General features: G+C 36.0%; 5 protein-coding genes and 2 long non-coding RNA genes across 7 annotated transcripts; 4 read left to right on the top strand and 3 right to left on the bottom strand.

Annotated features, from left to right (window-relative positions):
- Window positions 1-11336: 11336 nt before the first annotated feature.
- On the top strand, window positions 11337-12179 carry LOC109179503 (probable protein phosphatase 2C 55). The gene has a single exon (XM_019329012.1). The coding sequence runs from the start codon at window positions 11337-11339 to the stop codon at window positions 12177-12179; it is 843 nt and encodes a 280-aa protein (XP_019184557.1).
- A 1113-nt stretch (window positions 12180-13292) lies between these two features.
- Window positions 13293-15307, bottom strand: LOC109179523. The gene is made up of 2 exons (XR_002053913.1): window positions 15179-15307; window positions 13293-14164 (listed from the first exon to the last, which is right to left on the bottom strand). It is a non-coding gene; the product is annotated as an uncharacterized LOC109179523 (long non-coding RNA).
- A 3486-nt stretch (window positions 15308-18793) lies between these two features.
- LOC109179532 lies at window positions 18794-19577 on the top strand. Its single transcript, XM_019329037.1, has 2 exons — window positions 18794-19085; window positions 19301-19577. The coding sequence occupies exons 1-2, from the start codon at window positions 18838-18840 to the stop codon at window positions 19554-19556; spliced, it is 504 nt and encodes a 167-aa protein (XP_019184582.1). The 5' UTR covers window positions 18794-18837; the 3' UTR covers window positions 19557-19577.
- A 1449-nt stretch (window positions 19578-21026) lies between these two features.
- On the top strand, window positions 21027-22220 carry LOC109179528. Its single transcript, XM_019329034.1, has 2 exons — window positions 21027-21326; window positions 21900-22220. The coding sequence occupies exons 1-2, from the start codon at window positions 21070-21072 to the stop codon at window positions 22072-22074; spliced, it is 432 nt and encodes a 143-aa protein (XP_019184579.1). The 5' UTR covers window positions 21027-21069; the 3' UTR covers window positions 22075-22220.
- A 16881-nt stretch (window positions 22221-39101) lies between these two features.
- LOC109179497 lies at window positions 39102-40266 on the bottom strand. The gene is made up of 2 exons (XM_019329003.1): window positions 39963-40266; window positions 39102-39401 (listed from the first exon to the last, which is right to left on the bottom strand). The coding sequence occupies exons 1-2, from the start codon at window positions 40223-40225 to the stop codon at window positions 39200-39202; spliced, it is 465 nt and encodes a 154-aa protein (XP_019184548.1). The 5' UTR covers window positions 40226-40266; the 3' UTR covers window positions 39102-39199.
- A 2611-nt stretch (window positions 40267-42877) lies between these two features.
- Window positions 42878-63255, top strand: LOC109179524. The gene is made up of 3 exons (XR_002053914.1): window positions 42878-43041; window positions 46892-46897; window positions 63244-63255. It is a non-coding gene; the product is annotated as an uncharacterized LOC109179524 (long non-coding RNA).
- Window positions 63256-63621: 366 nt separating this feature from the next.
- On the bottom strand, window positions 63622-64641 carry LOC109179531. The gene is made up of 2 exons (XM_019329036.1): window positions 64330-64641; window positions 63622-63927 (listed from the first exon to the last, which is right to left on the bottom strand). The coding sequence occupies exons 1-2, from the start codon at window positions 64575-64577 to the stop codon at window positions 63717-63719; spliced, it is 459 nt and encodes a 152-aa protein (XP_019184581.1). The 5' UTR covers window positions 64578-64641; the 3' UTR covers window positions 63622-63716.
- Between the last annotated feature and the right edge of the window lie 7448 nt (window positions 64642-72089).

Raw genomic sequence — 72089 nt, 5'->3', positions numbered from 1 at the left:
GAGTACTTCGCACCAAGCTGTACTCCTACACCACGAGAACTACGCACAAAGCTACGCTCTCACCGGGTTTTCACAAGCTCCCCTTGTTACTCTACCCTTTACAACCGAGTGCTACGCACAAAGCTACACTCCAACTGGGTTTTTCACTCTCCCTAGTTACTCTACCCCTTTCCTACACTCAGTAGAAGATTTACAATGAAATACAAAGATTTCTTCTCTCAGACTTGAATTCTATCTTATATAGCTCAATATACCACTTGATGATTGATTGAATAATTTTCTTTGTTGTTCAAGTGTATTGTCTCTCTCTACTTGTCTTTAAGTCTGCTTGGGCATTTTATAGCCAAAGAAAGCTATTTGCCCGTTGATCAACTTTCGATCTCGATCGTCCAATTTGAATTGTAGTTAATCAATTAATTTTGCCAACTTGGTCTGCAAAAATCATTTCGCCGTCTGTCAGAAATTTGAATTTCTCTGGCATGATTTTTGTTTGATCTGATGTGCCAAGTTGATCAAATTTGTTGAATTATTGATCTGATGTGCCATGATTCTTTCTTGATTATTACTCCTTCGTATATGAAGTCATGTCCCACCTTGTATCATGGACTATATATCATGTTCCATTGTATATCATGAGCAAGCTATCATGTTCCACCTTGTATTATAGACCAGATATCATGTTCCATATAATTGCTTCAAGTGGGAGTCGAACTGTGGACCATTTGCTTTGCTTGGCAAGGCTTCTTCCATCTCGGCTGGGTATCCAATTGATATAATCCAAGACTTAAATCCTTTTGTCTTGTCTCTTCCACGTGTTCTCCACTAGCCTTACCACACAGTGACGTCATTACCCGATAGTAGTGACATCATCATCCGATATTGCTTCTTCACGATAGCATTTCATCTTTACACCAAAATTGCTTTCAATGAAAATCAAACTGTGGATCATTTCGCATTAGGTATGTTTCAACAAGTCTTCTACCATCTCGTCCATCTCAACCTTTGGTGACTTGATGCTTCATAAATGTGTTAAGCTATGATCCCGCTTTCATTTATTCTTCCTTCAAACTGCTTTCACGTAGACTTCATGTAGGCTTCATGGCAGTGGTGCACTATACTTTGTGAACCAGAACTGACTCAAATAAAATAAAATTGGGGTCTACAAAATACATTTGGCTCATCAAAACTTATACAATATATTCCTAACATCTTTTAAAAAAATTCTGCCTAAAAAAATGTAATAGAATCAGTTATTAATAATTTAGCTTTATTTTACTATATTAATCTTTAAGAAAAATTCTGCCTAAGAAAATGTAATAGAATCGGTTATTAATAATTTAGCTTTATTTTACTATTAATCTTTATGGAAGATTTTGTTAAAAAGTTAAATAGAATTAATTATTAATAATTTAAATTAAAATTAAAGTACATATATTTTCCTATCCGTAATACAATTTTACTTATTATTTTACAAAATCTTCAAATAATAATTGGTAATATTATTGTTCAATTATAATAAAAACTTTAATTTTTATTGGTAATCTATATTCTATATTAATTAATAAAAACAATATCATCCTTTACAAGTTCCAGCCTAAACAATTACTAATAATAAGGAAAAATGGAAATGAATGGAAGGAAGCTGTACGCCAAAACAATATAGAATAATATTCGGAAGGAAATTAATAATAATATGGAAAAATGAAATTGAATGGAAGGAAATGTTAGCCATGTAAATTTTTTATACACTCTGAAAAATGGAAAAGAATCAATAAGCAATATAAGAAAAAGAATCATTAAGATATTTACTATTAATCTTTTAGGAAAGATTTTGCATAGAAAATGGAATAGAATTGGTTATTAATAATTTAGCCTTATTTTACTATTAATCTTTAAGAAAAATTCTGCGTTAAAAAATGTAATAGAATCGGTTATTAATAAGTTAGCTTTATTTTACTATTAATCTTTAAGGAAGATTTTGTTTAAAAAATGAAATAGAATCAATCTATCTATATATAATTAAAAGTAAAATCATCCTAGCCAAATTTTTCGGTTGCAAAAAGTGAAGATCAAGACTACCTTTAAGAAGTCAAGTCTACTGGTTGGAGAATCAAAGAATTTATCTTTGAAAATCTGTATCTCTACTCGGTAGAAGTAGAAAGAGGCAGAGTAAACTCGTGTGCAGTTGAAAAACCTAAATACTCAAAGTTGGCTTGGTGTTCAAGGCTTGAGTGATCTTTTGTACGAAAGGGATTAGTGCAATCAAACTTAAAAGAGTTTGGATAATAGTGAAATAGGCTTGGTTTTAGCTGAACCACGATAAAAATCTCTCTCCCCTTATCTTTTATTTACTAGCCGTACAGTCATTATCACGCAATCAAACTAATATTTCATCAACATCAAAATTTATGTGCAAAACTATTAAAAATGGGTTAAAAATATTTTCCGTTGTGCAAACTCTATGAAAGATTGGTTGAGTCAATGTAACTTTTCGGTTCATCCAATCGAATAGTAAATATTTCTAAAAATCGTATACAAGTCTATTCACCCCTTACCATTTAAAATTGTAACCTCTTTTACCAAGACCAACCGAACAGAAGGCAAGGAAGGCCAGAGAATAGAAAAAGATCAGAAGTGATTTTGTAATGTTCATTTGTTTAAGTTTATTACTTCTTTTTTTTTTTTTTTTTTTTTTGTTACTCCGGTTAAATTTTCTTGATTTTGACATGCCATGATTTTTTGGGTTCAACTACATTTGTTTTCGTATTCTTGAAAATGTAGTTGAATCCATAAAATAAGTTTGAAAAAAAAAGGCACAAGTGTCAAATAGGCCCATCAACTACTACGAAGTGCTCAATTCCCACCATGAACTAAATTAAGTGTCAAATAAGTTTATCTACCAGCTAAATTTATTCAATTGGCCTTTTTTACAGGTTACCAACAACTTGCCTATTTAATTATTAAAATAAATAATTAAAAAAAATTTAAAAAATAAATAATTAAAAACAATTAAAATTTAAAAAAAAAAAAAAAAAAAAAAAAAAAAAAAAAAAGAAGAGAGAGAACAGCCACCGACTGTCTTCGCCCGACAGCCGGTGGCTGCCATTTCAATAATTAATAAATAATTTTTTTAATTATTTATTTTAATAATTAATAGGCAACCTGTAAAAAAGGCCAATTGAACAAATTTAGCTGGTAAATAGACCTATTTGGCACTTAATTTAGTTTATGGTGGGAATTGAACACTTTACAGTAGTAGATGAGCCTATTTGACACTTGCGCCAAAAAAAAACAAAATTTTGTCTTTGTTTAGGTGGTCAGAATTTTTTATGAGAAATACATGTGCTATTTTGACTAAGAAAATTTTATTTTCAATTGAATTAGTCGGGAAAATTATATTATTTTATAGATTTTTGGAAATAGGAGCTTGTAATCTGTAATACATTTGAGATACAACAATAATACAGAATACAACAGGGAACAAAAATTGGATTATTTGATATCTTCAGGCGTGTAATCACTTTCCTATAAGCTTTAAATCTCCCTCTATAAAAGCAACAAGGTTCAAGATTTAATCTTATGGGATACAAGAAGATGAATGAAACTCTCAAGTTGCTCTGTTTGAGAATTTCCTGTAAAATTGTAAGCGTGTGAAATATCATGGTGTCCTGCAAGTTGATTGCCTCCATCAATTGTCTGTTTTCCTTTTTTCTCTATGTTTTCTTCAGATGTCTCTCCAAGTATTTATAGATGTAAAAATCTAACTGTTTGGAGAAGTTGCATGGAAGTTGCTGTGATTTAAAACCCAACTTCCATAAGATAAGATATATCCTGAATGATATATCCATCACTGGAGAAATTATTAAATTTATTTTGAGTCAGTAACTATATGCAAAATTTTATATATATATATATATATATATATATATATATATATATATATATATATTCCTTATGCATGAAAACTTGCAAAGAATAAATATAAATAATATACATATATGTACTTCAATAACCTTAAGCATACAGCTACATATACCAAGCATGTTAAGTGTAACTTTGAAGCATATAGCTTCAAAATGTAGAAGAGCATATTTCAAGCATGTTAAGTGTAGTTTTGAAGCATATAGCTTCAAAATGCCCCAAAACCTTACACATGAAAATATCCAAACATGCATTAATACTCTCAAGCATATTAGCTATAATAACTCTCAAGCATATTAGCTATATATCACAAGCATATAGCTATATACTCTCAAGCATATTAGCTATACACTCTCAAGCATATTAGTTATATATCTCAAGCATATAGCTATATAAATTTCTCCCAGTATTTTAATTAACTTTCTACCAAACTAAAATAATATTTACAACTCCACAACTCCAAATATTATTTAAGCTTTCATGGTAGTTCATCTGAACCATTAATCTCCATTACTATATAAATTTCCAACAGTATGTAGCTTTGAAAGCTGGCTGGACTAAAATTTCTAGGGCAGTTTTCTTGGCTACTGTTGAGAGGGCAGCAAAGCTGGATGGACTTAAATTTGTAGGGCAGTTTTCTTGGCTACTGTTGAGAGGGCAGTTTCCAATTCATTTGCAGGGAAATGTTACGTTGTTCCCTTCCCACTTGAATTAAAAAGCTAAGCTGCCTGAAACAATTATATTCATACAATAGCAGCATGCATCTCAGATTCTCAATGTGCTTCATTTGTATCGTGCATTGCATTTGCATGTGCTTCTAACTAGTAAACAAAGAAAGAGTAATATATTAATTAGCTAGTCTGATCTCTCCACTTTATACTAAAATATATAATTGATGGGTTAAGACATAAAACATGTGCAAGAGTGACATAGTTGAGTTTTTATAAACTAACTAGCACTCGATATATGAGAATGTCTGGTTTGCATTGTTCTGAGGTAAATAAACTCAGGGCCGGCCCTGGGGCAAGGGCAGGCTGGGCCCTTGCCCAGGGCCCACTTTTGGGGGAGGGCCCCATCTTATCTCTTATATATATAGTATATATGTATTGAGTACAAGTAATTTATATACATATGTTTTATAGTAAGGTGAATTAGCTTAGTTGGTAAGATACTTGAATTTTAAGCTCATTTAATCAAAGGCCCGTGATCCAATCTTCCCCTTCACATTTTAGAAGTCCTCAACTTTACTTTTTTGCTTATATTCTAATGTTTATTTTAAAAATTTATTTTTATTGATTTTTTGTGTTTAATACGGAGTAGTATTTTTAAAGTAATTTTTAAATATATAAATTTTCATATATTTATACTAAACATATTATGAAAAAATTTTATATTAAATTTTTAATGCAATTTCTAAATTTATAAATTTTTATATAATTATACTTAAACATATTATGAAAAATTGAATTAAAAAAACTTCAATCAACTCATGTTAACCAAACAAGACACGTAAAAATAGGACGGTGGAGTTATATGATATATTTTGAGATTGAATTATAAAAAAAATTAAAAGATTCTGTACCTTTTTATGAATATGTAATCAATATAATATAGAAGCTTCTATCATGTGTCATTATATGTATTCAAATTATTCTAAAAAAAAAAAAAATTTATCTATTTAAAAGAAAAAGTATTTGTATTCAAAAAAAAAAGAAAAAGTATTTATAAAAATCTTATAAATAATATAGAAGATGTGTGATTTATAATATGCTTTATGTTCAAACTATTTTATCTCGATATTTATGTTTCATATGTTTTTGCATTTTTTTATTGCATTTTGAAATATTTTAAATTCTTGCTCCTAGTCAAAAAAGATTTTTAGCTTTCCATATGTTTGTAATTATTGTTTTATAAATTTTAATAATAATTAATTTATTATTTATTATGACAACAATATTATTGTTTATAAGTTTACTCAATTTTAAATTATTTATTCATTTTTATAAACTATAATATTAATTATTTATGAAGGCACTTATATGATTATTTATTATTTTGCATTAAGGAAAGCACTTAGAAATTTTTTTCATGATTATTGTTGTGTATGTAAAATTGTTAAAAACTTGTTAATTTTATTTAAAGTTATTGATATTAATAATTTTTTTCTTATTTAATTTAAATTTTAGACATGAAATATATATTAACCGGGGCCCATTTTTTTTATCGTGCCCCGGGCCTATAAAATGATAGGGCCGGCCCTGAATTGGTATGTGATAGCTTTTTAATGAGAGGGTGATTGGGAAGCAACAGAATTTCCTTGCAAATGAAACTGCCCTTTCAGAATAAGCATACAGTCAAGAAAATTTGTGTGGTAAATAGAAAATAAAAACTTCTTAGCTTGGTACAAGATGGCAGAATGTGTTACATTAAGGCGGGTATATTCGATCTAGACTTTTAAAGAGTTTCAAAGACTTTTAAAGTGATGGATTTTAAATGACTTTTGTAGAGATTTTGTAGACTTTCATAGAATCTTTTAAATTTTCATCAACTTTGTAAGAGTCTTTAAAAATTCATAGGACAAACATTTATAGACTTTTAAAAACTTTTTCATATTAAAAAGTTTACAAAAGTCATTAAAACTCTAAATTGAATACACCCATACAAACATTTCATAACTTTTATTAATACATTATTTATTTTCTTACAAAAATATATTTTTATAAACCATAAATAAACTAATGTATTGCAAAAAAAAAAAAATATATATTGATTGTCACAAAAATAAAATTACAAATTACAAATTACAAATTAAAATATTCATCTTGTTAGTACAATTATCTTTGATTGGAATTGATTTCACCTTGTTGGGTATCTCTCCACATATCCAAAGCTATTTTAGCCCCCCATTCATTGGCATGTTCTCGTTGTTGCTCTTGAGTTTCAAATAGTTGTTCAAAATTATCTACATCATTCATCGGTAAAGGTGAAAGAGATTCATCATTATTTAGGTCAACTGGAAACTCATCATTATGACACTCCTTGTGAAGAAAATTATGAAGGCCTGCACAAGCTAGTACAAGTTCTGCTTGAGTCTTATAAGGGAATGGAGGTGCTAACTTGAAGATCATAAATCTCGATTTGAATATACCAAATATCCTCTCAATTACATTCCTCAAAGAAGAATGTCGTAGATTGAATAACTCAACATCATTTTCAGGGTCACGACCTTGCCCGAAAAAATCGTGGAGATGATATCGTACACCTCGATATGGAGCTAAAAACTGTTGTCAGTTTGGAAATCCACAATCCACTAAAAAGTATTTACCTACACACTTAACATATTAATTATCCAATATGTAAAGTTATTTAATATTCGTTAAAAAAAATGACCTTGTGGCACTTTAAAGCCATTCCTCCTTGATAAAGTGTCACTTAGCACTTTTGAATCATGTGTTGAACCCTCCCACCCGCTAAGAACATATATGAATTCTAAATCAAAGTTACAAGCAGCCAATACATTTTGTGAAATTATTCCATGACGATTACGATAACTGTTGGAATATGTGTGCCATCAATAGCTCCAACACAATCCTAAAGTAAATTCAACACATAAATATAATTTCATATTCAGATGTATAAGAATATCTATGTCATTCTTTAAAAAAACAAAACAAAACAATAATTAATCAAATAGAGTGATTTATTACTTACCTTAAAGTAAGGGTAAGACGTTGCACTTTCTCTTATTCGTGTAGGCACTGTGGAACTAGGTTTGACCATCATCTCAGGTGCTATTGTGTTAAGAGCCTTTAAAACTTTGTTAAAATTCTTACTTGTAGCAAAGTGTGACCGATAAAATGTTTCACGAGTATGACAATATCTAGAGTTCTCCAACCGTTAGTAAAAATGTTGCAACCATTTCTTCAATAGTAATGTATCTTGTATCCTTTAGAAGTGCTTTCTCTCTTATAATATGGCATAACTTTAAAAACACATTTGGATACATTCGGTATACCTGCCGAAAGTTATCAGAATCTTTAGCCAATACGTTTTGTATGTAATTGTATCCACGTGAAGTAATTGGTCGTCGAGCTAGTGGTTGTTCAATTTGTTCCCTATTATTATCAATAATAACCTCTTTCAGTATGTGTATAATCATAGAAATTGTTTCCGATAAATGTTGAATGATTTTATAAAACTCTACTTCGTCACATTCTTCATCTACTTGTTCTTCCTCCACATCAATCATCTCAAGATCGTCATTGCTATCAATACTAGAGCTCGACATTATATATCAATCGCCTAAATAATATTAAATAGTGCCTACAAACAAAACTATTTATATGAAACAATAAAAAATATTTTTTTTAAAAAAAGTAAAGAAAATAAAAAAAATTTAAAAATAATAAAATTAAAAAAAAAACAGTAATACTAACAATAATTCTATCAAACTTCTTGTAAAAAATCCAACACAAATATTGCTAATGCTTAAAACAAAATTTATGAAACTAATAATATTCGAACTCACCTCTATATACGTGTTTGTATGTATATACGATGACGAGAGAAATTTATAATCACTATTTGAGAGTATACATGGGGTAAACCCTATTCATGAGTAATATCCCTCAAATTGCACATAAGGAATAACTCGTACTAAGAAGACTTTGTGCGACGGGCTTGACCATATAAATTATATTTTTGATATTTTTTGACTAAAATTATATTTTTGATATATGTATTTAGCATTAATCATAACTTGTTGCATTGGGACATAGTAACAATAATCATTATTGTGTGGACCATATTTTATATATATATTGTAATAATGTGCATTCAGTACAAAAATAATGAGTGAATTCCATTTTTGGTCCTATTGTTATAGGGGCTTTTCCAATTTTAGTCCGCCATAATTATTTTTGCCACATTGCGTCCACTATTATTAAAAAGTGTTCCAATTTTAGTCCACGAAAAATCTTAAAGTGGACTAAAATTGGAACACTTTTTAATAATAGTGGACGCAATGTGGCAAAAATAATTATGGCGGACTAAAATTGGAAAAGCCCCTATAAGAGTAGGACCAAAAATGGAATTCACTCAAAAATAATGTACTTTTAATATATTAAAAATGTACATTGTATTCAGGGGATGTACATTATTTGTGTACTGAGTGTACATTATATTGTATAATGTAAATTCAATACACAAATAATATACATTTAATATATTAAAAATGTACTTTATGTTATGGTCCGCGCAACATTGTGTAAACCATGGTCCACACTCCACACAATAATTTTAGTCATTATTGTGTGGACCATGGTCCACACAAGTTGTGTGAACTATATTTTGTATACTGTAAAATAATGTACATTCAATACAATAATAATGTATATTCAGTACAAAAATAATGTACATTGTATTCAGGGGATGTACATTATTTTTGTACTGAATGTACATTATATTGTATAATGTACATTCAATACAAAAATAATGTATATTTAGTATATTAAAAATGTACTTTTTGTTATGGTCCACGTAACATTGTGTGGACCATAATTTACCCAATAATTTGCCTACAAACAAATGCCCAACTACTATATATATACTCAAGGGCCCAATAAAAAGTGGTGGCCCAAACCATTTTTCTGTGGTCCACATCTAAAAGCAGTCGTTATGCTATGGACCGTATCCAGCATGCATGCTGGACACGGGTAATAGTGCCGTTAGGCACTGTTATCTTCTTTTTTATTTATTTATTTATTTATTTATTTATTTTTTATTTTTAATTTCAGACCGCTTCGTTATAGGAGTATATGTTCATAATTTTATTACTATATGTTAATAACTGTACATTCATAACTCTATAACTGTACATTCATAACTCTATAACTGTACATTCATAACTCCATAATTGTACATTCATAACTCCATAATTGTACATTCATAATTTTCGAAGCTCTATGTTCACAATTTTAGAGCTCTATGTTCATAATTTTATCACTATATGTTCATAATTGTAAGTTCATAATGTCAGAGCTCTTTGTTCATAATTCGATCAATAACTGTACATTTATAATTTCATAACTGTAGATTCATAATCTCATAACTGTAGATTCATAACTCCATAACTGTACATTCATAATCTTCTAAGCTCTATATTCACAATTTTAAAGCTCCATGGTCATAATTTTATCACTATATGTTCATAGAAGTAAGTTCATAATGTTAGAGCTCTGTGTTCATAATTTCATAATTGCATAATTGTACATTCATAACGGCATAACTGTACATTCATAATCCAAAAAAAAAAATAAAATAAAATAACGCTGTTAACGCCGTTAACGGCAAAACACGCGCGATTTTTTTTTTTAAACTAAATGACGCATTTTTTTTGAAAAACGACGTCGTTTTGGGCTTGTGTCCACAATGGGGGTCCAGGGCATAATTTGCCCATCTACAACTGTATGGATCATAAATAAAATGTATGCTTTTAATATATTAAATGTATATTATTTATGACCCAAATTCGATTGGCCCAGGATGCATGGGAAACAATATGGTAATCCATCCCAATTTGTGTGGAAATAGGTCTTAGGTTATATATGTCCTAGGTTAATATAATGTAGAGTTCTAGTTGGAGTAATGGTAGGACTAAGCTAACTAATAGACATATGTTTTTCTTCTATAAATAGGGACGTACATTGTCCCATGATCTTGCATTCCAGTTTACGAATTGTTCGTGTAATTAGAAAATATAGTTTAATTTCATCAATATATTTTATACTCCCTCATTCTAATTTATAAGGCTATACTCGTCTTTGAAAGGGAGGGATGGAATTGCGATCATATGTGACATCGCCACTTCAAAGGGTTACAAGATTTGCAAGCCATTCAAATCACAACATTAATAACCAATGCCATACAAAAGAAAAGGTTGGGAAGAATACAAAACAAAAGGTGAGTGGTCCAAAATTATTTTAAATCCAATTATATATATGAATGTAAAAAATAGTGAGCGAATTGCAAATTTTTGAGCAACAAGTTGTTATTAAACATTAATTAATCAAACGCTCATATTGATTGTTTATCCAAATCAAACAACTAATAGTTATCAAATAAATTATAATTAACTGATAGACTAACTATTTTACCAAACCGGACAAATTAAGTACTAGTTAATTAAAAAGTTGACTTGTAAAATAGGTTGATTATTAATTTATATTTAATATAAAAGTGATCCAAACAACACATAAAAGGTTAAATAGTATGCGTTAATCCCAATCCTATTAGGACTAAGTCGGCGGTAATATTCTTAGTTAAAAGCGGGAATCCCATACTCTAGCCGACTTCTCACGCAGTACTATTGTTTCCTATTCTAGTTTTTTGGATTTCTCAATTTCCAAATTCCAATTATGGCGGTGACGATGAAAAGAAAGCGTTTGATCTATCCATCAAAAGCCAGTAATAGGGTTTATCTCCAAACCCTAGTGGACAGCGGCTTGGCACGGCGGAGTACAACCAGAATGGTCGCCGGTGCATTCTACATACCCAAACACAATCGGGCAAAGCCTCTCGGAGAAGACTCGCACTTTGTCTGTTCGGAGGCGCAGACGATCGGCGTGGCGGACGGCGTCGGCGGCTGGGCAAAGAGGGGCATCGATGCCGGAGAGTACTCCAGAGAGCTGATGTCTAACGCCGTCTTATCCGTCCGTCATCAGAGAGACACAGTTGGCACCGTGGACCCCATGACAGCCCTCGATGAAGCCTACATGGACACCAAAGCACAAGGCTCTTCCACGGCGTGTATCTTGACGTTAGTTGACGACTGCGTGATTGCCGTCAACGTCGGCGACAGCGGCTTCGTAGTCCTACGCGACGGGAAAATCGTCTACACCTCCCCGGCTCAGCAGTCGCGGTTCAACTGTCCGGTTCAGCTGGGGAAATCGCGCGGCGACCCAACCGCGGCTGAGAAATTCGAGGTGAAGGTGAAACCGGGAGACATCATCGTAATGGCGACGGATGGATTGTTCGACAACGTTCATGAATCCGAACTGGAAGATTTGGTTAACAGATCGGGCTCCGACAAGAAGCTGATGAAGTTGGCGAGGAAGATTGCTCGGTACGCGCTTAAGAATTCCCTGAACGGAAACATCGATACTCCATTCTCGGCGTCGACCAGGATCGCCGGAATCGACGAGCATGCAATCGGCGGCAAGTACGATGATATAACAGTGGTAGTTGCTTATATTCAATAAACATAATGATGATCATCCGATCCAGATATCAAGAAACATCATCGTCAATCTTTTTCTAATCTGTTTTCATCATATCACCGCAAAATTTAATTTGTATGTACGTAACTACCTATTCAATCTGATTTTGTAAAAGTACATAATGCAATTGAATAGAATGTTTCATCGATAAATTCAAACGTTAGGGCTTGTAACGATTATGTTTACGGTCTAGAGTTTAGGGTTTCAAATGAAATACAATTGTAAACACAAAAATTCAATTATACATTAAAATTAAAGGTTGGATTACACGTTAATTAAGTAGTAACAATGCTTCAATTGAATGTCTTGATCTTTAATGGAGTGTTGGATTAATATGTCTAGCATGATAGAAATATATTTTCATGATCATTTCCGCTGTTTTCTCATTTATATTGAGTGTGGATAATGCTAATTTGTATGATGTACTAGTAAGACTAAAAAAAATATTGAAATATGTTAAATGGATTTGGAATAATTACTAGTAATGCTTTGGGTGATGACTTAGATGGCTATATACATTTTATTTGTATCTTTTTTTTGATTGGTTGTGCATAAAGGAAGTTTTGGGTTGAATCACGACAATTCGCGACTATAATATGAGACGAAGAACTCATTGCAACCACATTGTAGACACCACAGTTCCAATAACCGTAGGGTCAGACATCCCACAATTCACCCTTTTTGTTCAGGTTTCAGACAGTAATTCCATGGTGAAATTTTGAAAACAAGAAACTGATATGTGGAAGCATATTGGAAATTGTTTCCATATATGCCTCAAAGGCTTCATTGTTGTTATTCTTGGATTATTCCTTTATTCTTGAATCACCACTATTAGCAACTACAATACGGGGCGAAGAAATCACTGCAAACACAGCTGTAGATTGCACAGTTCCAGCAGCAATATTGTTACAGAAACAAGCAGAATGGCATTGAAAAATGCTCTTGATGGAAAGAGAACTGGTTTTGACAATTGGGAAGAAGAAATTAAGGGAAGCAAACAGGCTTGACCATTCAGTATTAATGCCATAAAAGCTTTTATATACAGCATTTAATACGAAAATATGAAACTGCATATACAAAAATTGCAACTCACATAAAACGAATTTACTTCCTATCCTGTTTTGTCTAATATAAAAATGTATACACAACATTTGAATATTAATCCTAATCAACAGCAGGCAGAGAGAGAGAGAGCCACAAAGGTATCAACAGTACCTTTGTAATCTACATGATGTCACAACCTAAGTAATTTCTAGCTCCACATCAGGTATAACAAAGGGCTCTGTCCTGTACTAAATCGTTCTCATTTTCCACTTGATTCAGCAAGCCATCAGGGAGTACAATTCAAACATTCAATGTTGATCTGGTATATTGTCCTTCAGAATTTCATGCAAAGATTTTGGACCTCAAAGTCTTGTTTTACAGTTAGGCTAGAATTCCCTGTCTACTCCCCTTAAAAATCTTCTTCAAAAAGGATTGTCATATCTGGATATTCAAGGTCATACCTCTATATTTTCCTCAAAATCATATCCTAAGTACTGACCATCAAGCTCTCCACCAGCCACATCATGTTGCATCAAGTAATCAAGATTTTCATACCCCAAGTCTGATCTACCACCAACAAGAACATCAAAACTGGGCAAGGACTCTAACAACTCTTCTCTCTCCACATCAGCATCCAACTTCATCATCTCCGGGTATTTTCATTTGCTGCTCTTTTTGGATTAGTTTTAAATGAATTAAGATGTGTTTCAACTGGGGCTGAGCCTGTTTCCCCCCATCATTGACTGGGGACAGTGTCTTTGATGGTTTCCGTGTGGGAGCCCCATCATCAGGTCCATGCAGAAACACACATTTTTCAGCTCTATTGCAAAATCCATTGTAATAGAAGAAACAGGGAACACCTGTCTTGTTCACAGGCAAGTAGGAGCAGATTCAACTCATTTCTCATTACAACTCTCTAATGGCTGCAGATGGCATAGAAAAAAGGGTGCTTAGCTGGGATGGAACAGAACTTTTAGAAAGTGATTATAAAAAGCAGTTATATTCAAGCAGAGTAACGGTTAAAGCCAAGATTCAACAACTAATATAGACATCATTGAGACAGGCATAGAGTAGCAATATCACTGCGCCAGTACTCACATTCAATGCCCTGAAACCCAGAATCCATGCCATCAATGCAAGGAAAAACCAAAATACTAGTGTATTAATTCATATCCATCGTCTCTGGCAGTATGATACAGAATGAAAACGATGCAAACAGACAAGAAAACTGCATAAACGGAATACATGCAGCATTAGCATAGTAACACTATTCAACAAAATCAACTAGAATATAAGACTTAGACACATTCAGCAAATGATCATGCCAGTATCTGTTCTTATTTACCATGCCTTACAAGATACTCACTGACACACCGAAATGACCAATAACAGCAGTTTAATGTGAAACAAAGAATTCCATCTATCCTAATCCCTAACTTCACTCAAAACTAAAGTATATTCTTAAGGCACATAATTAAAATGTACACATACAACTGCCTGCAGGCCATAACATAAAACTAAAGTAATAAACACTATATCAGAGAAACAAAGTGCATGCTACAACATAATCCGTGCTTCGGTGTCAATTGTATAAATAAACGTATGTAACCACACTGTATAACATAATACGCAACAGCAATTTTGAATCATCACACATTCGCATCGATTTTGATACACTAGTAGATGTGCCCATTGATGAGCGCGTATACGCATATAAACAGTGTAATTTAAACCCTAGTCGGAATGTAATAAAGAAACCGCTACGTTGCAGATACCGATTTTCAAGAAATTCAACAACGGAGTTAGAATTGAAGAGCAAGAAATGATAATCAATCAAGAAATCAAGATACATTGAGGATTGAAAACATAAAGAAGAATAAAAGAAAAACGAAGAATTCGAAAATCGCATAAAATGTAACGGATAAAGAAGCGCTTACCTTCTTACACGTGAGAGGAGATGCCAAGAAGTAGACGCAATCAGTGTTGCATTTCTGCAATGCTTCCTCTATCTTCTCCCCTAAAAATTGTAAATGGGGAGAGAAGAGAAGAACGGACTCAAAATTCGAAGCGAGGTGGATGGGAGAAATCGCATCGCCTTCGCCATCTGCGTAAAGTGAGTACATATGTACGTATATTACGGATCACGTCCAACTTACATATGTACGTATATTACGGATCACGTCCAACTTACATATGTACGTAGAACTGTAGAATATTACGGATCACGTCCAACTTACATATGTACGTAGAACTGTAGAATATTACGGATCACGTCCAACTTACATATGTACGTAGAACTGTAGAAGAAGTGAAGGAAGTGCATCGAGTTTAATACGAGTTATAATGAGTTTTTTTTTTTTTTTTTTTTTTTTTTTTTTTTTTTTTTTTTTTTTTAATGCTACTGATTTTAATGGAGAAATGTCACTACATGTCATTTGAGCACAAAGTGTTTGGCGGTTGATGAAATTAAAGTTATTCTTAATTGAAGTTATTTTTAATTCAAATTTTTATAATATTAAGTTTAATATTAGTATACAATATATATATATATATATATATATATATATATATATATATATATATATATATATATATATATATATATATATATATAGGGTAGGGTTCTAGTGAGAACATGTGCTTAGGTGAGAACGTGAGAACACATCATGTGCATCCATCTAATATTTTTTAATGGTCTAGATTAGATTAAGTGTGTGCGAACGCGCATAAAATATGTGCAAACGCGATTTAGTGTGTTTGCACACATTTAATGCGCGTTCGCACACACTTAATCTAATCTAGACCATTAAAAAATATTAGATGGATGCACATGATGTGTTCTCACGTTCTCACCTAAACACATGTTCTCATATGATCCTAACTCTATATATATATATCGAGGCTTTGGTTCCCATGAGGTCTTTATTAAAAATGAGACCATAGATCCCATCACCACCATTAATTCCTTTAAAATTGATGGCTTAGATTGAAAGAGTTATAAAGATTAATTAAGGATAGATTTTAAGCATAAGGAGAAAAAAATAATTGTGTTAGTGTGATTATTTTTGGTTAGAATAAAAATGTAGTATTCAGCACAATAATAGACTAACTAAGAATGGTAATAAACAATATTACATTGTGATTTGGCATGAAAAAATGTTCAGGATTTGTTTTAGCGGTATGTGCATGTATTTGAGTGGGTTTGTGCATCAAATACTTTGGTTTATTTCTTAACGTGCTGTAAAAAAAAACCCCAACGCCGTAGTGTTCTGGTATTTGGCAGTGCGTGTGTGAAATTGATAAGACGTGTGCGCGTTTGTGGTTTGGCTTTAGGGAAAAGTAAATTGGGAGATGTTTAGATATGGTATGTTAATTTGGGTGTAAAAATATGTTCAGGGTTTGTTTGGCGGTATGTGCATGTATTTGTTTGGGTTTGTGCATCAAATACTTTGGTTTATTTCTTAACGTGGGGTAAAAACCCCAACGCCATAGTGTTATGATATTTGGCGCTGTGTGTGTGAAATTGATAAGGCGTGTGCGTGTTTGTGGGTTGGCTTTAGGGAAGGGTAAATTGGGAGATGTTTAGATATGGTACGTTAATTTAGGCGTGAAAATATGTTCAGGGTTTGTGTTGCGGTATGTGCATGTATTTGTTTGGGTTTGTGCATCAAATGCTTTGGTTTATTTCTTAACGTGGGGTAAAAAACCCCAACACCATAGTGTTATGATATTTGGCGTTGTGTGCGTGAAATTGATAAGGCATGTGCGTTTATATGGTGTTGGTTTAGAGAATTGGAAATTTTTCATAACCAGTTATAGAAAGTTTATTTGGGCTGGAAAATAGTTATCATAATTTGTGTGACTGTGAGTGCATGTCATTGTTTGGGCTTGTGCGAATTGTAGCATGTTATCTTTAAAATGTTATTTCTAGTGTTTGATAAATTTTTTTTAAAAAAAGGAAAAAAAATTGTTGAATTAAAATGTTATTGTATCATGTTTTCTTTAAAATGTTATTTCTACTGATTGATTAATTTTATAAAGGGAAAAAATTATGAACACGTTCAACGACGACGAGCGAGAGAGAATGAGATGCTGCCGGATGTTTGTCTACTGCGATGCTACCGGGGAAAACGCCAAGACACGAAATAATTCCCTTGCGTAAGGAAAACAACATCGCCGAATCAACTTCAAAAAGGCTGGAAATTAATGCATACGGCTAATTACAACCATACCCCCAGTAATATACACGGCAACTCATTTAACCTTGATCTCAAATACAAATCACACCCATTAAAAAATAAAAATAGACGCTTAGGATCGAATCTCATGATCTCACATAACTACTAAGACCTCACCGGATCGAAAATCTATATATATATATATATATATATATATATATATATATATAATCTGAGAGCGAGGAAATCAGAAGAGACAGGATTGCCCGATCATGCCGACGCCACTGAACCTGCGGAGAGGACGCTGCCGGGTCAGCGCCACCACTGTCCCCCGTAGAAGCCGCCAATGCAGTGACCGCCGGAGAAGGATAGGTGCCGTCGACGAAACCGAGCAAACCTTGACCCTACAAGAACGGGATCATCTTGTCCTCCAAAATAGATAATTACACGCGGTGAGTTTAAGGGAAACAAAGCGGTGTGCGGAGGAAAAGCTATTCTTTGGGAAAACAGGGGCAGGAGCAGCCTCGGTAACAGTCCGTTCGGAAGAATCGCAAGTAGAGCTGTCATCATCCATACCCAAGGCTTCCATGAAAAAAAGTGATAAAAGACCTGGAAACAACTGATACCAGATGAGGATTGGAATTCAGTAATCAATGTAATACAGGTTTGTATAATGATAATATAGGAAGATAGAAAGAGAGTCCGATTAAACTAGTAGAGTCCTGGTAGACTAGTAATATTAGAGTCCTAACAGAGGGAACCAGACATTTACTTGTTAAAAATGCTAATTGTAACGTTTTTTCAAGTTCGTGTATTGATTTGGAGCTTTTCCAAATTTGATGACTTAATTGCTATTTCCCATTGATGGTCTATTTGTACATTTCCCTTCTTAATAATAAAATGTTCCAACCTAAAGAGACTAACAACAAAATATATTTCATGTAACTATATAAAATCAAAATAAACAAGAGTCTATTACACACACACACACACACACACACACACACACACACACACACACACACACATATATATATATATATATATATATATATATATATATATATATATATATATATATCACATAGAAATTAATCAAAATAAACAAAAGTCTATTGTATATCACATAGAAATTTTGTTTAGTTATTTACTCCGTGTATCTTTATATCGATTTATTAACAATAAATTAAGTTTTGTGGCTAACAATCATTAGAGTTTTAGCTTGAAATTTTCAATACATATTATGAGGAAAAAGGGGCTAACTGCATAGTATCTTGAGAACATCCTTTAATTTCTCTTTTGCATATATATATTTTATCTCCTCCCAGCATCTTTCATTCCAGACAATGAAATCTTGAACATCAAGATCAAAAAAATAATAATAATAAATCTTTTTGTGAAGCAAATCACAACTAAGGATGGTGGGTTTGAAGAGATGCATTGTGGCATTATTGTCTGTTGTCTATCTAACCTTCCATGCTGATGCCGCTAACAACTTCTGTGCCACCGCCATTAACAAACGGCTTTGTGAGAAGATGGTGAAGGGAGCACCAAACTGGAACAAGGCAATAACCAAGGCCATAACTGTGGCTCAGAGGGAACTAGCTAAGGCCAGTAAGTCAGGAAACCCCAATTGCCAAGAGGCCTACAAAGACACAAAAGACAAGTAAGTATCTTTATCAATTAATTAATATGCATTGCATGCATGCAAATCAAAAGAGGCCAGCCAGTTCCAACTATGAAAAAATCAATCTAACCAGCACTTTGCCCATTAATTTGGCTGGCCCGGTGCGAATCGAAATTAGGATCTATTCAAGACACCTCGATCATGGCCTGACTAAAGCTGATGACCAATATAAATATATGTATAATTTGTATCAGATTGAAGGAGAGCAAGGTGACAGCTAAGCACGGGAATAAGGATGGTGACTTGAACTTCCAACTCTCAGCAGCACTAACCAGCCTTGAAGACTGCACTAATGCACTCAAAGATTTGAAAGAAGACGCATCTGCTGCTACGAAATTGAACCATGGTGTCGAGCAAGCAATCAGAATTTGTTTGGCTATTGATACATCCAGTGGCGGACCCAGAAAACTTCTTCAATGGGGGCGAAACGCATTAAAACAAAATAGATAGTTTGATAAAAAATAAAACAGTTAAAACTATAGCCATAAAATAATTCGAATAAGAAATACATTAAAATATTCATAACAAAATATGAAACATAATTAATTTGATAAAATAATTCGAATAAAAAATACATTATAAACACATATTATTATTAGTATAAAAGAAAGTTATATATATATAGAAAGTTATATATATATATATATATATATATATATATATATATATATATATATATATATGTGTGTGTGTGTGTCTAAATCTCACAATTAATTAATACAAAGTATTTAAAAGTCATATAAAACATATCATGCATTCGAACCCTGGCCACTTGCAAAGACACGCCATGTGCCTTACAACATGATCTATTTATCTTTTATTAATTTTTATCTATTTTATTATATTTATACTAAAACTTGTACTATATATACATATATACATATATACATACAAGGGTTATATATGGGGTGGGAGTGGGGTTAGTGGGGGCAGCTACCCTATGCTGGGTCCGCCCCTGGATACATCTAAGTTATCCGCCTAACAAACACAATAATGTATGTGGAAATCGAAGTGTTCATTATTTTCAAGTTCTACTCAAGATATCAAATTGTATATACTCAATATCATATTAAATATATACTCACATAGAAAATCATGATGTAGGTCACCCATCCACTTACTCTTTTCAAAATTTGTGAGGGAGACTCACAAGAAGATGATCACAATAATAAGATGGATATATTCTTAATAAATGTAATAAAAATATTAAAAATATAATAAACTAACAACAAAATATATTTCATATAACAATATGAAAATTAAAATAAACAGAAGTCTATATATATATATATATATATATATATATATATATATATATATATTATATTACATAGAAATTTTATTTGATATGTTGATGGGGGATCCATCACTTGCAAATGCAAAAGTGTTCATTTAATTCACCTTGTTTAATTTCTTACTACGTGAAGCAAAAAGTATTTCCCCAAGAAGAAAAAATCACAAGAAAATGTTACCTACAGTACAAAAGACCAAATGTAGTGGAGTAATTTTGTTTTTAGTTAAAATGTAATATTTTTCTATCAGCTCATATAAAATATTACATTTTAACTAAAAAGTATTATATTACTGTCTCACACCGGACTTATTCATTATTCCGCCCCTACCTACTCAAAGTTGGTGTCACTGTGAGAGTCGAACTTAAACCCTAACCTTACTTGGTTAATTGGGGTTGTCCCTTACTTATTATGATATTTTAATTATACGTGTTGGAAATTAATTTATAATTGCCGCAACCGCATAGCATGTTGAGTGCATCCGTTGTATACGAACTCCCATGCATAAAAGATGATATGAGGAAATAATGGCAGACCCCAAACGGCATAGCAGCGTGTAGATTGAGTTCATTTTTTATTGTATTTTGTGTGTGTATATAATTATATTATAATTATATATACATCTTTCATTGCAACTCTCTTTGAGCTGAGGAGGAAACCCACAACAGAGAATGGTATGTTTCAAGAGATACATTATTATTGTGGCATTGTCTATGGCCTCTCTAACCTTGACCACCCTTCATGCTGCTCCCCCGGCCCCTAAACAAGGCTTTTGCGGCACCGCCGTAGACAAAGATCTCTGTGAGAAAACAGTGAAGGGAGCCAAAACTTGGGATGATGCAATAACCGCGGCCACCACTCAACTAGCCACGGCTACTAAGTCGGGAGACCCCCAGTGCAAAGACTTTTACAAATCTACGGACGACAAGTAAGTATTCCCTCCCTCCCGACATGTGTGACATGTGGGTCCCATGCACCGGTCCAGGTCAGGTCCCAAAGTGACTCTTCGCTCACGTGTTCTTAGGTTCATTGGGTACGCCGCTGCCCTGTTCAGTTAAGGGGATTAAATCGGTAGCTCTTAGCTCGGGGCAAAGCGACTTATACAACTCTCAAGTCTGATCGTCTGGTGCTTAGCTCGGTCTGAATTTAGGTCGAGAAATTGAGCATATTAGGTCAGTGATGATCGGTCTGGATTTAGGTCAAGAAATTGAGCATAATAGGTCGGTGATGATCAGACTAGGACCCTCCCAAGTAATGGGTGCAACACCGACCAAGTGTATGTTAGAGCTAGTCAAGAGGGTAAAGAACTAAGTCCAGCATCCTGGCTCTCGAAAATGTGATGATGGCGAAATAAAGTTTTATTTCGTCCGGACTACAAACTATAACTTTTGGCGTAGTGATAAGCGTTTCACCTTGATAGAAAGAGAGTTGGATTTTGATAGGTTGTTTAATTTGATTAATAATATATAATTTGTTGGATTTGATTTGATGAATGTGGCAGATTGAAGGAGTGCATGAAGTTAGCTAAAAGTGGGGACAAGGACGGTAGCTTGAATGTCAAACTCACAGCGGCATCAACTAGTATTAGTGACTGCAGTGGTGTAGTCAAAGATCCTGCTAAAAAGAAAGTGAACACTGCTGTCGATCAAGCCATCAAAGTTTGTTTGGCCGTTTGAAAAATCCAAGTCTAATTCTGCCATCTAAAAATAAATTAAATTTACTTTTTCGTTGTTGTATGTTGCTTCAAAAGATTAAACGCTAATAACATGTTGCTTTGGAACGTAACTTTAAAATATATATATATATATATATGTTAGACTAGAATATCACATGCATCATAATTATGTGATTACAGGATCGACTAACCTCCAGCCATAACTCTTTACACGGTTGCACGATCCGGACTGCTGCAGAGGTAAGGAGTATTTTGTCTTTCACTTTACTCAACTCTCTCTAGATGGTGTATGAGGTATGTAATGTGAGCAGTGAGAGGACTAGTGACCTTATATAACAACTGGCCATCATTGTGGTTGATTGTCTTTAGGTCTCCTAAACCCTAACTAGACTCCTAATCATAATGGTAGTCTAGTTATTAGGTTATTAGTGTTGCACCACATATCAAATACTGAATATTATCATAACTTATCCTAATGTTATAATAATAGTAACGGATAAACGTTACATTCTCCCACTTGGTGCAAGCACTACCACTCAATAACAGAAAAACACCAACCATAATGATATGTTCTCATTAGCGCGAGTAGTATCCATTATGATCAAATGCAAACTCCCATTGAGCACTTAATTAGGAAACAAAACCCAACGAAATAAACCCTATGTTTATTCCAAGTCCCTGAAGTACATTTTCTCATCAATATAAAGTAAATGAAGGTGTACACACTTAATTGAGAAAATGTCTGAATGCCAAAGAATTTTATTAAAACTAAATGTATATATACAAATTACAAATTGGGCGAAAGTCCCATTTTCTGAATCAGATCCTTGAACTTAAATGGTGGCATGCCTTTAGTCAAGGGATCTACTAACATCAACTCAGTATGAATGTGTTCAATGAATACAACTTTATTTTTGACACGCTCCCTAATTGCTAAGAACTTGATGTCGATGTGCTTAGTTCGACTTCCACTTTTGTCGTTCTTAGCTAGGAAGACTGCAGCTGAGTTGTCACAGTAGACTTTCAATGGCTTAGATATAGAATCCATAATTCTAAGCCCAGAGATAAAATTCTTTAGCCAAACACCCTGTGAAGTAGCCTCGAAACAGGAAACGAACTCGGCTTCCATGGTAGAAGTAGCTATTAAGGACTGTTTAACACTTCTCCATGAGATAGCCCCACCAGCCATAATGAAGACGCACCCTGAAGTTGATTTTCGAGAATCCACGCACAGCCAGCAAAGTCCGCGTCTGAATAACCGACAAGATCTAAATTGTCCGTCTGCCTAAACCCAAGCTTGTAACCTTTGGTTCCTTTGAGATACCTTAGAACCTTCTTTACAGCTCTCCAATGGTCAAACCCCGGATTGTGTTGGTAACGCCCTAGCATTCCAACCGCAAAAGCAATATCCGGCCTCGTACAGTTCTCCATGGATTCCTTCTCCAAATCATTTTTCGGACATTGGTCCAAACTAAATCTATCCCCCTTAGATATGGGAGCAGCGTTTGGTGAACAATTTTGCATATGAAATCTCTCTAAAACTTTGTTTATATAGGTTTCTTGAGATAAACCCAGTATACCCCAGGACCTATCTCTATGAATTTTAATGCCAATAACATAAGAAGCATCACCCATATCCTTTATATCAAAGTTCTTAGAAAGAAATTGTTTCACATCACAAAGCATCCCCTTATCATTGGTGGCAAGTAAGATGTCATCCACATATAAAACAAGAAAGCAAATTTTACTCCCACTCACCTTTTGGTATATACAGTTATCTGAGGGATTTTCAACAAAACCAAATGAAGAAATTACCCCATCGAACTTGATGTACCATTGACGGGAGGCTTGTTTTAAACCGTATATGGATTTCTTAAGCTTACATACTAAATGCTCACCGCCCCTAGAAGAGAAACCTTCAGGTTGTTTCATATAAACCTCCTCTTCTAGATCACCATTTAGGAAAGCGGTTTTCACATCCATTTGTTGCAACTCAAGATTAAAATGTGCAACTAATGCCAGAATGACCCGAAGTGAATCTTTCTTTGATACAGGAGAAAATGTCTCCTTGTAATCGATTCCTTCTTTTTGAGTAAATCCTTTGGCAATAAGCCGGGCCTTGTATCTCTCAATGTTGCCTAATGAGTTTCTTTTAGTCTTAAAAACCCATTTACAGCCAATGGCCTTGGCCCCATTAGGCAACTCAACAAGATCCCAAACTCCATTGTCCTTCATGGAATTCATTTCATCTTTCATGGCTTCTAACCATAAGTAAGACTGTGCACAATTTGTGGCTTGAGAGAATGTTTCAGGATCATTTTCAGCCCCTATGTCAGATTCTTGTAGATACGAAACATAATAACTAGGAACTGCTGATCGCCTTATCCGAGTAAACCGTTTTAAGGTTGGACCCTCATCACCTTATACAGGCTGCGGGGCAACTACCTCTTCAGGAACTGGTGGCAGTTCTTGAATCGGTTCAGTTTGCATCGGCTCAGAATCTTGCTGTATATCCTGAGTTGGTTCAACCATTGGTTCGAAATCTAGTTCAGGCGGTTGCTGCAAGTCCTGAACTGGTTCTTCCAAAGGCTGATCCTCAACAGTTTGTGGAATCTCAACGGTAGGTGGTATATCTGCAGGCATAACTAAAGGAGCACTTCGGATAAGTACAACCCCACCAGATGACGTAAAAGGTTGAGAGTCAATATGATCGAAGGAAGGAACTAAGTCCTTAAACCGATCACTCCCACTAATCAAGTCATCTTCAAGAAATTTAGCATTCCTTGATTCCACTATCCTAGTAGTATGAGATGGACAATAGAACCTATAACCCTTAGAAGATTGTGCATATCCAATAAAGAAAGCACTAATCGTCCTTGGATCAAGTTTCTTCTCGTGTGGGTTATATATCCTCACCTCAGACGGACATCCCCAAACACGCATATGTTGCAAACTCGGTTTCCAACCTTTGAATAACTCAAACGGTGTCTTAGGGATAGCCTTGGTTGGAACACGGTTTAATATATACGTTGCCGTCTTAAACGCTTCATCCCACAACGACTTAGGAAGCTTAGAGTTGCTAAGCATACTCTGCACCATATCCAGAAGGGTCCGGTTTCTTCTTTCAGCTACACCATTTTGGTTCGGAGAACCAGGCATGGTGTATTGGGCAACAATCCCATGCTCTTGAAGAAACTTAGCAAAGGGATCAGGTGCTTGTCCATTCTCAGTATATCTACCATAGTATTCACCACCCCTATCAGACCTAACTATGTGTATTTTCCTGTTACATTGGTTTTCAACTTCAGCTTTAAATGATTTAAAGGCATCCAATGCTTCATGTTTATGATGAAGTAAATACACATAGGAAAATCTTGAGAAGTCATCAATAAAGGTGATGAAATATTTCTGACCAGGTATTGTCATATCAGGACAACATATGTCAGTATGAATAATTTCCAACAACGTTGAACTTCTATTGGCACCTTTCTCTGACTTGTTTGTCTGCTTACCCTAAATGCAGTCAATGCAAGTCTCAAAGTCAGTATAGTCTACAGTAGAAAGTACTCCATCCTTAACCAACCTTTTAATACGCTCAAGGGAGATATGACCTAATCTCCGATGCCACAACATTGAGGAATTGTCGTTAATACTACACCGTTTGGTGCCGTTTTGAACATGTAAAGAATTGTAAACTGAATCATTCTTTAATTTAAGACGGAAAAGACCATTAGACAATGTACCAGTACCAACACAAGTAGAATAACGAAATAACTTGATATTATTGGTATTAAATTCAAAAGAATATCCGAAGGGTACAAGTCTAGATACTGAAACTAAGTTCCTAGAAAAACTAGGAACATAAAAAGTCTTTTCTAATGTCAATACAAAGCCATTGTCCAAAACTAAATTGCAAACTCCGACAGCTTCTACTGGTGACGCAATCTTGTTTCCAGGGAAAATGCTACACTCAGTTCCCTTTGGCTGTCTCAGTTTTGTCATATCCTGCAAAGAGTTTGCAATGTGGATTGTTGAACCAGAGTCAACCCACCAGGAATTAGTATTAACTTCTGACATGTTAGATTCGAAACAAACAAAAGAAGATAAAATGTTACCTTTTTGGGACATCCATTTCTGAAACTTGATACAATCTTTCTTCATGTGTCCCTTCTTTTTGCAAAAGAAACACTTTTGTATCTTCTTAATGTCTGCTTTAGGGGTTAGTTTCCCCTTTGCAGCCATGGTAAGTCCCTTAGGCTTTCCAGACATTCTTTTAGGCCTTGTTGTGGCCATTAAAGCACTTTCCCCAAGCTCAGTTAAAAGCCGTGTTTCCTCTTGAGTACACATGGTAATCAATTGATTAATAGACCATTCATCCTTATGTGTATTATAGGAAATTTTAAATGCATTATAGTCCTGAGATAGGGTATTTAGTGCAAAGTGCACAACAAAGGCATCTGGAAGAATAATCTTCAACTTCTTCAATTGAGCCGCAATGTCCCTGAGCTGTATGATGTGTTTCCGCGTTCCCTTGACAGTGGAAAGACGCATATTGATAAACTGCATTATCAGGGTACTTGCCAGAGATTTGTTCGCGTCAACAAATTGATCATCGATGGCCTTGAGTAATGGCTCAATGTCCTCAATATCATCGACGGGACCACGAATCTCTCTGGCAATTTTAGACTTAATGAGGAATACGCCTAAGCGATTAGCTGTTGCCCATCGCTCGTATAGCGTTTTTTGTTCCTCAGTGCTTTGCGCAGTAAGCTCAGCAGGCTTCACAATGCGAAGAGCATAATCAAACCCTAATATTCCTAAATTCAATAAAACAGCATCTTTCCACTCTTTGTGATTATCATAATTGAGGATAGGAATATCAATTGTTATTGATTGAGTGATTGGAAGAGTGACTGTAAAAAGAAAATTGAAAGCTTGGTTAGAATTTTTCGAGGCACAAAAAATAGAGAGAGATACTGAAGTACATAATATTACCAATGTAAAATTATGCAAAGATAAATTCGGATGCCATAAAAATTGCCTGTGGGCTAAATTTTTACGCATAATAAATTTACCAAAACTGAATGGTGGAAACGGAATGAGTGCGATTTTAACTTTTCCACCCTTAATGACAAAACTACCAAAACTATATGCCGATACATAATCCCTGTTGTCAAATTATGATCATAGCATGGTATTTCATCCTAATTAACCCTACAAATATAACAAAATTGCCTGTGGGCTAAATTTTGCCATATCACGCAGAGTGAATTACAATATTCTTGCATTAACTTTATGTGAGTAAAACTTAATATGTAATTTTGGAAAAATTAAAGATGCTGTGGCTACTCTTTAATTAATCAAAGAACATAATCACATTAGCAAGAAAACCTAATAAACAAACAGATTAAACCAAAATATGATAGACAATCCTTAAGTATACTCCCAGGAAAGTTGGTCGAGACGAAGCTCGGTTAAAAACCAACTCCTTAGACAGAGTAGCGTCGCAAGGGGACTAGTAGCAACAAGGCTTTTAAGCCAGGGCCATAGAACTAGTATTCCTCCCCAAGAAACTTCCCTAATTCATGTGTTCTCATTTTTGAAGTAAAATCGCTTGAGAGATCTAAAGAGTAGTTTCACCTATGGATAAGACTTTGAATAGGGTAAACTACGAAGAATTGTTTATGTACTTTATGTGCTTTAGGAACTTTATAAAACACGAGTGGAGTAATAACTGAAGATTGAGTAATAATATGCATAATCTAACCTGAAAGTCACTAATTCACCTAAAAGGCACTAAATCATGCATAGCATATAATTCAGACCTAAAAGGCTCTAAATTTTTCTTAATGAACATGCTTTTCTATGGGCATAATTATAACAGTCAAATAATTATTGCAATAAAGAGATAAATAGCATGCTCAGATTATGCATATTACTCACAAAACACTCCACAATTAAATTGTAACAGTTAATACAATTTAAACTGAAAAACATTATTAAATTAAAATTCAACTGAAAAATTAAAACTGAATAATTATTCAAAGTTGAATAATAATTTAATAATAGACTTAAAAAAAATTTAATTGGATAATTTAATTAGAAGAAGTCCAAATATGATGAAGATGTAAATCTGAATGAATTGATGTAATCTAAATATCAATTCAGGTTTGAGCCAAAACCATAACAGGCCCAATATAAAAAAAAAAAAAAAAATATATATATATATATATATATATATATATATATATATATATATATATTTTAATTATGAGCCCAGGTTTGGCCCAATTGGGCCAAACCTGGCCCAATAACTTAGACATCATTCATCATCTTCTTCGTGTAGACTACAACAGCGCAGACAGGAGACCAGCAATGTATGTAGTGGCCGGACGAATCCGCCGTAGCCATGTCGCGAAGCAGGAAAAAATATCCAATTTTTTTTTTTTTTTGTTTCTTAATGCGGAAAAAAAACTTAATATTCCAGCAGCCCAGACAATATAATTGCAAACAAATATTTAAATATGTATCTCAATTATACAAAGTATACAACATATTTAAAAAATATATGCAATTAAAAAAAAAAAACTAGGCAGAGATTATTTATGTCTCTGATACCAACTGTTAGACTAAAATATCACATGCATCATAATTATGTGATTACAGGATCGACTAACCTCCAGCCATAGCTCTTTACACGGTTGCACGATCCGGACTGCTGCAGAGGTAACGAGTATTTTGTCTCTCACTTTACTCAGCTCTCTCTAGATGGTGTATGAGGTATGTAATGTGAGCACTGAGAGGACTAGTGAGTAGTGACCTTATATAACCACTGGCCATCATTGTGGTTGATTGTCTTTAGGTCTCCTAAACCCTAACTAGACTCCTAATCATAATGGTAGTCTAGTTATTAGGTTATTAGTGTTGCACCACATATCAAATACTGAATATTATCATAACTTATCCTAATGTTATAATAATAGTAACGGATAAACGTTATATAATGGATACATATTTAATAATGATGATTATAATGACCCTTAAATACTTTCTTGCGGGCGGTGGTGATGTTAGTATTATTGTGTTATAAGGGTGGAAAATAATTATAATCTTTGTAAGTGCTAATTGTGGTGACGAAAAAGTCTAGAGGGGTGAATAGATTAACTAAATAAGTTAATTTTTTTTTTAAATATTATCAATAAAAGTTATGTTGAAGACTTAACTAATTAATAAAAGTAAAATGACTTAGTCAAACTAATATAAGTTACATAGCAGAAAATTGTTTTCATATATATATATATATATATATATATATATATATATATATATATATATATATATATATATATATATATATATGGCGGAGCGAATTCGGAAAGATTGCCTCAGTTCGGATTGTTCGCTGCAACTCGGGAACATGAAGTTGGAATCGCTAGTAATCGCGGATCAGCATGCCGCGGTGAATATGTACCCGGGCCCTGTACACACCGCCCGTCACACCCTGGGAATTGGTTTCGCCCGAAGCATCGGACCAATGATCACCCATGACTTCTGTGTCACACTAATGCCACAAAGGCTTTTAGTGGTCTTATTGGCGCATACCACGGTGGGGTCTTCGACTGGGGTGAAGTCGTAACAAGGTAGCCGTAGGGGAACCTGTGGCTGGATTGAATCTTTCGCGATGGAAATGAAACTCTTCCCCCAACCAACATAGGGGGCTCGCTTGCTTCCACTTGTAGCTCAGCTGGTTAGAGCAAAGGACTGATTGTGTCAGTGGTTCGAATCCACTTCTAAGGGGGCGAAGGGTCCAAAGGACACGTAGCCGGGGGCGAGTCAAAAATTGAAAAAGAGAATTGTTCCATTTTCCTTCTTGTTCATCAATCGGAAATCAAGACAACCCGGGCACTACGGTAAGACGTGAAAACACCCGATCCCATTCCGACCTCGATATGTGGAATCGTCTTGCGCCATATGTACTGAGATTGTTCGGGAGACATGGTCCAAGCCCGGTGAAGAAATTGAAATTTCTTCCTTATTTAGATTTCTTTTTTTTTTTTTTGAATTCAATTCAAAAAAAATAAGATCTAAATGTTTAGTCGCGTCGAAACCCTCCGTTTTCTAGGCAGCGAATGGAAGAAATGAGGATGTTATAATCGCTATCTAGCCTATCTTGATGAACCAGAAGTGAGAAACCCTAAGTCTAAAGAAGAGTCTTGTTTCGAAGTATAGGGAGAGAGGGAGACCACTGAATCCGTTGGCTCCACTCTGAAAATTGACTAACGAGAATCTGGATTCAACAAGGAAGACTTATAGTCTTATTACTCACGCACAACGGCTTCTAAATAATCACCAAGGAATCCGCTTCGCGGCTTTGAACTTCTTACTCACGCACAACGGCTTCAACAAGAACTATATGAATAGCTAAGTAGCGCTAGTCTAAACTCGAAGCCGTTGCTTGTTCTTTCGCGCTAGCTTAGAATAGTATAAGCTTTAGCTTTAGCTCTGCCGTTGCTTGTTGGCTGCTCAAGAAGTTGGACTAATTGCTCCTCCGACCCGGAGTGGATTCTAGGGGAAGGGCAGAGCCTCACCTTGCAGTAGGAAGGTGTTCGTTGTTGGGACGGGTTCAAACTGGACTGAAGGGAGGAGGAAAAAAAGACTCCGATCCTCCTGGGGTTTCATCACTGGCTATATATTGATAGTGTTAATAACACGTGTACCTATGTCTAGACTAAGTGACCTAACTCGAGAGCCGACTGGATGCGGTCAGGCAGCTCAGAATAAGGCCATTGCCTCTTGATCTCTCCAAAAGTCCCCCTCGCCATTGCTAACACAGGTATTTATAGGCTCCACGGCGGAGAGCCCTCAGCCCGAATAACCGGCATGCTATACACGCGGCAAACACGCCGTGTCAAGGGCTGGTGCTCACCTTCTGTCAACATTAAGAGCCGACACGTAACTCTTTCCTGGCCTTGCAGTTAAGTTACAACGGTCGGGAAACATGGTCAGTCGGAAGACAGTCGGGCAATAAAGATCGGTCGGGAAAGCTAAACGGACGAGTGAGGAACGGTTAGGGTCGACGGGCAAGCAGAGTGTATGCAAGGGAGGTCGGTCGGAAGTATATCCTACCAAAGGCCCCCCAGCCTGGGTCGTTTTTATGGTTCGGAGAGAACAATCCGGGCTGAGAATCGAAAGCAATCTGGGTCGAGCACCCGCTCCACTTACCAATTGCTGCTTGGACACGCGGCACACCGGGATCGCCTCGAGATTCGAAACGTTCTTCTCACTAAGTTGCACATTTTCCCGCCAAGAGTCATCTATAAATAGACCTCCGCAAAGGCCATTTCTGCCCTTTCAGCACAGTACAAATCGGTCAGACGTTCTCCTCGCCTTTACTCTCTGCAACCATTACTGACCGGTAAGCTTATCCTTACTCTCTCTTTACGCTTTACCTTTTAAGGCTTTCCTCGTTTACTAATTTCTTTATGCGTCATCCTCCTGCTCGTCCTGGTTTATCGAACCTGGACTCCCTCTGAATCGTCAACCTATCCTTTATGAAGGAAGAATGTCAAGCTCGGACAACCAAAACATCTCAGGAGCGGATTAAGATGACGCGGTCGAGGCTGACATCGAGGAAACGATGGTCGAGGAGTCGTCCGAAGCCACCGTAGAAGTATGACGACCGACCACGATCGACGACGAAGGAGAGGCATCCAAGCGCCCAGAAGAGTCGTCGGGTGACGAAAGGGAAGCCTCAGGCCACGGGGAGGATTCTCCGGGCGAGGACGAGCAGGAAACGCCAACCCGAACGCTCGGGGTTGGCCCTGATCTCCATTTGTCGCCTCGCTCGTGGGGACCTTAACTGCGGCCACCGCTGAGAATCCTCCGACCGAAGCGGACGAGGGCCCTGAGATGATCTTTCTCAATAGTGAGACCGTCGAGCAACAAGAGTGCCTGCTGACTACCAAAGAGGCGGCCGAGATTGCGGCCCTCCTAAATGGTCGGGTGTCCTTTGACACTCGGAGGTCCGTTGGAGGCATTAAGGAACGTCATCACGGCAAATGGATCGGGATGCACTTCGACTATTTGAAAGCTCTGATCACCTTTCCCTTCTCCCCGTTTTGACTGCCTTTTTAGGCTACTACCGGGTCTTACCGAGCCAGATCTGTCCGAACGCCCATCGTATTATCGCATGTTTCCCGCAAATTTGCGCTCGGCATAACGCAACATGCATGATGGAGCTCTTCAACTACATCTACGTAGTCAAGCCCCTTGCAGCCACTTACAGGGGGGGGGGGGGGGTTCTTGATGGCCCAATCCCGAGACTGCCTCTGCACAATCCTCGACCTTCCCGGGAATAACCGAGGGTGGAAGAATATGCTTTTTTCAGTTAAGTACCCCTGGATTGTAACACCCCAATTTTCTAATCCTTTTTAATTAAGTACAAAGCTTAAATATCATAACTAATCCATCACATTAAATACTAAACATTAAACAAAGGGATGTCACCGCCACAATCACCGCACACGGTGACTACACAGCCTAAAAGGAACTAACTAACCGAAATTTACTACATTAAAGTAACTTGGGGGGAAAATACCCCGGTGTCTATCACCAACAAAACAACAGGTGTCTACATCCATAATCTAAAAAAAAAACATCGATAAAAAACAAGAGAATTTAGACTAATAGCAACTAACTACACTAGTCTAACTCGAGCACTCTCAAACACTAGGCCCACCTGAAAGGAGTTTTGCAAAACAACAAGTAGACAAGTAGAAAACACCCGTTAGCACGAAGCTAAGTATAACCACACTCAACCCAGTAAACTACTACAATATATACTTTGAAAAAACATTTGATTCACATTCCCAAATTAAACAATCTCAATCACTTAGACAAAACCTTAATATAAACCACAAAGCTTTCTATATGCTTACAACCTAATTTATCAAATAGGCATACTTCAACGATATCAAACCTATCATCATGCTCCTACTATTGAGTACTTAACATAGCAATCTCAACCCTATATAGCAACTCAATAACAATCTCATGCCAACACATAATCTTAACAAACCATCTCATGCTATAAAATTCTCAACATGTAATTAAGTGCAATCAAGTATCCAACATATAGTCTATCGTAAGCATATCATGCAAACTTGTGCAATGAAATATCAGTATGAAATCTAGTGTAACCCTCCTCGATATGCAATCTTGTGCAAACATTCTCCAATGCAATAAGAAGCTATAGAATAAATATACATATACTCTCGTCTGTAAATAGAATACTTTTCGGTGGAGGTTTCATAGAGCCACAAGGACTCGCTTACTCTTTCTTTCTTAGAGTCGCAATGACTCGCTTTCTTTACAAATAGATGAGGTAGGAACTTCATCGTAGTGCGAACGAACCTATCCGGGTACGGCCTCTAGCCGACCTATGCTCAATTGCCATCCATCAATCATAGAATTAGGTCACTTAGTCTAGACATAGGTACACGTGTATTAACACTATCAATATATATATATATATATATATATATATATATATATATATATATATATATATGAAAACAATTTTCTGCTATGTAACTTATATTATTTTGACTAAGTCATTTTACTTTTATTAATTAGTTAAGTCTTCAACATAACTTTTATTGATAATATTTTTAAAAAACTAACTTATTTAGTCAATCTATTCTCCTCTAGACTTTTTCGTCACCACAATTAGCACTTACAAAGATTATAATTATTTTCCACCCTTATAACACAATAATACTAACATCACCACCGCCGCAAGAAAGTATTTAAGGGTCATTATAATCATCATTATTAAATATGTATCCATTATATATATATATATATATATATATATATATATATATATATATATATATATATATATATATATATAGATATGTATATATATGTATATATATATATATATATATATATATATATATATATATATATATATATATATATATAGGGCCGGTCCTATCCTTTTAGAGGCCCGGGGCAAGTGAAAAAAAGGGGCCCTAACTATGTACAAAAATAATCATGAAAGAAAATTTTTATGTGCTTTAAAATCAAATAAGCTTAAAAACAATAACATTGTTATAATAATAAATAATAAATTAATTAGTAATAAAAATTTGTAAAACAAAACTTACAAATGGGGACGAAGCTAAAAATCATCGTAATTGGAAGCGCGAAATCAAAATACTTCAAAACGCAGTAAAATTCTAATAACAAAATATGAAACATAATTAAGATAATTTGATAAAATGGTTTGAATAGAAAACGCATTATAAACCACACATCTCCTATATTAATATGATATTTATAAATACTATTTTCTTTTAACTAGAACAATTTCAAAATTTTCTAGAATAATTTGAATACAATAAAAGATATAGAAACCTCAGAATGCATTGACTTAATAATTCATAAAAAAACAAACTATCATTTATATTTTTATTAATAAATAAATCACAAAATATATTTTATATAAATTAATTAATCAAGTTAAATAATTTTTAAAACTCATCTCTATTAGGACTCTATGTATATGAGTCTGTTTAGAACTTCTTATCCTTGTCACATTGTGACTCTCTACTTATCATTGTCACACTGTGACTCTCTATTCTATATATTCACATCATCTGATCTCATTGTAATTAAGTTCAGAAAATATAATACAATCAGTTCTCATCTGGTATCAGTTAGCTAGGGTTTTGTGATTCATAAAATCAAGAAGATGCAGCGCTGCAATGGCAACCTTAATTACCGTGGAGGTCAGCAACGTGGCTTCGATGATCCGTGTCAAATCTGTAAAGGTTTCGGCCACACAGGAGTCAATTGTTTTTGGCGCTATGATGATCCGTGTCAAATTTGTAAACGTTTTGGTCACACGGGAGCCAATTGTTTTTGGCGCTATGATGATCCGTGTCAAATTTGTAAACGTTTTGGTCACACGGGAGCCAATTTTTTTTGGCGCTATAATGATCCGTGTCAAATTTGCAAAAGTTTCGGTCACACGGGAGTCAACTATTTTCGGCGATATTCAGGGGCTCCGGGTTCTCAGGCTAATTTGGTGTTCCAGAATGGTTTTGTTGCTAAAACCTCATCAAATTCTCATACTTGGGTTCCGGACACTGGAGCCACAAATCATGCAACTCCGAACATCGCTGCCCTTTCTACAACGGAGATGTACACTGGTAATGACACTTTACGTGTCAGTGACGGTATGGGTTTATCTATTAGTCATGTTGGCCATGCCTCTTTTAATACCCCTTCTAGATCATTTACATTGTCTGATATACTTCACGTTCCGCGTTTGTCTAATTCTTTATTATCTGTTCAGAAGTTTGCATCCGATAATAAAGTCTTTTTTGAGTTTCACCCCTCCTTTTTTGTTGTGAAAGATATCAATACCAAGGAAATACTTCTTCGGGGCAATAGTTCGGGGGGACTATACACACTTTCATTACCTAGTTCGTCTCCGTCAGCGTTTATTTCCGCTCGTGCCTCGGCTTCCACTTGGCACAATCGTTTGGGTCATCCTCATAACCGTGTTCTTAGCCATATACTTCGTTCTTGTTTGGTTAGTGGGTCTCGTGATAATATTCGTTGTCATAATTCTTTATGCAATGCGTGTCAATTAGGCAAATCTGCCCGTTTTCCCCTCCCCCGTGTTGCTTCCTCTAGTTCTCAAGTCCTAGATCTTATTTACACAGACATTTGGGGTCCTGCGCCCACTTTATCTACTTCTGGCTTCCGTTATTTTGTGATCTTTGTGGATGACTATTCCCGTTATACATGGTTCTTCCCTATGAAATTAAAGTCTGATCTTTGTGTCATCTTTGATAAATTTCGTACTCTTGTTGAACGGTCATTTAATTGCAAAATAAAGGCCATTCAGTCTGATTTAGGTGCTGAGTACAAAAAGTTGCATTCTTTGTTTGTTCAATTACGAATTCAACATAGACAATCCTGTGCCTATACACATGAACAGAATGGTCGTGTTGAACGAAAACATCGTCACATTGTTGAAACTGGTCTGGCTCTTCTAGCTCATGCCTCTGTTCCTTTGAAATTTTGGGATTTTGCCTTTGAGACTGCTGTCTATTTAATTAACAGAATGCCATCTTCTGTATTAAATAACTCCAGTCCTCATCTCCTGTTACATAAATCCCCTCCTTCCTATCTTTTTCTTCGTGTCTTTGGGTGTTTATGCTACCCTCATCTTCGGCCATATAATCGTCATAAGATGTCATACAGGTCTTCTCCATGTGTCTTCCTAGGTTATCCTGAGTCCTTTAGGGGGTACAGATGCATGGACTTACATACTAATAAGATTTACACATGCAGGCATGTCAGATTTGATGAAGAAGTTTTCCCCTTTGCTACTAAAATTTCTTTACAGGATCTATCTACTCCGTTTTCTGGACCTTGGGCGGAATCTGTTCTCAGTCACAGCACACCTATTCCTGTTGTGTCCAATGATGAGCTGCCAGAACCGTCGCTACCTGCTTCATTCGAACCAGTCGTGGATCCCGGACAGGCTGCCTCGTCGGGTGATCCTGTGGAGCCTGTTGCTCGCCGGCGAGGCCGTCCACGTGGGCGGTCCATCAGGCCCAATGTTCGTACTCACTCTATGGCCACTCGCAGCAACACAGATGCTCCTCTTTTTGCTCTAGCAGCTCAAGTGCATCCCACGGAACCCACATGTTACTCTCAAGCTATCAAATATCCTGAGTGGCGTGAAGCCATGGACCAAGAATTCAATGCTCTCCTGCATAACCACACATGGTCTCTAGTTCCACCCACTGCAGGTATGAATATTATTGGCTGTAAATGGGTGTTTCGTACGAAGAGAAAGGCTGATGGTGCTATTGAAAGGCATAAAGCCAGGCTGGTTGCGAAAGGTTTTAATCAGGTTCCAGGTCAGGACTTCTTCGACACTTTTAGTCCAGTGGTAAAGCCTACGACTGTAAGACTCCTTCTATCTCTAGCTTTATCATCTGGGTGGTCTATCAAACAACTAGATGTTCATAATGCTTTTCTGAATGGTAATCTGGCTGAAACAGTTTATATGAAGCAACCCCCTGGTTATATTGATGCTAACTTCCTGAATCATGTTTGTTTGTTAAAAAGATCTCTGTATGGGTTAAAACAAGCTCCCAGAGCTTGGTTTAATCGACTACATACGTTCTTACTATCGGTTGGCTTTCAAGCATCCAAGACAAATGTCTCTCTATTCTATTACTCTAAAGACTCTGCTTTGGTTTATCTATTGGTGTACGTGGATGACATTCTTGTAATGGGAAGTGATCAGGGTATTATGTCTCTGCTCTTGTCCAAACTGTCTGCTACATTCAAAATCAGAGATCTTGGTGAACCAAATTTTTTTCTGGGTATTGAAACAGTTAAGAGTGACAATGGGATTATTTTATCTCAACAACGGTATATGAATGATATTTTAAAACGGGCTGGAATGTCTGAATGCAAACCCCTTTCTACACCTATCTCTGTCTCGAAAACTGTCCCCTTCAATTCAGATCTATATGATGATCCCACACAGTACAGGAGTCTAGCTGGAGCACTGCAATATCTCACTGTCACACGACCTGACCTATCCTTTGCAGTTAATCAGTTATGCCAGCATATGCATGCTCCCACCATATCACACTGGGAGCAGCTCAAACGGGTACTCAGGTATGTTAAGGGAACAGTTGATCATGGTTTACGCATACGACGGTGCTCATCTAGAGACATTCATGCTTTCTCTGATTCTGATTGGGCTGGTTGTCCTGACGATCGAAAATCCACGAGTGGTTTTGCTGTTTTCTTGGGGAGTAATCTTATATCATGGGTTTGCAAGAAACAGAGAACTGTTGCCAGGTCATCCACTGAGGCTGAATACAAAGCTCTTGCAGATGTTTGTGCTGAGGTTCTATGGATTATGTCATTATTGCGTGAGATACAGATTCCGGGTATTTCCATTCCAAAATTATGGTGTGATAATCTAGGAGCTACATATATGAGTGCCAATCCAATCTTTCATGCCCGCACCAAGCATGTGGAGATTGATTATCATTTTGTTCGTGATCGAGTAGCTTCGGGCGATATCCAAGTCAACTTCATCTCCACAAATGATCAACTTGCTGATATCTTCACCAAAGCTCTGCCTGGACCTAGATTTTCTTCCTTAAGGGACAAGCTACAGGTTACTAGTATACACTGTGTTTGAGGGGGAGTATTAGGACTCTATGTATATGAGTCTGTTTAGAACTTCTTATCCTTGTCACACTGTGACTCTCTACTTCTTATCATTGTCACACTGTGACTCTCTATTCTATATATTCACATCATCTGATCTCATTGTAATTAAGTTCAGAAAATATAATACAATCAGTTCTCATCATCTCGTTATAAAAGTTCACAAAATAACACTAGCTATAAATACAAGTATTAAATTACTCAATTATAAATAAATTTCAAAATTATAAATAAATCTCACAAATCAAAATTTTTATTTAATAGTGTTGAGGCATTATAAAGTTCAAAAAATAGAACTTTTTATAAATACAAGTGTTACATTATTCAATTATAAATAGATTACAAATTTAAAAATAAATCTCACAAATTGAATTTTTGTTTAATTGAGTGTTGGTGAAAATATATATAAAAATTGCAGCAAATGGATCTCGACCCTATAACCCTTGCTATAAGTTTACTGTTTACATAAGGCGCATGCATTCTCCAATCAAACAACTCCATCCTTGGTTAAAGTATATGCATTTTATTTACTTATAACTATATTTATATACTATATATATAGGGTGTAGTAGAGTAGGCCCCCTCCAAGCATGGGCCCTGGGCAAGGGCCCAGCCTGCCCTTGCCCAGGGCCGGCCCTATATATATATATATATATATATATATATATATATATGTATATTTTTTAAGTTACGTTCCAAAGCAACATGTTATTAGAGTTTAATCTTTTGAAGCAACATACAACATCGAAAAAGTAAATTTAATTTATTTTTCTAACATTCTCTATATTATATAATATTTCACGATATAATATACTCCGTAGTATAGTGTAGAGTGACATTTTTTAGATGGCAGAATTAGACTTGGATTTTTCAACGGCCAAACAAACTTTGATGGCTTGATCGACAGCAGTGTTCACTTTCTTTTTAGCAGGATCTTTGACTACACCACTGCAGTCACTAATACTAGTTGATGCCGCTGTGAGTTTGACATTCAAGCTACCGTCCTTGTCCCCACTTTTAGCTAACTTCATGCACTCCTTCAATCTGCCACATTCATCAAATCAAATCCAACAAATTATATATTATTAATCAAATTAAACAACCTATCAAAATCCAACTCTCTTTCTATCAAGGTGAAACGCTTATCACTACGCCAAAAGTTATAGCTTGTAGCCAAGACAAAATAAAACTTTATTTCGCCATCATCACATTCAAGAGCCAGGATGCTGGACTTAGTTCTATAACATACACCTGGTCGGTGTTGCACCCATTACTTGGGAGGGTCCTAGTTTGATCATCACCGACCTAATATGCTCAATTTCTCGACCTAAATCCAGACCGATCATCACTGACCTAATATGCTCAATTTCTCGACCTAAATCCAGACCGAGTTAAGCACCAGACGATCAGACTTGAGAGTTGTATAAGTCTCTTTGCCCCGAGCTAAGAGCTACCGATTTAATCCCCTTAACTGAACAGGGTAGCGGCGTACCCAATGAACTCAGGAATCTAAGAACACGTGAGCGAAGAGTCACTTTGGGACCCGATCTGGACCCGTGCATGGGACCTACATGTCACACATGTCAGGAGGGAGGGAATACTTACTTGTCGTCCGCAGATTTGTAAAAGTCTTTGCACTGGGGGTCTCCCGACTTAGTAGCCGTGGCTAGTTGAGTGGTGGCCGCGGTTATTGCATCATCCCAAGTTTTGGCTCCCTTCACTGTTTTCTCGCAGAGAGGTTTGTCTATGGCGGTGGCGCAAAAGCCTTGTTTGGGGGCCGGGGGAGCAGCATGAAGAAGGGTGGTCAAGGTTAGAGAGGCCACAGACAATAATGCCACAATAATAATGTATCTCTTGAAACATACCATTTTAAATTCAGTTGTGGGTTTCCTCCTCAGCTCAAAGAGAGTTGCAATGAAAGATGTATATATAATTATAATATAATTATATACACACACAAAATACAATAAAAAATGCACTCAATCTACATGCTGCTATGCCGTTTGGGGTGTGCCATTATTTCCTCATATCATCTTTTATGCATGGGGGTTGGTATACAAAGGATGCACTCAACATGTTATTCGGTTGCGGCAATTATAAATTGATTTCCAATACATATACAGTGGTGGACCCAGGATTTTTCTTCGGTGGGGGCGAAGAAGCAAAGGGAAAATAAATTCAAAAATGTTCAAATACAAATAAGATAATTAAAATACAAAATACATTATAAATTACAATACAAGGTTTATGATGAACTACGAGATAATATTCCACTACGCTCTCTTATATTTTGAAATCGTTGTAGAACTGCTTCCTTTGAAACTAGATCAAAAATATCTTATTCAACATACGACACTAACCAATCATTTAATAAAGAATAAATACCAGCCAAGGTCCCTCGAGTTTAGTGGTTCCGCCATCAATGGTCCTAAACTTTCATTTTGACCTTCCATCACCCTCCTAGTTTTAAAATTGACCTCCTATAGTCCTTCCGTTATGTTTGTCCGTCTCAAGCGTTAAATCCCAGGGCAAAATAGTCTTTTTCTTTAAATTAGTCTTTTTCTTTAATTCCCCCCTAAATACCCAAACCCATACCGATCGTATAGAATTCCCTCCCAAAAAAAATCATCACTTACTAACCCTAATCGATTTCACTCCCAAAATCGAGCCCTAATCCATTCACTAACTGACGAGGCAAAATTGCTAGGAAATGGGTTCTAGAGAGCAGCACAGTTTAGGTATGTTTTCCTCCCTACGATTGTATTTACTTACGTGTTTGTAGTAGTTTGAATGTATTGGTATGATTGATGTGCGGAAATGACTAGGTTTAGAAAAAATGTGAGTATGCTTCTCTCCGTTCTTGTAAATGTGAATATATATGTGTAGGATTGTCTGTGTTGGAATGGGGACAATATTTATTTGGAGTGGAGTATTTTTTTTTTTTACTAAATTTGACTAAGCTGAGTTCTTTATTTTGTGTATGCTGAGAAAATGCCAACTGTATGGTATACTTTATGGTTCAAAGCAGTACTAAGCTCTTTATTGTTGGCATTATACCATGGTTCAAAGCAGTACTTTATGGTTCAAAGCAGTATACCATACAGTTGGCATTAAAAACCAACCATTACTACTTCTTTATTGTATTTCAAAGCAGTAATGGTTGGTTTTTAATGTAAAGTGCAGTTGTATTGGCTTTTTACTGTGTTGGTTTTAGGTTTAGGGGACCACTAAATATGTTTGTGTATATTCTGTGTATGCTAAGAATATATATGTTGTTTGTTTATTTCCAGATTGAATTGAATAAATAAAGTGTATGGGGACCACTTGTGTTGGGGTTGGGGAACCAGTACTTTAATAATTAACACTTTGCTGTCATTTTAATTCCTTTACAGATAATGGTGGGTTTAATCTTACTTTAAGGCATGGTGGCAGAATAAGTAAAACAAAGGCTTCCTATGTTGGGGGGAAGATGAGTTCTTTCCAGAATATGGATCTAAATGAGTGGGGATTATTTACACTAAGGGATAAAGTGAAGGAGCTAGGGTATGAAAATGTTGAAGAATTGAAGATGTTTGTCAATAGGTGTAATGAATTGATAGAGTTATTGAAAGATATTGAAGTTTGGGATCTACTGAAAGAAATTGAGCTGCATAAGAGGATTGGGATTTGGGTTGTGAGTTGTGAGTTAAATACATGTGAAGGTGAAACTGATGGAGTAGATGAGTCAGGAAGTGACTGTGATGGTGACTCTGATGAAGGTGGATGGGAATCTGATGGGGACTCTAATGCAGATGACATAGAGTTTGACATAAATGTTGATCCAACAGCAGAGTTTCCTGGGATTGAAAAACAAAATCCAGATTTAACATTGCAAAGTGATGGAAATATAGAAATCAATTTCTCAGATGAGGGTAGTGAGAAAGATAGTGATATTGAAGAACAACAAGAGTATAAACTTCCAAATTTCAGAGGGCAAACTGAGATGGCAACACCAAAATTCGGCCTTGGGCTAACCTTTGGTTCCAAGGAAGAATTTAAAGAGGCAGTTTATAACTATGCAATGTGTAATGGGAGGGAATTACTTTATGTGAAAAATGATAAGGTAAGATGCATTGTTGAGTGCAATGAAGTGGGATGCCCTTTTAGAATTAATCTTAGGAAACAAGCAACGGATTGGAGGATAACAACCATGTGTGATAAGCATGAGGGCTGCTGTTGGAGTAATGTGAACTATATGGCTAATTCCACAACTGTTGGTAAAAGATGGAAGATTGAAGTGGCATCACATGCTACTTGGACAGCCTCTGAATTTCTGAAAAAGGTGTCAAGTAAAGATGGAATAACAATATCTAAGAGGCAAGCCTATAGGGCACTTAAGAAAGCTAGGGCTGCCCTTTATGGTGAGGAAGAAAAGTGTTTCAATAAATTGTGGGGTTATTGCTTGGAGATTGAAAGGACTAATCCAGGTAACACTTACGATGTCAAATTGAGTGGTCTGAAGTATGATGCGAAGGAAATGTTTGTGAGGTTTTACATGTGTTGGAAAGCATGTAAAGAAGGATATAAGTACTGCAGGCCTATAATTGGGGTGGATGGGTGTCATTTAAAGGGACTACATGGTGGGCAGTTGCTGTTAGCCATTGGTGTAGATGGGAATGACAGTGTGTTTCCCCTAGCTTATGCAGTGGAAGAAACTGATGCATAGGTTGTCTGAATGTAGAAAACAAGCAATGAAATGGACTGAACCTATATGTCCTAGGATTGTTAAAAAAAATAGATGCTATTGAAAAAGCAGCTAGGGGTTATACAGTCATTCAAAGTGATGACAACTTTTTTGAGACACGAGAGGTAATGCATAGGTTATTTGAGCAACATGAGGTTGATTTGGGTAGAATGACTTGCACTTGTAGGGGTTGGGAGTTGAGTGGTATACCATGTAGACATGCCATAAGTGCAATATGGATGAAACATGGTAATGGTCCAGTTTATGATTATGTACATCCTTGTTACTTTGTTGACACGTACTTGAAGTCATATGGGGGTAGTATAAGGTCCATGGCAGGTCCTAATGAGTGACCTGAGAGTGATAAAGAGCCCCCTCTCCCACCACTCTACACTGCCAAACCAGGTAGACCCAAAAAGTTACGTTGAGAAAGAAAGGAGGTGATGAGGTTGCCAAAGTGGGCAAAGTTCTGAAAAGAAAGGAGGTGAGAAACAGTGGAGGTGAGGGCAAATCCAAAGTTGAGACACACCTTAACAGAGCTCATGTGAAGATGCACTGCACCAAATGCAAGAAAGAAAGTCACAATATAATAAAAGGAAGTGCCCTGAAGATCCTACTGTTAGGGAGAGGATGGTAATCTTTTTTAGTAATCTAATTCATTTTGTGTTGGTAGTTAACTGTATTGGTATTATGCTTATGCTTATTGTGTGATCTTTCTTATACAGGACAATCCAAAGAAAAGAGTGAGGGTGAAGACAACGAAAGGTCCACTTGGTGCCTCCTCTTCTACTGGCCCATCTTCAACTAATCTAATGGCACTGCCATTGCCAGCAGATCCAATGCTACAACCACTGCCAACAGATCCAATACCACAACCACGACCAACAGATCCAGAACAAGAAGATGATGATACTTGGTTGGCTAATATTGACCTTGATGCAGTTGTGTCACAACATCAAGTATCTACACAAGTCACTTATGATGAAATTGCTATTACAAGCCAGCCACCAACAGTAGAAGACACTCATGGTCAAGTGAGCAACTCTCTAACAAAACACTTGGCTAAGAAGAAGAAGGAAGTCATAATTCGGCGTAGAAGATATAACACACGTAACACATCTAAAACAAAGTTCCAAAATACCAGTGATGATCCAATTTACTTTGACTAAGGCATATGAATGGCTATGTATGACAGTATCATTTTGGTTTAGTCTTGGTAGTATAGTTAGTATCTCTAAGAGTGGTAGACAATGTTTTTTGGTTAAGTCTTGGTCAAATGTTTTTTTTTTTTTTTTTTTTTTTTTTTTTTGTAACTGCCAGCAACTCAACTTCATTGGCTATGTATTATATGTGTTTTTGGCTAAGTATTAAGGCAGTTTGAAAGCCAATTTTCCTTCAACCTGTTTTTGTAAACTTACATTTGTCAAGTTCACTTCAAATTACATTTGCAAATGTTTTTTTGCAACTGCCAACAGGTCAACTTCATTGGCTATGTATTATATGAGTTTTTGGCTAAGTATTAAGGCTATTTGGCAGCCAATTTCCCTTCAATATGTAAATGTAAACTTACATTTTCCAAGTTCACTTCAAATAACATTTACCAAGTTCACTTCAAATTTGTCAAAGTTTGGAAGCCAATTTCCCTTCAAATCTGTGATGAGTTTGCCAACTATATTAGCCAGTTAGGACCATACTGTCTGGGACCATAAAATTAACCAACCAACAATGGAAACAAATAGAAAGTAAACAAATTTTCAAGGAAATCCACACTACATAGGATCAAACTAGAAAGTCACAGTACATACAATAACTTCCCGACTGAATCTGGGAGCATTCTAACAATTCCAACATTATAACATTTGTCTGGGAGCATTCTAACCATTCATACTGAATTTGTAAACACATGAAATACAAAAAAAATTGCAATCACAATTGCAAACACAATTACACCATTGATTTTGCAACATGTCTTTCCCTTTGACTTCTCTTCTTTTTCCTTAGCAATGGCGTTTAACATGGCCTTTAATCTCTCCATTTCTTCTCTGTCTCTATTTATCCTCTTCAACAGGCCCGGTATTATACAAATTACCCTTGGACACATTGGAGGATCTGCCCATTCAAAAAAATCACATCCCTTCCTTCCCTAAAATCCAAAAAACAAATAATTGCAATTGAACGAACAAAAAATAAATAATATAAACAAAATACTCACCGAGGATTAAGAACAATGAAAAAACCTCCTTCTCGGATTGTGATCCGTCCAAGATGTTCGAATTACAAGCTCATTCCAACATTCACACTCTCGAATTTCTACGGATCCCCCAACATTATATCTTCTCCTCGTACAACTTGAACTAGATGACATTTTCTTATCAAGCAATGGAAATCTGATGAAAAGGGAGGAAGAAATTAGAGGAAGAAATGGGAGAAAGAATTAGCTCGACAGAGGGGAAGGGAAATATATTAGGGTTAGTAAGGGATGGGATGGGAGGGATGGGTTTCTTAATAATATGCTCGACAGAGTGTATTTTAGGGGTAAACAAAGAAAAAGACTACTTTTCCCTGGGATTTAATGCTTGAGACGGACAAACATAACGGAAGGACTATAGGAGGTCAATTTTAAAACTAGGAGGGTGACGGAAGGTCAAAATGAAAGTTTAGGACCATTGATGGCGGAACCACTAAACTCGAGGGACCTTGGCTGGTATTTACTCTTTAATAAATTATCGCTCATCCAGTTGCGTAAAAGTGTCTTGATTAACTTCAAAGCAGAAAATGCTCTTTCCACACTAGTAGTTGCAACCGGTAGAATCAAAGACAACTTTAGAAGCAAATGCACCAACGTATAGTCCAAATATCTTCCCGTTTCCACCAAATTTCCAACAAACAAATAACATATTAACATATAATTCATTATTCATGACAAATGCCTAACATAACATATAATTCCTCATTTCCTCACAGAATTATGTTGAATGAGTAACAGCCAAGAGGCAACATAATTCAATTAATTCCAAGCTAAAGGCCTAACAGCTAAATGCCTAAATGTCAGGTTCAACATAATTCCACATTATGCTAATTTCCAAGCAGCCAACAAAATGCCTAATTTGCCTATTTTGCCTCAGAGAGTCACATAATTATGTTGAATGAGTAAATGCCTATTTTTCCTAACACAACACTATCAACACTGTAAATTAAACCACATAATTCCTATTAAAGCCTAAACCAATAAGGAAATACACCATAGCTAACTCTGCAATTCGCCAATTCAACAAAGAAAATTAGGGCAAAATTAGGTGAATTGAACCTAGGCAGTGAGCAGACGAAAATTAAGCAAATTAAGCAAACAAATTGAAGTATTGAACAAAGGGTGAGAAGTTTGAGAATTGAGAAGACGAGTTGAACCTGGTAGTTGCGATTTGCGAAGCAACGGTGTGGGCCGTGTGGCAGGAAGGAGAAGAATCCAACGAGTGGTGGGCGGTGCCACAGTTGCGCTAGAGGTGGCGTCGTGGCGAGAAAGGCGAGGTCGCGTAGAGAATATATATATATATATATATATATATATATATATATATATATATATATATATATATATATATATATATATATATATATATATATATATATATATATATATACGACGTCGTTTTGGGGCTGTAAACTTTTGGGCAGTGGGGGTAGCGCACTGCCCCCATGGCAGGTCCGCCTCTGTACGTATATTTAAAATATCATAATAAGTAAGGGACAACCCAACCAAATAAGGTTTTAAGGTTTCAAGTTTGACTCTTACAGTGACACCAACATTGAGTAGGTAGGGGTGGACCGCAGACCCTATTGAATTTCCTTTGATCATCTTTCATTGAGTAGAAGTAATGAATAAGTTTAGTGTGAGATTGTAGTATAATACCTTTTAGTTAAAATGTAATATTTTGTATGAGCTGGTAGAAAAATCTTACTTAGTACATTTTAACTAAAAAATTACTCCACTACATTCAATCTTTTGTATAACATTTTCTTGTGATTTTTTCTTCTTGGGGAAATACTTTTTGCTTCATGTAGTAAGAAATTAAACAAGGTGAATTAAATGAACACTTTTGCATTTGCCAAGTGATGGATGTAACGTTTATCCGTTACTATTATTATAACATTAGGATAAGTTATGATAATATTCAGTATTTGATATGTGGTGCAACACAAATAACCTAATAGCTAGACTACCATTATGATTAGGAGTCTAGTTAGGGTTTAGGAGACCTAAAGACAATCAACCACAATGATGGCCAGTGGTTATATAAGGTCACTAGTCCTCTCACTGCTCACGATACATACCTCATACACCATCTAGAGAGAGCTGAGTAAAGTGAGAGACAAAATACTCGTTATCTCTGCAGCAGTCCGGATCGCTCAACCGTATCAGAAACTATGGCTGGAGGTTAGTCGATCTTGTAATCACATATTATATGATGCATGTGATATTTTAGTCTAACAGTTGGTATCAGTAGCCATAAATAATCTCTGCCTAGTTTTTTTTAATTGCTTAAGTATTTGCATATTTTATATACTTTGTTATATAATTGAGATTATGTGAATATTCTTTCGTATGCAATTATATTGTCTGGGCGGCTGGAAATTAAGTTTTTATTCCGCATTAAGAAACAAAAGAAAAAAAATTAATTAATTGGATAAATTTTTTATTGGAATCTGCTTCACCGTTTTTTTTCAATCCGATCGCCAGATTATGTGCTTGCCGGCGACCATTGTTGGCGGAGACGACGGAAATTCATAAACAAATTTTTTTTTTTGGGTTCGTCGTCATCCCTTTAGTTTCCGTCAACCATGGAGCTACTTTTGCCGGTGATGAAGACGGAGCAACGGCGACGCAGAGGAGTGTTCAGCCGGTCGGTACGCAATGTGGCAGGCGGCGTATGGACGACAGCGGTGTTAGCGTTGCATCGAGTCCATGCGGTGGCGGCGGCGCTGGGACTCCCGGCTACGCTGTTGCTATGTGGTCTCCTTCTGGTGACCTATGCACTGCTGCTGGTCTATGGCTGCTGTTCATTGCTGTTGATGCGCCCTGGTCCTTGCTGTTGCTGCACCACTTCTAGTCGCTATTGCTACGTTAGCAGATTAGTGAAGAAGATGATGATGATATGTTAATGGGCTGGGTCTGGCCCAATTTGGGCTAGACCTGGCCTCATTAAGGAAAAAATAATAATAATTAAAGAGAAAATTGTAATTTATGCCCCTCCATAATAGGCCAATTATTAATGTCACCCCTGAATTATTAGTGGTGTAAATATTGCCCCTCAATTATCAAAACAGTATATATATATTGCCCCCCCCCCCCCCCCCCTAACGGACATGTAGTTAGCCGTTATATTCCACCATTAAGTAAGGTTAAATAGGTAATTTACTTATTTTTTCCTATTTTCTACTTTCCCTTTCCCCCTTCCCCTTTCCCCTTTCCATTTTGTTCGCCGTTGCGGTTGGAGGACTTGGAGGAGAGACGACACCAGAAACTCAACTCAAACTTCTCTTACCTCATCCATAGCTTCCAACAAAACAACCATCAAAAACCATCTTCACATTCATCAAACAATCATCTTAAATTCATGTCTCCTCCAACCCCACCCTAACCAGCCAATACCCTTGGTGGTCTTGTCCAAGTTCTCCGTCTTCGGCGCTTGCGGCAATATCGGTAGGGTCAAATACATTCTCCTATCTACCCGTCACCCACAACTCAATTTCCAAACGTTCTCATCCATCATGGGCTTATCGCCGGAAAATTTCTGGTAATTTCATGAATTCAATCAACAAGAGTTTTTCGGCCGACATTTTTTTCACCGTTCTTGTACTGGTATTTTATTTTCTGGGTTTGATTTTTATAGCACTGCTGTGAATGAATATGTGACGGCAGTCTAAGAGAATGGCCTGCGAGATTCTTGAATTATTAGCGAATGTGTTGACGATTCACCATCAGAATGTGTTTAGTAAATTGCTAATGGATGAACAAAGCAACTCTGTTTTTTGGATGAACCACAACCCGCCCTGCCTGGAGCTCGTGAAAAACCTGATTGGGTTCGGAGAGCACACCGACCCTCAAATTATCTCCGTTCTGAGATCCAACAACACCTCCGACCTTCAAATCGCGTTGAACAAATGCAGCTGGATGTCGGTTCCCCCGACCAACACTCCTTCTTCATCAACGTCAGAGATTCTCTTCAGGACCGTCGTTTCCGTCGTTTTCTGTTGCCGGTGAAAATTGAGGGCCGGGTGTTGTTGGCAAGGAAACAGATTAGAGTTTCCCGCAGGTGTACCAAAGACTACAGGTGTTAGAACCAAAATCAAGAACACTAGCTTTGAGAACTCCATTTGTTGTTTGATGATTGTGTTTGAGTTTTTTGGATTTGAAGAAGGAGAAAGAAACGAGTTCTGGGGTTGGTTAGAATGAAAAGGAAAGAGAAAGAGGATAAACAAGATCGAAAAGGAAGAGGATGGGAAAATTTTAAAAAATAAAAGTTAAATATGAAAGTATCTATTTACCCTTACTTAACGGTGCAATATAACGGCTAACCATATGTCCGTTAGGGGAGGTGCAATATATATACCGTTTTGATAATTGAGGGGCAACATTTACACCATTAATAATTTAGGGGTAACATTGATAATTGGCCTATTATAGAGGGGCATAAATTACAATTTTCCCATAATTAAATCTGGGCCTGTTATGGTTTTGGGCCAAATCTGAATTGATATTTGGACTACATCAATTCATTCAGTTTAATATCATCATCATATTTGGACTTCTTCTAATCAAATTATCCAATTGAATTTTTTTTTACTAAGTCTATTATTAAATTATTATTCAACTTTGAATAATTATTCATTTTTAATTTTTCAGTTGAATTTTAATTTAATAATGTTTCAGATTAAATTGTATTAAGTGTTGCAATTTAATTGTGGAGTATTTTGTGAGTAATATGCATAATCTGAGCATGCTATGTATCTCTTTATTGCAATAATTATTTGACTGTTATAATTATATGCCTAGAAAAGCATGTTCATTAAGGATAAATTTAGAGCCTTTAGGTCTGAATTATATGCTTTGCATGATTTAGTACCTTTAAGTGAATTAGTGCCTTTCAGGTTAGATTATGCATATTATTACTTACTCTTCAGTTATTACTCCACTCGTGTTTTATAAAGTTCCTAAAGCACATAAAGTACATAAACAATTTGTAGTTTACCCTATTCAAAGCCTTATCCATAGGTGAAACTACTCTTTAGATCTCTCAAACGATTTTACTTCAAAAATGAGAACACAGGAATTAGGGAAGTTTCTTGGGGAGGAATACTAGTTCTATGGCCCTGGCTTAAAAGCCTTGTTGCTACTAGTCCCCTTGCGACGCTACTCTGTCTAAGGAGTTGGTTTTTAACCGAGCTTCGTCTCGACCAACTTTCCTGGGAGTATACCTAAGGATTGTCTATCATATTTTGGTTTAATCTGTTTGTTTATTAGGTTTTCTTGCTAATGTGATTATGTTCTTTGGTTAATTAAAGAGTAGCCACAACATCTTTAATTTTTCCAAAATTACATATTAAGTTTTACTCACATAAAGTTAATGCAAGAATATTGTAATTCACTCTGCGTGATATGGCAAAATTTAGCCCACAGGCAATTTTGTTATATTTGTAGGGTTAATTAGGATGAAATACCATACTATGATCATAATTTGCCCACAGAGATTATGTATCGGTGGTGAGCTGTCGTAGGATCCCAAATTAAAACCTTACAAACGTAGTAGCGGGAGTAAGGATCGATCCCACGAGGAGTAACTAGTTTAACTTTTGTGCTCAAGGAAATAATCGGGGGTTTGGAAAATAACGAGAATAAAGATTAAGTAAAAGATAATTTAAATAAACAAGAGATTAAATAAATCGAATAAAGCAATGAAACTAATATATTGAAAGCACTTATAATAGAAATCCTTGGTTAGTAAAGATCCACCACCGGAATTTAACACTGATCATTGATTAGTAAAGTAATTGATATGCAATTGAATATTTGTCGTGAAATTATTTCATTTCCGTTTTCCCTTAGTTGTAGGTAACTAAAGCACACACGGTTTAATTACCCCTAACTACTAAATAACCTAAGACAAGCGCTATAGATTTAATTTAATAGCAGCAATAGGAACTAGGAAAACCGACAAACAAAATAACACAAGCACAAGCGGTTGCATTTAATTTAGGAAAATATTCTACCCGAGTCCAATTATCACTAAGCCGTCAATAATTAACCCAGTTGCTACTGAATATTAGAATAATTCGTAGCACAACATTATCTAATATAGCAAATAATTATATCAAGTAAATAACTAGTAGGCCTCCCTAGCAATTAAATGATACAACTATTCAAATAACTTAGAAGAATATTTAATACCCAAATGCATAAAAATTATATAATAAAAATAAATAAGTAATCTTACAGCATAATCAATTCCGGGGCTTCAATTCACTAAACCAAGCAAAAGAAATTAGCAATGAATGGACATTGATAACAGCTTTACAGAATAATCGAGAGGGGAAGAATGAACGATTTTACAATAGAAAATTCCTACTATTTATAGCATTCTAAAAATAGGCTCAATGAACCTCAACCATCCATTTTCCTACTCTTCAGCCTCACGTCCGAAGTCATCCACTTTGTCTGCTGCCTTAATCGCATGATGGAATTGAAACATTCAATTTGCTTTTGCTGGACCAAACTAATCTAACATTAATATATATATATATATATATATATATATATATATATATATATATATATATATATTGTAAGATTTTCCCTAATAATATATATTATATATTATATATTAGGGCCTTAATTAAGTGATGCAAGTTGACTAGGCTTATTAAGTGTTCTGGTTGGACTTAATAACTAGTAGTTGTTAGTCAACCAAACTCTGTGCCTAATATAACCTGGATTGATGGGATACAGGATTATGGATTAGATAGAACATTCAGTTACGGTACTCAGACCGCTCAGTAGATACCGATACACCATCTAGGGTTCTGAGTAAGGTCTGAGACAAAACATGGCTGACGGTTTACCGTTAAGAGGCAACACAACAGGAACATCAACTATGACTGGAGATCAACACGGCTACGCTTCCGCTATCATACGAGGTTAGATTTCTCGTATACTATGGTACATATAGTTAGACTATTGTATATCTAACATTTGGTATTAGAGCCTTTATAATCTCTGCCTGGTTGGTTATTTTGCCTTAATCAACGACGTTTAATTTATTGTTATATACATCGAGTATTGTATATATTTTGCTTCCCAACTTTCAATCATAATCTTTTAAGTCTTCAAAATATGCATACAGAATATGTCAATTTGGTTTTGATATAATTAAGCAATCTGTTATGTATATTTTGGAATTTGGATAGATTATTTGTAATTGATTGTTGTACTGGTAGAATTATCTATGATTGTTTGAACTACTGAATCAACATTAAGCATGTTCATCTCCTACTGCCATGTTTTATCAATGAGGCAGGCGACGGTGGAAAATTTAATAAAAAAAAAAATTCAGTTCTTCTGTTTTTATTTATTTTTCCCTTCCGTCGGTTTTTTCCCCTCACCAGCATTAAGGATGTTGCTGGTGTGTTCTCCCGTCTCCGTCGCCATTCCTCGTCCAGAACATGTGGTCGTCTGCGGTTGGTCTGCGTTGCCACTCAGTTTTTCTGGGAGGCGTTAGTTGTTGGGGGAAATGCAATCTGAGAGAATGGCTTGCTTGCTGCTGCTTCTATTCTTTCCTTCTCTCAACGGCGCCGCAGGTGGGTTATTTGTGATTAGCTTGGGTCGTGGCTAGACCTGGACCATTTATTCTGATATTAGGTCTATTTTGGATTTTGGGCCTATTTAATTTTTCTTCCATGATTCTCTTATTTCATTTGGGGAAATTTGGGTCTTTAGTTTATTCCCCAAATGAACTCTTTTAATTCATAGACTATATATTAAATTATCATTCACTTTGGAGCAAAATATTAAGTTTTAATTTGCTATTTGAATTTTAATTTAATATTGAGGTTTACATTTAATTGCCTAAAGTATTGCAATTTATTTAGGATATATGTGTTAATAATATGTTAATATGCAAATTCAAGCATGCTACGTATATTCATAAATTATTGTTATAATTATACATTCATAATAGCATGCATTAAGGTTGGATTTAACATATTATTAACTCATAAATTCATTATTAAATATCGTTCAATTTTGGATCAGTAGGTCAATTTTAGGCATTATGACCTACTAAACCAGCTTGTTTGGTTTCCTCTTAATTTTGAGCACATTTTAGTTTTATGTGTCTTTGGGAATTTAGAACCAATTTTGAACAAGCTATTCAGGACCTATCTTCGGTCATTAAAGTATGGATCCCACCATTTTGATTGATATTTTAATAATAATTATAGCTCCTTATAACATGTTTATTAAGTTTTAATTATTACTAACTACCATATTTTGGTATTCATCGTTGGTAATAATATTAAGTTTTGGGTCTACTTCAGTATTAGACCATTTTCCATCCATGTTATAATTCACTTGGGCCATTGAGATTTATGAGCCTAATTTGAGTGATTAAGTGCTATAATTATTGTCTTGGCCTGTTTAGAGACATTAAGGATTTAATTCTTATTTTGGCCATTAAGAACTACAACTATTGTTTAAGTTGATTAAATTTTTAATCTATCAATAGTTTTCAGGGCCTTAATAATAATATTAAGTCTTTAATTAATGGCAAAAGCAATATAGTTGGTAAATTGTCAAAATAATGGTAATTTGGTTATTACCTAACTTCAGTCTCCCTAAGTATTATAATAGTCATGGTTAATTATTATGTGGTAAATTGAGATTAGTATTTGGCATCTCTTAATTACAGTGTTGCCATTTATTAAGTTAATATAAATTCGGCATTATTAATTACTGTTATTAAGTTTATGGACTAATCTTATTTTATTACCTTTCATAATAATTATTATTTCATGGTAATCTGCTATATTTGGTACATTGGCATGATTACCACTTCATTTTACATGACTATTAATGTTGGTAATTAAGTCCTACCAATAAATTTTAAACGTACCATTGGACGCTTCATCGAGTTTGTTGGCACCGACAGTAAAGATTGGAAGAATTCTGGAGTCTTTTCTTCTCTTGCGGATCGTCATCGTTGTTAGTGCAATGGGCAGATGCAATTTGTATCATTAAGGTTAGCCATTAATTATCTTTTATGGTTATTATTGATAATTAGTGCTATAGTTACACTTAACCGCTATTTTGGACTAGTCACATATTTTATTTTTAGAAAAATGGAAACATTAAAAAGTGCATTACCATACTTTAGTTTGTCGTTACTAATGTTAATAGTGATTATAATGTTACTTATTGCTATTAGTAATTAATTAATTAATGATGACATTAATATTGTTATGGTATTCAGTTATGCACCTTGAACTGTTTCCAAATAAATTTATGTGACAATATTCCAGTTAAGAAAATATTTTTCTTGACACTAATATTTTTCGGATTTCAAATTTTATTAAGTTTTCAAAATTTTCGAAAACGTTCATAAACGTTAGCGGTTTTAACCATTAGTTTTCCATATTTAGTCTCTTACATAATGTGATAATATTATTATGGCTATTTATTGCTATTTTGGTTATTTGCAATTTTGCCATTAATAATAATAATAATATTATTAACTGAGTTATGGAGAGTGATTTTGAATCAATTTAGTAATCTTGGAAAACATATTTTCTTGGCAATTGACTATTGCCATTAATTCCATAATTCATTTAGTTCTTGGAATTATGATTTTAGCTCTGGTTGCCCATGTTTGGTTAAGTATGAATATTTGGTATCAATTCATATTCTTTAGTTGGTTCATACTTTCTAGATTGTTTTATGCATTCGATCACATTAAGTACATAATATTAAGTTTAATTATGTAATTAGGGTTTATGAGATTTTAATTTACAAATGCTAGCATATCCTTTTGGTTTGATATTGTTTGAATTTGTAAATACAGTTATTTCTCATAAATTTGATCTTTATGCATTAAAACATTTTCCCATGGGCTTACAGTTTAAAAAAAAAATTTTAAAGTATATATTCAGTACATTATTATTCAAAATGTTGGGTCTCTTTTGGTTTGGACTCATCGGTGTTTGAATATTAAGTTTATACTTTAAAATCTCATATTGTAAATTGCTTTAAGTTATGCAATTTATTTGGAATATATGAGTTTAATGTTTAATTTTATGCATATTCGTCCTAAGCATAATATTATGTTTTAAATTATGCAATTTTATTATGCTGTTAGCAATGCAAACTTTGAGATGGAATTATATTAGTTCCTATTTAAGTTGGACTTAGGCATAAACTTTAGTTGCGGTAGTGCCTGAATTTAAGCACGTTTAGTCCGCTAATTTATTTCACCATTTAAGCTTTAATCATAGGTGAACCCTACAGTTTTCTGGTGTATACCATACAGTTTACTGGTTTATACCCCAAACAGTTATACATTAAGTATATATGAATCGGTGAGGCATACTAGTTTTAATGGCCATGACTTAAGAACATCTTGTGTCATTAGTCTCCTTAAATTGATACTCTACTTAAGGAATTGGTTTTCAGTGAGACTTAGTCTCTAACCGCCTTTCCTTGGAGTATATTTAGATTTTCCCATCACAATCTGGTATAATCTGTTTGTCAAAATTTTAAGTATTTCTTGTCAATGTGATTTTATTTCGGTTTATTAAAGAATAGCCAAAGCATCTTTAATTTACTGAAATATCTTGAGTTTTCAATCTTGGTTAATTAAGGAAATGCTACAGCATATTCAGCTACCTAAGATTATTAAGTTTTAATTACATAAAGTTTAGGCAAGGATTTGATAATTGTCTAGTGATCTTATAATTTTAATTTGGTTTGGGAGTAGCCACAACATCCTTAATCTGTTAAAATTATATATTAATCGGTTTATTTTGATCACATAAAGTTTTGGACATATCATTTGTGATTAATTGTATGTAATATGATGAAATTTAGCCCACAGGCAATTTCGTTATATTTGTATAATTAATCAGGATGAAATACTGGACTACGGTCATAATTTCGCCCACAGGCAATTATGTATCGGAATGTAGTTTAGTAGTTTTATCAGTGACGATAGAAATAAATCAATTTATTTACTTTATGGTTATTTGTAAATAATTTCCAATTCTATCATGAAGTTTAATTTTATGATGTAAACTTTAGATCATATTTCTTAATTTGCCCACAGGGATTAAGAAAAGGAACATGATTTTTTATCATAATGATAGTAATGAATTTTATTGACTAAAACTTTAGCCTACAGGCAAGTTTTATGTCATTTGATTCTTCAACTCATTTGATAATGGTTTCATCATAAATAACATTTTTCAGTTGGATCTAATTGAGTAAAACTTTAGCCCACAGGCAAGTTTTATGTCACTAGATTCTTCTGGCTCTTTAGTAATTGAGATAGAATATTATCATAAGGGTTTAATTGGATTTAATAGAATTAAAACTTTAGCCCACATGCAAGTTTTATGTCAATAAATCCTTCAACTCATTAGATAATAATTTTATCACAATTCTTAGAAATTATAAATTTAGTTCAATTATAATTCTAAGTTTCATGGTTTGCATTGGCAAAACATGTATTCAGTCACTTCCCAAAATTTAGTCACTTCTAATAATTGATCCACGAATCTTGCTCGGTTCTTCGGACTAACTGTAGTAAGTTACGTGATTTGACATACATCTTTTGGATTCCATTAATAATAAAATGTATCTTTTGAGCCAAATTCTAACTTGGTTTTGGAAGGTGTATTTTTATTTTAGTATGTCCAACTATGGTGGGGAATTATATCTTCATTATTTAGTTGGACTTTAATTGGAACCAAAAATTGATTATTTAGTATGTCCAACTAATGGTGGGGAATTATGTCTTCATTTGTTAGTTGGTTAATAAATCAATTATGAGTATGTATATTATTAAGTTTACTTTATTAATTTCGCTGAAGAATGTTTTAATCAGTGGGAGTGATCATTTAGAAAAATATCATTAAGATACTCCACTAAAGCTTATGGATTTAATTGGCTTCATATGTTTCAAATTGGATTGTATGTTACACAATAAGTCCAAAATATTCCACAAGTATTAATCTTGTATTTGTTCATATAAATTCATAAGTTCAAATTATTGAACATTTGGTTGTGCAACATATTTATGAAAATGTTGCAACAATATTATGAAATTTATTAGAACAAAAGCATTTAACTCGTGGGGCAATGTCATTTAATAAATTCTTCAGTGATTAATAGAGTCTTTAGTTTCTTCAAAATTGATCTTGTGCCATTTCAGTTGTAAGGCTCAAAACAATTTTGTGGGACGTATAAGTAAGACTCATTATGTTCAGTTCATTTAAAATGGACATTGAAGTTATTTGGGAAGTTATGGTGTATGATTAAGATTCCAAATTTATGGACTTAGACCTTTGGTTTATTGTCTAAGTTATTGGAATGCTTCTGTGACTTGACTATCTTTTGGCTATTTTTGATGAGTGGGAGTGAGAGACGTGTCAACTTCTAGCTCTTAGCTGTTAGAGATAGTACTTAAAATTAACTTATAAAGAAGTCGTGGAATATAGTTAGCATTATGCTAACATTAAGAGATCTCTACTTAAGGCATGCTTATAAAGTTTTAGAGATCATACAGTGTACTCTTTTGTACAATTTGGATGCGTTTTCTCCTTCAGTTGTGCACATAATGTATTTTGAGAAACATCCCTTAAGGTACCGAGAATAAACATAGGGTTTGTTCATTAAGGACCTAAGTTGGAGAATTAAAATGCATGTGACCATAATGGATACTACTCTGATTAAATAGAGGGCATATCACTATGATTCGTGTGTTTTGTTCTTTGATGAAGGTTGTGCTAGTACTTGCACCAAGTGGGAGAATGTAAGATTTTCCCTAATAATATATATTATATATTATATATTAGGGCCTTACATAAGTGGTGCAAGTTGACTAGGCTTATTAAGTGGTCTGGTTGGACTTAATAACTAGTAGTTGTTAGTCAACCAAACTCTGTGCCTAATATAACCTGGATGGATGGGATACAGGATTATGGATTAGATAGCACATTCAGTTACGGTACTCAGACCGCTCAGTAGATACCGATACACCATCTAGGGTTCTGAGTAAGGTCTGAGACAAAACATGGCTGACGGTTTACCGTTAAGAGGCAACACAACAGGAACATCAACTATGGCTGGAGATCAACACGGCTACGCTTCCGCTATCATACGAGGTTAGGTTTCTCGTATACTATGGTACATATAGTTAGACTATTGTATATCTAACATGTATATATATATATATATATATATATATATATATATATATATATATATATATATATAATATACTAGTACAGTGCGTAATATATATATATATATATATATATATATATAATATACTAGTACAGTGCGTACTATATATGCTATAAATTATATATTTTATATATATATATATATATATATATATATATATATATATATATATATATATATATCTAGTACTATATTAGCTCATTAGTTATTAAACTCTAAAAAGAATTAATTATTAAATAGTAAGAGATAATTAATGCAAAATTATTATAAAGATGTACCTAAAATATGAGTAAAAAATATGCCCGTCAATCGGCATATAGTTTTGGTAGTTTTGTCATTAAGGGTGGAAAAAATTAAAATCGCACCCATTCCGTTTCCACCATTCAGTTTTGGTAAATTCATTATGCGTAAAAATTTAGCCCACAGGCAATTTTTATGGCATCCGAATTTATCTTTTGCATAATTTTACATTGGTAATATTATGTACCTCAGTATCTCTCTCTAATTTTTTGTGCCTCGAAAATTCTAACCAAGCATTAATTATTATTCTTTACAGCAACTCATCCTGTCACCCAAACACAAATTAATGTTCCAATCCTTAATGAAGATAACCACAAAGAGTGAAAAGATGATATTCTCTTGCAATTAAGATTATTAGAGTTGGATTACGCTGTTCTCAATGAGGAACCCCCTGAGGTTACTGAAGAAAGCACTGTCGAAGCCAAGCAGCTTCACGCACAATGGGAGAAATCCAATGGATTATGTGTGCTCTTTATTAAGTCAAGAATTTCCAGAAAATTCGTTTTTGCTTTGAGGACATTAATAAAGCGAAACCCTTGCTCAAAGCTATCGATGATAACTTCATTGAATCAAAGAAAGTTTTGGCAAGGACTATAATCATGAAGTTGAGAAATTTGCGTCTTTCCACTGTCAAGGGAACGCGTGAACACATTATGCAACTCAGGGATATTGCGGCTCAATTAAAGGAGTTGGAAATCATTCTACCAGATGATTATTTGGTGTTTTTTGCACTTGATACCCTCCCTCAGGAGTACAATCCTTTTAAGATTTCCTACATCACACAAAAAGTGGACTGGTCTATCAATGAATTGATAACCAGGTGTGCAATGGAGGAACAAAGGCTTGTGGCTAAGCTTGGGTGTGTTCCATCTTCTTTTGTTTGTTTCGAATCTAACATGTCAGAAGTTAATACTAATTCTTGGTGGGTTGACTCTGGTTCAACAATCCACATTGCAAACTCTTTGCAGGATATGACAAAACTGAGACAGACGTCGGGAACTGAGTGTAGCATCTTCTCTGGAAACAAGATTGCATCACCAGTAGAAGCTGTCGAAGTTTGCATTTTAGTTTTGGACAATGGTTTTGTAATGACGTTAGAAAAGACATTTTATGTTCCTAGTTTTTCTAGGAACTTAGTTTCAGTATCTAGACTTGTACCCTTCGGATATTCTTTTGAATTTAATACCAATAATATCAAGTTATTTCATTATTATACTTGTATTGGTACTGGTACATTGTCTAATGGTCTTTTCCGTCTTAAATTAAAGAATGATTCAGTTTACAATTCTTTACATGTTCAAAACGGCACCAAACGGTGTAGTATTAACGACAATTCCTCAATGTTGTGGCATCGGAGATTAGGTCATATCTCCCTTGAGCGTATTAAAAGGTTAGTAAAGGATGGAGTACATTTTACTCTAGACTATACTGACTTTGAGACTTGTGTTGACCGCATTAAGGGTAAGCAGACAAACAAGTCAAAGAAAGGTGCCAATAGAAGTTCAACGTTGTTGGAAATTATTCATACTGACATATGTTGTCCTGATATGACAATACCTGGTCGGAAATATTTCATCACCTTCATTGATGACTTCTCAAGATTTTCCTATGTGTATTTACTTCATCATAAACATGAAGCATTGGATGCCTTTAAATCTTTTAAAGTTGAAGTTGAAAACCAATGTAACAGGAAAATACACATAGTTAGGTCTGATATGGGTGGTGAATACTATGGTAGATACACTGAGAATGGACAAGCACCTGGTCCCTTTGCTAAGTTTCTTCAAGAGCATGGGATTGTTGCCCAATACACCATGCCTGGTTCTCCGGACCAAAATGGTGTAGCTGAAATAAGAAACCAGACTCTTCTGGATATGGTGCGGAGTATGCTTAGCAACTCTAAGCTTCCGAAGTCGTTGTGGGATGAAGCACTTAAGACGGCAACGTATATATTAAACCGTGTTCCAACCACGGCTATCCCTAAGACACCATTTGAGTTATTTAAAGGTTGGAAACCGAGTTTGCAACATATGCGTGTTTAGGGATGTCCGTCTGAGGTGAGGATATATAACCCACACGAGAAGAAACTTGACCCAAAGACGGTTAGTGCTTTCTTTATTCGATATGCACGATCTTCTAAGGGTTATAGGTTCTATTGTCCATCTCATACTACTAGGATAGTGGAATCAAGGAATGCTAAATTTCTTGAAGATGACTTGATTAGTGGGAGTGATCGGTTTAAGGACTTAGTTCCTTCCTTCGATCATACTGACTCTCAACCTTCTACGTTATCTGGTGGGGTTGTACTTATCCGCAGTGCTCTTTTAGTTCCGCCTGCAGATATACCACCTACTGTTGAGGTTCCACAAACTGTTGAGGATCAACCTTTGGAAGAACCAGTCCAGGACTTACAGCAACCGCCTGAACTAGTTTTCGAACCAATGGTTGAACCAACTCAGGATATACAGCAAGATTCTGAGCCGATGCAGACTGAACCAATTCAAGAACTGCCACAAGTTCCTGAAGAGGTAGTTGACCTACAGCCTGTGCAAGGCGGTGGAGGTCCAACCTTAAGACGGTTTACTTGGATAAGGCGATCAGCAGTTCCTAGTTATTATGTTTCGTATCTACAAGAATCTAACATAGGGGCCAAAAATGATCCTGAACATTCTCGCCACAAATTGTGCACAGTCTGACTTATGGTTGGAAGCCATGAAAGATGAAATGAATTCCATGAAGGACAATGGAGTTTGGGATCTTGCTGAGTTGCCTAATGGGGCCAAGGCCGTTGGTTGTAAATGGGTCTTTAAGGCTAAAAGAAACTCATTAGGCAACATTAAGAGATACAAGGCCCGGCTTGTTGCCAAGGGATTTACTAAAAAAAAAAAAAGAAGGAATCGATTACAAGGAGACATTTTCTCCTGTATCAAAGAAAGGTTCATTTCGGGTCATTCTGGCATTAGTTGCACATTTCAATCTTGAGTTGCAACAAATGGATGTGAAAACCGCTTTCCTAAATGGTGATCTAGAAGAGGAGGTTTATATGAAACAACCTGAAGGTTTCTCTTCTAGGAGTGGTGAGCATTTAGTATGTAAGCGTATGAAACAAGCCTCCCGTCAATGGTACATCAAATTCGATGGGGTAATTTCTTCATTTGGTTTTGTTGAAAATCCCTCAGATAACTGTATATACCAAAAGGTGAGTGGGAGTAAAATTTGTTTACTTATTTTATATGTGGATGACATCTTACTTGCCACCAATACAGTCCGGGGTTAGACTATTGGTAAGCTGTAAAGAGGGTTCTAAGGTATCTAAGATGAACCAAAGGTTACAAGCTTGGGTTTAGGCAGACGGACAATTTAGATGTTGTCGGTTATTCAGACGCGGACATCGCTGGCTGTGTTGATTCTCCAAATCAACTTCATGGTGCGTCTTTATTATGGCCAGTGGGGCTATCTCATGGAGAAGTGTTAAACAGTCCGTAATAGCTACTTCTACCATGGAAGCCGAGTTCGTTTTCAGTTTCGAGGCAACTTCATAGGGTGTTTGGCTAAAGAATTTTATCTCTGGGCTTAGAATTATGGATTCTATATCTAAGCCATTGAAAGTCTACTGTGACAACTCAGCTGCAGTCTTCCTAGCTAAGACCACAATAGTGGGAGTCAAATTAAGTACATCGACATCAAGTTCTTAGAAATTAGGAATCGTGTCAAAAATAAAATTGTATTTATTGAACACATTCATACTGGGTTGGTGTTAGCAGATCCCTTGACTAAATGCATGCCTTCAGTTAAATTCAAGGATATGGTTCAGAAAATGGGACTTTCATACTTTGTGATTTGTATATACATTCAGTTTCAATAAAATTCTTTGGCATTCAGACATTTTTCTCAATTAAGTGTGTACACCTTCATTTGCTTCATATTGATGAGAAAATGTACTTCAGGGACTTGGAATAAACATAAGGTTTATTTCGTTGGGTTTTGTTTCCTAATTAAGTGCCCAATGGTAGTTTGCATTTGATCATAATGGATACCCCTCGTGCTAATGAGAACATATCATTATGGTTGGTGTTTTTCTGTTATTGAGTGGTAGTGCTTGCACCAAGTGGGAGAATGTAATGTTTATCCGTTACTATTATTATAACATTAGGATAAGTTATGATAATATTCAGTATTTGATATGTGGTGCAACACTAATAACCTAATAGCTAGACTACCATTATGATTAGGAGTCTAGTTAGGGTTTAGGAGACCTAAAGACAATCAACCACAATGATGGCCAGTGGTTATATAAGGTCACTAGTCCTCTCACTGCTCACGATACATACCTCATACACCATCTAGAGAGAGCTGAGTAAGGTGAGAGACAAAATACTCGTTATCTCTGCAGCAGTCTGGATCGCTCAACCGTATCAGAAACTATGGCTGGAGGTTAGTCGATCTTGTAATCACATATTATATGATGCATGTGATATTTTAGTCTAACAATGGATCCCCCATCAACATATCAAATAAAATTTCTATGCAATATATAATATATACTTTTGTTTATTTTATTTTTCATATAGTTATATTGAAATATATTTTGTTGTTAGTTTATTATTTTAATTTTCTTATTGTGATCATCTTCTTGTGAGTCACCCTCTCAAATTTTGAAAAGAGTAAGTGGAGGGGTGACCTACATCATGATTTTCTACTTGAAATACTTAAATATAAATTTTACAAAAGTATTTATATTTAATATGATATTGAGTATATACAATTTGAAATCTTGAGTAGAACTTGAAAATAATAAACACTTCGATTTCCACATACATTATTGTGTTTGTTAGGCGGATGACTTAGATGTATCAACAGCCAAACAAATTCTGATTGCTTGCTCGACACCATGGTTCAATGTCGTAGCAGCAGATGCGTCTTCTTTCAAATCTTTGAGTGCATTAGTGCAGTCTTCAAGGCTGGTTAGTGCTGCTGAGAGTTGGAAGTTCAACTTACCATCCTCATTCCCCTTCTTAGCTGTCTCCATGCTCTCCTTCAATCTGATACAAATTATATATATATTGGTCATCAGCTTTGGTCGACCCTAACTGTAGAAGACACCTTTAAACCCGTACCATACTCAGAATAATCATCATTCGAACCGGGCCAACCCAATTAAGGGGTAAAGTGCTGACCGCAAATTATGCTGTGGAAACGTGTTCACCATGCGCATGGTAAACACAGGATAGATCCATAATTTCTACGCTGTAGAAATTATAAATCTACTGTATAGAAATTATGGATGTACTCATAACACGGTGAACACGGTTCCACAGCATAACTATTGAGTGCTGACCAGATTGGTTTTTTCATAGTTCGAACTCCCGACTTCGAGTACACGGCTAGCCTCTTTTGATTTGCATGCATGCAATGCATATTAATTAATTGATAAAGATACTTACTTGTCTTCTGTGTCTTTGTAGGCCTCTTGGCAATTGGGATTTCCTGACTTACTGGTCTTTGCTAGTTCACTCTGAGCCTCAGTTATGGCATTGGTTATTGCCTGGTTCCAGTTTGGTGCTCCCTTCACCATCTTCTCACAAAGCTGTTTGTCAATGGCGGTGGCACAGAAGTTGTTAGCGGCATCAGCATGGAAGGTTAGATAGACAACAGACAATAATGCCACAATGCATCTCTTCAAACCCACCATCCTTAGTTGTGATTTGCTTCACAAAAAGATTTATTATTATTATTTTTTTGTTCTTGATGTTCAAGATTTCATTGTCTGGAATGAAAGATGCTGGGAGGAGATAAAATATATGTATGCAAAAGAGAAATTGAAGGATGTTCTCAAGATACTATGCAGTTAGCCCCTTTTTCCTCATAATATGTATTGAAAATTTCAAGCTAAAACTCTAATGATTGTTAGCCACAAAACTTAATTTATTGTTAATAAATCGATATAAAGATACACGGAGTAAATAACTAAACAAAATTTCTATGTGATATATATATATATATATATATATATATATATATATATATGTGTGTGTGTGTGTGTGTGTGTGTGTGTGTGTGTGTGTGTGTGTGTGTGTGTGTGTGTGTGTGTGTGTGTGTGTGTAATAGACTCTTGTTTATTTTGATTTTATATAGTTACATGAAATATATTTTGTTGTTAGTCTCTTTAGGTTGGAACATTTTATTATTAAGAAGGGGAATGTACAAATAGACCATCGATGAGAAATAGCAATTAAGTCATCAAATTTGGAAAAACTCCAAATCAATACACGAACTTGAAAAAACGTTACAATTAGCATTTTTAACAAGTAAATGTCCAGTTCCCTCGACTCTTATATTACTAGTCTACCAGGACTCTACAAGTTTAATAGGACTCTCTTTCTATCTTCCAATATTATCATTGTACAGACTTGTATTACATTGATTACTGAATTCCAATCCTCATCTGGTATCAGTTGTTTCCAGGTCTTTTATCACTTTTTTTCATGGCAGCCTTGGGTACGAATGATGACGGCTCTGTTCGTGATTCTTCCGAACGTACTGTTATCGAGGCTGCTCCTGCCCCCGTTTTCCCAAACAATATCCTTTCCTCCGCACACCACTTTGTTTCCCTTAAACTCACCGCGTGTAATTATGTATTTTGGAGGACACAGATGCTCTCGTTATTGGAGGGTCAGGGTTTGCTCGGTTTCGTCGACGACACCTATCCTTCTCCGGCGGTCACTGCGTCGGCGGCTTCGACGGCGGACAGTGGTGGCGCGGACCCGGTAGCGTCCTCTCTGCAGGTTCAGTGGCGTCGGGAGGATCGGGCAATCCTGTCTCTTCTAATTTCCTCGCTCTCCGATGAGATGATACCCTTGGCGGTTGGTCGGTCGTCGTCACGAGCGTTGTGGTTGGCGATAGAACAGTTGCTGGGTTCAGCGACTCAGTCCCGTACTCTGCGTCTGCTCAGCAAGTTGCAGGGTTTGGCACAAGGCAGCTCCTCCGTCTCAGATTATCTTTACCGTGTGCAGATGTTGGTGGAGGACTTTGCATTTACCGGACGTCCTGTGACACTCGACGATCAGAAGCTGTATGTTTTCCGTAGCTTGCGGCCGGAGCTTCGTCCACTGGTGGCTCCATTGACGTGCAGTTCTCCGGTCACTTTGACGGAGTTGGTTGACTATTTAGTCTCGCAGGAGTTCATTTGTGCCGGTGGAGGTGACTTTGGTGCACCGGCTGCTATGGTGGTTCGTCGTGGTCGTGGTAGTCGCGACGGGAACGGTCAGTCTTGCGGCGGTGGTGGCTCGAGCAATGGTGGTCGCGGACGTGGAGGTCGGGGGCGTGGTCGTGGTCGCTCCCGTCTAATATCCAGTGTCAGATATGTAATGGTCAGGGACATTCTGCTCTAACGTGTTATAGCAGGGTTTCTGAGTCGCCGAGACCTCAGGCGCATATGGCTTATTCAGCAGATGATGGTGACTCGGTTGGCTCTCATAAGTGGTTTCCTGACACCAGGGCTGCGAACCATGCTACTTCTAACCCTACTATGTTGTCTTCGACTGGCAGTTATGACGGTTCTGACACTCTGAGAGTCGGCGATACTTAATGTTGGCTCTGCGTCGATAGCCTCTTCCTCTAAATTGTTCAAGTTAAATGATGTTTTACATGTTCTCGGTCTGTCCTCTTCTTTGTTGTCTATTTAGAAATTCGCTAAAGATAATTGTGTCTTTTTTGAGTTTCACCCTACCTCTTTCTTTGTGAAGGACCTTTTGACCAGGGAGGTTCTTTATAGGGGGAGTGCTTCGGGGAGTTTATACACCTAGCCCACGTCGCGCTCTAGTCCGTCTTCTCATGTTGCTACACATGCATCGTCTTCCGTTTGGCACATGCGGCTTGGTCACCCACACACGCGAGTTTTGCGTCAAATTTTGCAATCTTCTAATGTTGTTTTGTTTAATTCTAGTGAATTGTCGAACATCTGTTCAATGTGTCAGTTAGGGAAGTCTTCCTGTTTTTCTTTACCCCGTGTTGTTACTTCCAGTACTCGTGTTTTAGAGTTAATATACACTGATATTTGGGGCCCTGCGCCATTACATTCTGTGAATGGTTATCATTATTTCGTATTGTTTGTGGATGATTATACGCGTTTTATATGGTTTTATCCTATGCGTGCGAAAACGGATATTTGTTCTATCTTTGAATTGTTTCAGTCACAAGTTGAGCGTTCTTTTTCTCAAAAAATAGCTTCTGTTCAGTCTGATTTAGGGGGGAATACAAAAAGCTCCATTCACTTTTGTGTCTCTAGGTATTCGTCACAGGCAGTCCTGTGCGTATACACATGAGCAGAACGGTCGGTGTTAGGAATAAAGTGTAATAGTTTTGATATGCCAAGTTTGTATTTGTAGAACCCCCAATTTTATTTGTTTAGGTCTAGTAGAGTCTTGGACTATGATCGGGAAATTATTAATTAAGAAGCAAAAGAGAAAAACAGAAGAGGAAGATGTATGAAAAATGGAAGAAGCATAAAATCAAGAATTTGTCTGGTGAAAATGACAAATCAAAGAAGAAGATGTAGGATATGAACTTCACGTCGATACCTTACACAGAAAGAACTCCTAGAAGAATTTTTGTTGAAGAAAATCAAGATTTGAAGTTTGCATGAATTTGACTTGATGATCAAGCATCTATGGAAATAAAAGAGTGCATCAAAGAAGATTGGAGATGTAAACTGAATGACTGTATAGATGAGTTGGAAAATGCCTGATATATTATACCCAATGGCTCAAGTTTGAATCTCACTATTTATAATTTTACCTTAGCCAGATGGAGTTGGGCGCTAAGTGGCTTTGGGAGCCAATTTCGAAGCAATTGAAATTATTAGGACTATGTTATCTATATTAGACTAGGACTATATTATTCGTGTTAGACTAGGATTCTATCTAGTATCTATATATTCGCTCTCTGTACTCTCAGACATTATGATTGAATACAACACAATCTATATTCTCATCTGGTATCAGTTTCCAGGTTGTCTCTCATGGAGCTAGGGTTTAGTGCTTAAGAGTGTCGCTAATTACAATTGTTGGTTGATGTGGTTCCATAATTACAATGAGCACTTGTTCGGCGGCGACGGAACCGTGTCAAATTTGTAAAGGTTTCGGTCACACGGGAGCTAATTGTTTATGGTGCTATGATGAACCGTGTCAAATTTGTAAAAGTTTCGGTCACACGTGAGCCAATTGATTTTGGCGCTATGATGATCCGTGTCAAATTTGTAAATGTTTTGGTCACACGGGAGCCAATTGTTTAGGGTGATATTCAGGGGCTCCAGGTTCTCAGCATTTTTCACCCTCCCCGCCTCCTCAGGCGAATGTAGCCGTTTCTGGGGATGACTCGGGTGGTCCACATGAGTGGTTTCCTGATACTGGTGCTACCAAGCATGCTACGCCGGATCCTTCTTTGTTGACCTCTACGACGGGTTATGATGGCCCTGAGACTCTTCGTGTTGAGTGGTACATGTTTGCCTATTGTTAATGTTGGTTTAGCTTCGTTAGCCACTAATTCTAGGTCTTTTAAGTAAAATAATGTTTTGCATGTTCCTGATCTTTCTAGTTCATTATTATTTGTCCAGCGTTTTGCCAAAGATAATAATGTTTTCTTTGAGTTTCACCCACTTTGTTTCTTTGTGAAAGACATTTTGACCAAGAAAGTCCTATTTAAAGGGCATGCATCTGATGGCCTGTACTCCTGGCCTGCGTCCTTTCCTGCTCCAGCTGCATTTGTTGTTGCGCGTTCCTCTTTTGTCTGGCATATGCAGTTGGGGCATCCGCACACTCGAGTCTTACGCAAAATTTTAAAGTCTTCGTCTGTAAGTACTTTTAATTCGAAAGATCTTCCCAATGTTTGTTCCTCTTGTCAATTGAGAAAATCATCTCGCTTTCCATTATCTCATGTTGAAACTACAAGTACACATCCTTTAGAATTAATATATTATGATATTTGGGGCCCTGCGCCGTTACTTTCTGCGAATGGCTTTAAATATTTTGTGTTGTTTGTGGATGATTACACATGGTATATATGGTATTATCCGATGCATGCCAAATCTGAATTATATGGCATATTTGATAAGTTTTAGTCACTTGTTGAACGTTGTTTTTCTCGCAAGTTTATTTCTTTTCAATCTGATTTAGGGGGAGAATATAAGAAGCTTGGTTCCACCTTTCTTCTCTAGGTATTCGTCACAGGCAATCTTGTGCCTATACTCATGAACAAAATGGACGGGTGGAGCGCAGGCATTGTCATGTTGTTGAGACAGGACTGTCCTTAATGGCTCAAGCATTTGTTCATTCTCGTTTTTAGGACTATGCTTTAAGATTGTTGTCTATCTTATAAATAAAATGCCCACTCGTGTTTTGTCTGATGAGTCACCACACTTTCGTTTGCATCGTTCTCCCCCATCCTACTCTTACTTGCGGGTATTTGGTTGTTTGTGCTTTCCTGTTTTGCGTCCATATAATCGAAATAGGCTACAATTTCATTCATCTCCGTGTGTCTTTCTGGGTTACCCCCTGTCTTATCGTAGCTATCGTTGTTTAGATACTAACACTAACAAGGTCTTTATCTTTCGCCATGTGCGGTTCGATGAGGCTGTGTTTCCTTTTGTTTCTCCTATTGCCTCGCAGGTTCCTAAGCCACGGTCCGAAACGGGGGGCACCGCACCGGTTGTGACGAGCCGAGGGAATGATGTCTCGGCCACCTTTGTTGATGGCACTCGGCAGATTGACTAGCCCGTGTTGGCTTCTAGCCATGGTGACGGTGCTGGTCACGAGCAGTCTGCATTGAGTGAGCGGACTGTCTCGGACCAGCAGGTTGAGCAGCGTGGCAGACCGCGCGGGCATCCTCGGCGATCCACTCCGCCTCCTCGGTCGCATGGCATGAACACTCGTAGCTCGGGTCTGATGTGTCTCTTTTTATATATTCTCATTATAATGTTCGTCTTTATTTCTTGGTGTATGTTGATGATATTTTGATTATGGGGACTGACTCAGACCGTGTTACTGCTCTTATTAATAAATTGGCACTTGGGTTTAAAGTTCGTGATATGGGTGTGCCTTCTTTCTTTTTGGAAATTGAAACTGTCCTCTTATCTGGTGCTATGCTTTTATCTCAACAACGGTACATGAAGGATATTCTTAAACGTGCTGGCATGGTGGACTGTAAGCCAGTGGTCATGTATGTCTCTACGGCGAAAACTGCCGACGATGTTGCCACTCCCTATGCCGATCCAACACAATACAGAAGTCTTGCTGATGCTCTCCAATATCTTACGGTAACTCGTCCTGATCTGTCTTATGCTGTTAATCTCTTGTGTCAACATATGCATGCCCCCACTACTACGGACTGGGCCTCTCTAAATAGAGTCTTACGATATGTCAAAGGCACCCTGCATTTTGGTCTGCGTATTTCTCGGTCTGCGTCGATGGATATTCACGCCTATTCTGACTCAGATTGGGCTGGCGATTCGAATGATCGCAAGTCTACTAGTGGTTTTGTTGTGTTCTTGGGGAGTAATCTTATATCTTGGGTTTTTCGGAAGCAACGGACAGTAGCACGTTTTTCAACTGAAGCAGAATACAATGGTCTGGCTGATGTATCTGCTGAGGTTACATGGCTTGTTTCTCTGCTACATGATATCGGTATCCCACCTGCGTCTCCTCCTCGACTATGGTATGATAATTTGGGAGCTACTTACTTATGTGCCAATCCAGTGTTTCATGCCCGCACGAAGCACATTGAGATTGATTATCATTTTGTTCGCGATAAAGTAGTAAAAAAGGAGTTAGATGTGCACTTTATTTCAACCAAGGATCAACTAGCAGATATCTTCACCAAGTCTCTTTCGTCTATTCGTTTAAATCCTCTCTGTGACAAGCTCAATGTTTTGGCTAGCCAACCTTGTGCTTGAGGGGGAGTATTAGGACTATGTTATCCATATTAGACTAGGACTATATTATCCATATTAGACTAGGACTATATTATTCGTGTTAGACTAGGATTCTATCTAGTATCTATATATTCGCTCTCTGTACTCTCAGACATTATGATTGAATACAACACAATCTATATTCTCATCCAAATTTCACTTAGGAGCCAATTCATTTGAGTTGGGAGCCAATTTCGAAGCAATTGAAATTGCACTTGGGAGCCAATTCATTTGAGTTGGGAACCAATTTCGAAGCAATTGAAATTGGGAGCTAATTTCACATGGGAAGCAAGCCAATTTCGAAGCAATTGAAATTGGGAACTAATTTCACATTAGAAGCAATTCAAGTTGGGAGCCAATACAAGATTGAAATTGGGAAGCAATTCGCAATTGAAATTGTGAGCTAATTTCACATGGGAAGCAATTCAAGTTGGGAGCCAATACAAGATTGAAATTGGTAAGCAATTCAAGTTGGGAGCCAATATAAGATTGAAATTGGGAGCCAATTTACAAGTTGTAGTATGGGATGCAATTTCAAAATTGGGGACCGAGCAATTTGAATTGAGATATAATTTGAAACCAGGAGAAGTCTGGAAGCCAGTTTCAAAGTCAAAGTCAAAGAAATTGAAGAAATTGGCACCCAATTGCAATTTCCAGGAGAAATTCAAATTGGGAGGAAGTTTGAAGCCTGAGAACACACAGACGTGAAAATGAAGAAGATACGTGAAGATGAAGAAAAACTTCAAATTGGGAGGAAGTTTGAAGCCAGTTTGAAGCCTAAGAATACCCAGACGTGAAAATGAAGAAGATACGTGAAGATGAAGAAAAACTTATAGAAGAAATTCTGAGAAAGAAAATACTAGTCTAACTAGTATGGGATTAAATTGAAGAATATTTTTGAAACATATAAATCCCAAAGAAACAACAACCACTACAGAAAAAGATTAGAGAAGCCGTTCTACATGAAACTGAGACCCAAATACTCCCAAGAAACGTGAGAACACCAGGTGAAGTTTGGGAACCCATTTGCGTGAACTTGGAGATCTACCAAAGGGTAGATTATCTCTCTGAAACTTTGCTAGAAGATAAGATAAGATCTCTGACAAAAGATACAAAAATTCAAAAATGAGATCGTCTTTTCGAACGGGCAGATTCTCATTACCAGCTATATAAGGATGAAGATTGAAGCAGAGGAAAGCACGATGGAGAGGATATACGAAAAAAGAACAGAGCTAAACA

The sequence above is a fragment of the Ipomoea nil genome, unplaced genomic scaffold, assembly GCF_001879475.1.
Source record: "Ipomoea nil cultivar Tokyo-kokei standard unplaced genomic scaffold, Asagao_1.1 scaffold0926, whole genome shotgun sequence".
NCBI lineage: Eukaryota > Viridiplantae > Streptophyta > Magnoliopsida > Solanales > Convolvulaceae > Ipomoea > Ipomoea nil.
This window is presented reverse-complemented; position numbering and strand designations above follow the sequence as displayed.

What these genes read in the sequence shown, in the direction of transcription:
- LOC109179532 (XM_019329037.1), top strand. Translation starts at nt 18,838, where the DNA reads ATGGTGGGTTTGAAGAGATGCATTGTGGCATTATTGTCTGTTGTCTAT. An exon ending in TACAAAGACACAAAAGACAA is followed by an intron (nt 19,086 to 19,300) that starts GTAAGTATCTTT and finishes AATTTGTATCAG; the next exon opens with ATTGAAGGAGAGCAAGGTGA.
- LOC109179528 (XM_019329034.1), top strand. Translation starts at nt 21,070, where the DNA reads ATGGTATGTTTCAAGAGATACATTATTATTGTGGCATTGTCTATGGCC. An exon ending in TACAAATCTACGGACGACAA is followed by an intron (nt 21,327 to 21,899) that starts GTAAGTATTCCC and finishes TGAATGTGGCAG; the next exon opens with ATTGAAGGAGTGCATGAAGT.
- LOC109179531 (XM_019329036.1), bottom strand. Translation starts at nt 64,577, where the DNA reads ATGGTGGGTTTGAAGAGATGCATTGTGGCATTATTGTCTGTTGTCTAT. An exon ending in TACAAAGACACAGAAGACAA is followed by an intron (nt 63,928 to 64,329) that starts GTAAGTATCTTT and finishes AATTTGTATCAG; the next exon opens with ATTGAAGGAGAGCATGGAGA.
- LOC109179497 (XM_019329003.1), bottom strand. Translation starts at nt 40,225, where the DNA reads ATGGTATGTTTCAAGAGATACATTATTATTGTGGCATTATTGTCTGTG. An exon ending in TACAAATCTGCGGACGACAA is followed by an intron (nt 39,402 to 39,962) that starts GTAAGTATTCCC and finishes TGAATGTGGCAG; the next exon opens with ATTGAAGGAGTGCATGAAGT.
- LOC109179503 (XM_019329012.1), top strand. Translation starts at nt 11,337, where the DNA reads ATGGCGGTGACGATGAAAAGAAAGCGTTTGATCTATCCATCAAAAGCC.